This window comes from Lethenteron reissneri, chromosome 20, assembly GCF_015708825.2.
Source record: "Lethenteron reissneri isolate LAM-NWPU_2019-01 chromosome 20, ASM1570882v1, whole genome shotgun sequence".
Taxonomy (NCBI): domain Eukaryota; kingdom Metazoa; phylum Chordata; class Hyperoartia; order Petromyzontiformes; family Petromyzontidae; genus Lethenteron; species Lethenteron reissneri.
In genome coordinates, this window is record NC_083798.1 from 6,638,115 (window position 1) to 6,709,919 (window position 71,805).

At 48.2% G+C, this 71,805-nt stretch overlaps 4 protein-coding genes across 5 annotated transcripts; 3 read left to right on the plus strand and 1 right to left on the minus strand.

Annotated features, from left to right (window-relative positions):
- The first annotated feature begins 8,344 nt into the window (after window positions 1-8,344).
- Window positions 8,345-26,680, plus strand: LOC133344494 (mucin-2-like). Its single transcript, XM_061554466.1, has 13 exons — window positions 8,345-8,385; window positions 8,830-8,896; window positions 12,049-15,367; window positions 15,994-16,130; window positions 17,194-17,298; window positions 17,881-17,973; window positions 18,996-19,167; window positions 20,142-20,243; window positions 20,957-21,061; window positions 22,269-22,303; window positions 22,752-22,877; window positions 24,221-24,269; window positions 24,574-26,680. Exons 1-13 carry the CDS (start codon window positions 8,345-8,347, stop codon window positions 24,882-24,884), a joined length of 4,662 nt encoding a protein of 1,553 aa, XP_061410450.1. The 3' UTR covers window positions 24,885-26,680.
- A 17,120-nt stretch (window positions 26,681-43,800) lies between these two features.
- Window positions 43,801-48,725, plus strand: LOC133344657 (ADP-ribosylation factor 1-like). The gene is given in 6 exon segments (XM_061554694.1): window positions 43,801-44,057; window positions 45,996-46,162; window positions 46,531-46,641; window positions 46,824-46,948; window positions 47,538-47,639; window positions 47,641-48,725. Coding segments are annotated over 5 exon segments (543 nt in total). The 5' UTR covers window positions 43,801-44,057; window positions 45,996-46,017; the 3' UTR covers window positions 47,701-48,725.
- Window positions 48,726-48,802: 77 nt separating this feature from the next.
- Window positions 48,803-53,469, minus strand: C20H1orf35 (chromosome 20 C1orf35 homolog). 2 transcript variants are annotated; one of them, XM_061554692.1, is made up of 9 exons: window positions 53,330-53,469; window positions 52,484-52,654; window positions 50,541-50,694; window positions 50,257-50,302; window positions 50,055-50,137; window positions 49,906-49,969; window positions 49,757-49,812; window positions 49,530-49,655; window positions 48,803-49,339 (listed from the first exon to the last, which is right to left on the minus strand). In XM_061554692.1, exons 2-9 carry the CDS (start codon window positions 52,575-52,577, stop codon window positions 48,916-48,918), a joined length of 1,047 nt encoding a protein of 348 aa, XP_061410676.1. In that variant the 5' UTR covers window positions 52,578-52,654; window positions 53,330-53,469; the 3' UTR covers window positions 48,803-48,915. The 2 variants fall into 2 exon arrangements, with proteins under 2 accessions (XP_061410676.1, XP_061410677.1); XM_061554693.1 differs by having other exon boundaries at window positions 52,484-52,651; window positions 53,330-53,350.
- A 3,124-nt stretch (window positions 53,470-56,593) lies between these two features.
- On the plus strand, window positions 56,594-68,213 carry PSMD11 (proteasome 26S subunit, non-ATPase 11). Its single transcript, XM_061554695.1, is given in 15 exon segments — window positions 56,594-56,739; window positions 58,757-58,858; window positions 59,618-59,742; window positions 60,329-60,400; window positions 60,773-60,830; window positions 61,249-61,443; window positions 62,217-62,254; window positions 62,256-62,362; window positions 62,787-62,847; window positions 62,967-63,029; window positions 63,954-64,079; window positions 64,727-64,762; window positions 65,110-65,161; window positions 65,438-65,580; window positions 66,776-68,213. Coding segments are annotated over 14 exon segments (1,266 nt in total). The 5' UTR covers window positions 56,594-56,651; the 3' UTR covers window positions 66,776-68,213.
- The last annotated feature ends 3,592 nt before the right edge of the window (window positions 68,214-71,805 follow it).

The following is a 71,805-nucleotide window of genomic DNA, read 5'->3' on the forward strand; positions in this document are numbered from 1 at the left end:
CGACTCCAATTCCTAAAGTAATTTCCACTGCAGGAATTTCGTCTCCATGTGGCTCTGCAATTTCATGCAGTCCCACATCATCAGTTGTACCAACCACCAAGTTAGACTTAACAACAAGTATTCCAATTTGCAGCACTCCAGTTTCTCCTCCAGTATCAGACACACCTTACTCCACAAATCCACCTCCCCCAAAATCAACTCTGACTCCACCACCAGACAGTAAATTAACCACCGGTATTACGAGCTCTTTACCAACAACAACTCCACCAAGTGGGTCGACGGAGCCTTGCAGTCCAATATCCACACCTGTACCTGGTTCGACTCCAGGCAGTACAGAAACACCTTTCACGGAAACCACACTTACCCCACCCCCAACGACAAAAGTCATCCCTTCGACTGAAATAACATGTTCGCCAGGATCAACAGCCCCTTCATCTGGATCTACAGCACCATGTAGTCCAACAACATCTGGACCTGGTACAACACCACCACCAACAACCAAAGCTGTAACAAGCATACAAGAGACAACGCCTCCTCCATGTGGATCTACAGGCCCTTGCAGTTCCATATCAACACCTGGACAAGAAACAACCCCATGCGGTGGTGACACATCATTTACCAAGACAACGCTAACGCCACCACCTTCCACTAAGTCCATAATATCAGAAACACCAGCTCCATGCGGATCAACCGTTCCTTGCAGTTCTGCATCTGGACCTACGCCATCACCAACCACAAAACAAATTACAGTGACTGAAATTGTGACGTGTAGCATTCCAGAGACAACACCTGGGTCAGTCACAACACCTTTCACCAAAACAACTCTAACGCCACCACCAACAACGAAAAACGTTCCCATCACAGAAACGTGTGCACCTCAATCAACACCACCATCATCTGGATCTACAGTTCCATGTAGGCCAACAACAAACGTTGTTCCAGACACAACTCCTTGCGTTGTTACAACTGTGACACCACCACCAAGCAGTAAGAACCCTCCACCTCCAGAAACACCTACTCCATATGGTAGTTCTACGACTTGTCAACCAGGAGTTCCCTGCAGCAGTTCTACAGCTCCAATACCCCCACCTACAACCAAAATCGTTCCCATAGATACAACAGTTCCACCATGTGGTTCCAGCAGTCCATGCAGTCCTCCAGTTTCTGAACAGACGCCTGCACCAACAACGAAAGTAATTACAGTTCCCGATGTTGTGACCTGCAGCCCAGCAACTTCACCTGGATCAGGACCAATACCTTGCTCAACGCCACCACCTTCCACCGTGACAACTCTTTCTCCTCCACCAAGCACAAAGGTCGTCCCATCTGCAGAAACATGTGCACCTGGAGTTACACCATGCGGCTCCGTTACACCTGCACCAGAGGTTCCCTGCAGTTCCACAACGCCCGTTACCAAGACAACCCTGACAACTGCTCCAGTGTCTAAAATTAGCACGGTCAGTGAATCACCAGCACCATGTGGCTCTTCCAGCCCATGCAGTCCACTTACTCCACCACCCACTACAAAGATATCTCTCCCTTCAACAGTTGTGCCTTGCAGCAATCCAGATGTTACGCCTGAGACATCTGCCTGTTCTCCTCCTTCAATCTCAACAATTGCAACCCCAATTCCAACAACAAAGATCGTTACTGAAACAGCACCACCAAGTGTGTCTGAATCCACAGTCCCTACATGTGGATCTACAGGTCCATGTGATTCAACACCTCCACCATCCTGCCCCACAACACCATTCACAAAAACAACGCTAACTCCACCTCCAGTCACTAAAGAAATCCCTCCTGTTGTGACAACTTGTGCACCTGGATCAACAACACCTGGAAGTGGCCCCACAGCTCCATGTAGCCCAACAACCCAACCCGGATCAGGCTCAACACCTTCTTCTGGCACAACACCTGCCACGACACCAACCACTAAAGTCATCCCAACCACCATTGAACCACCTCCATGCAGTTCTTCTCCTTCATGCAGTTCCACGTCTCCAGTCACTCCAACAACGAAGTTGATCTCCACCACTGGTATTCCAATTTGCAGCAGTCCGGTGACACCACCAGTATCAGATGCAACAACTGCATGCACAACACCACCACCGCCTCCCACAACATCAAATCTGACTCCACCACCACCAACGAAATTCATAACTACCGCCGGTATAACAAGCTCACAACCATCAACATCTCCACCATGTGGACCCTCAGGACCTTGCAGTCCAACATCTGCTCCTGTATCTGACACAACTCCCTCAACCAAATCCACACCTAAACCGTCACCAAGTTGTAATATCATTAACTCAAATAACGTAGTAAGTGAATCAAGCTCTTCCATTGTTTCTAGTCAGTCTATAAGTTCATCCAGTCAGCAAGTAATATGTGGACCAGACTCAAGTGTCTGTGGCACCACTGTTCCTGTTGCTCAGACAACTCTTGCTCCACCACCAACTACTAAATCAGTCTTAACTGGAGAACCACCGATTGGAATACAAACAACACTTCCTCCCTGTGAAGCCACCAGTCCATGTAGTCAAGCAACTCCACCAGGTTCAGATGTGACTCTGTCACCTTCACCGACCACCAAATCAGTGACAAGTCCGTCAGGATCAGTTGCACCTTTTGGATCTACAGTTCCGTGCAGCTCATCAACAGGACCAGTGCCTGGCACAACTTTGACTGCACCACCAACAAAGGGAGTCATTGTTTCAGAAATAAAAGGTTTACCACTATCAACAGCTCCTCCATGTGGATCATCAGAGCCATATACAGGTCCTTCCACTGCATCTAACACACCACCGTGCAACCCAGAAACACCTTTCACAAAGACCACATTGACGCCACCCCCAACCACAAAAGTCATCCCTGTTACTGAATTAACAAACGCGCCAGGATCAACAGTCCTTCCGTGTAGATCTGCAACACCACTTGGGCCAACGATATCCGAATCTGCAACTATCCCTTGTTCCACGATAGCACCATCACCAACAAGCAAAGCTGTGACAGGCATCCAAGAGACAACACCTCCACCATGTGGATCTACAGGCCCTTGCAGTTCCATATCCACAGCTGTGCAAGAAACAACTCCATGTGGTGGTGACACATCATTCACCAAGACCACACTAACGCCACCACCTACCACTAAATCCATAATTGTAGAAACACCAGCTCCATGCGGATCAACTGTTCCTTGCAGTTCGGCATCTGGACCAACGCCATCACCCACCACAAAACAAATTCCCATCACTGAAATTGTGACGTGTAGCATTCCAGAGACAACACCTGGGTCAGCCACAACACCTTTTACCAAGACAACTCTAACACCACCTCCAACAACGAAAAATGTTCCTATCACAGAAACATGTGCACCTCAACCAACACCACCATCTTCTGGATCTACAGTTCCATGTAGTCCAACAACAAACGTTGTCCCAGATACAACTCCTTCCGTTGTTACAACCGTGACACCACCACCAAGCAGTAAGAACCCTCCACCTCCGGAAACACCTCCTCCTTGTGGTGGTTCTACTACTTGTCAACCAGGAGCTCCCTGCAGCAGTTCTACAGCTCCAACACCTCCACCTACAACCAAAATCATTCCCATAGAGACAACAGTTCCACCATGTGGTTCGAGCAGTCCATGCAGTCCTCCAGTCTCTGAACAGACCCCTGCACCAACAACGAAAGTAATCCCAGTTCCTGATGTTGTGACCTGCAGCCCAGGGACATCACCTGGATCAGGACCAATACCTTGCTCAACGCCACTACCTTCAACTTCTGTAACTCCTCCACCAAGCACAAAGGTCGTATCACCTCCAGAACCATGCGCACCTGGAGTAACGCCATGTGGCTCTGTTACATCTGCACCAGAGGCTCCCTGCAGTTCCACAACGCCCGTTACCAAGACGACCCTGACAACTGCTCCAGTGTCTAAAATAAGCACGGCCATTGATTCATCAGCTCCATGTGACTCTACAAGCCCATGCAGTCCACTTACTGCACCACCTACTACAAAGATATCTCCACTTTCAACAGTTGTGCCTTGCAATAATCCAGATGTTACTCCACTAATCAAAGACTTTACACCTGCATTTTCCACACCTTCAATCTCAACAACTGGATGCCCAGTTCCAACTACAAAGATCATCACCGAAACACCACCACCACCAAGTGTGTCTGAATCCCCAGTTCCTCCATGTGGATCTACAGGTCCCTGTGGTCCAACACCACCACCATCCAGCCCCACAACACCATTCACAAAGACAACACTGACTCCACCTCCAATAACTAAAGAAATCCCTCCTGTTGTGACAACATGTGCACCTGGATCAACAACACCTGGAAGTGGCACCACAGCTCCATGCAGCCCAACAACCCAACCCGGATCAGGCTCAACACCTTCTTCTGGCACAACACCTGCCACATCACCAACCACTAAAGTCATCCCAACCACCGTTGAACCTCCTCCATGCGATTCTTTTCCTTCATGCAGTTCCACATCTTCAGTTACACCAACAACCAAGTTGGTCTCAACCACTGGTATTCCAATTTGCAGCACTCCAGCTTCGCCTCCTGTATCAGATACAACTGTAAGCACAGCACCACCACCTCCAGCGAAGTCAACTCTGACGCCACCACCAGACAGTAAAGCTACCACTGGTGTTACAAGCTCCTTACCAACAACACCTCCACCATGTGGGCCTTCAGGACCTTGCAGTCCAACACCAACGCCTGTGCCAGGCTCAACTCCATGCAATATGGAATCCCCTTTCACAACGACCAAAGTCACCCCACCTCCATCCACAAAAGTCATCCCTCCTACTGAAATAACATGTGCACCTGGATCACCAGTTCCTTCACCTGGATCTACGATACCCTGTAGTCCAACAACATCTGGACCTGGTACAACGCCACCACCAACAACCAAAGCTGTAACAAGCATACAAGAGACAACGCCTCCTCCATGTGGATCTACAGGCCCTTGCAGCTCCATATCAACAGCTGCACAAGAAACAACCCCATGCGGTGGTGACACATCATTCACCAAGACCACACTAACGCCACCACCTACCACTAAGTCCATAATATCAGAAACACCAGCACCATCTGGATCAACTGTTCCTTGCAGTCCTGTATCTGGACCTACGCCATCACCCACCACAAAACAAACTCCAGTGACCGAAATTGTGACGTGTAGCATTCCAGAGACAACACCTGGGTCAGTCACAACACCATTCACCAAGACAACTCTGACACCACCACCAACAACGAAAAACGTTCCTATCACGGAAACGTGTGCACCTCAATCAACACCACCATCATCTGCATCTACAGTTCCATGTAGTCCAACAACAAACTTTTTCCCAGACACAACTCCTTGCGTTGTTACAACTGTGACACCACCACCAAGCAGTAAGAACCCTCCACCTCCGGAAACACCTCCTCCATGTGGTGGTTCTACTACTTGTCAACCAGGAGCTCCCTGCAGCAGTTCTACAGCTCCAACACCTCCACCTACAACCAAAATCATTCCCATAGAGACAACAGTTCCACCATGTGCTTCGAGCAGTCCATGCAGTCCTCCAGTTTCTGAACAGACGCCTGCACCAACAACGAAAGTAACCCCAGTTCCCGATGTTGTGACCTGTAGCCCGGGGACTTCACCTGGACCAATACCTTGCTCAACGCCACCACCTTCCACCGTGACAACTCTTACTCCTCCACCAAGCACAAAGGTCGTCACAAGCGCAGAAACATGTGCACCTGGTGTTACACCATGCGGCTCCGTTACACCTGCACCAGAGGTTCCCTGCAGTTCCACAACGCCCGTTACCAAGACGACCCTGACAACTGCTCCAGTGTCTAAAATTAGCACGGTCAGTGAATCACCAGCACCATGTGGCTCTACAAGCCCATGCAGTCCACTTACTCCACCTCCTACTACAAAGATATCTCCACCGTCAACCGTTGTTCCCTGCAGTAATCCAGATGTTACTCCACTAATCAAAGACTTGACACCTGCCTGTTCCACACCTTCAATCTCAACAACTGCAAATCCAGTTCCAACCACAAAGCTCATCACTGAAACAACACCGCCAAGTGTGTCTGAATCCACAGTTGCCCCATGTGGATCTACAGGTCCATGTGGTCCAACACCTCCACCATCCAGCCCCACAACACCATTCACAAAGACAACACTGACTCCACCTCCAGTCACTAAAGAAATCCCTCCTGTTGTGACAACTTGTGCTCCTGGATTAACAACACCTGGAAGTGGCCCCACAGCCCCATGCAGCCCAACAACACAACCCGGATCAGACTCCACACCTTGTTCTAGCACAACACCTGCCACGACACCAACTACTAAAGTAATCTCTACCACCGTTGAATCACCTCCATGCGATTCTTCTCCTTCATGCAGTTCCACATCTTCAGTAACACCAACAACCAAGTTGGTCTCATCCACTGGTATTCCAATTTGCAGCAGTCCAGTGACACCACCAGTATCAGATGCAACAACTGCATCCTCAACACCACCACCTTCCCCAACGTCAAATCTGACTCCACCACCAACAACAAAAGTCATAACTACCACCGGTATAACAAGCGCACCACCACCAACACCTCCACCATCTGGAACCTCAGGACCTTGCAGTCCAACATCTGCTCCTGTATCTGACACAACTCCTTCAACAAAATCCACACCTAAACCGTCACCAAGTTGTAATATCATTAACTCAAATAATGTTGTAAGTGAATCAAGCTCTTCCATTGTTTCTAGTCAGTCTATAAGTTCATCCAGTCAGCAAGTAATATGTGGACCAGACTCAAGTGTTTGTGGCACCAATGTTCCTGTTGCTCAGACAACTCTTGCTCCACCACCAACTACTAAATCAATTTTGACTGGCCAACCACCGATTGGAATACAAACAACACTTCCTCCCAGTGGAGCCACCAGTCCATGTAGTCAAGTAACTCCACCAGGTTCTGACGCGACTCTGTCACCTTCACCGACCACCAAATCAGTGACAAGTCCATCAGAAACAGTTCCACCTTCTGGATCTACAGTTCCATGCAGTCCATCAACAGGATCAGTGCCTGGCACAACTTTGACTGCACCACCAACCACGAAGGGAGTTATCAGCAAAATTACAGATTCACCACAGACAACAGTGTCACCATTGGTTTCGTGTAATACAGGACCGACATGTGGATCTGACACAACTCCTTGCAGCAGTGACACGTCACTGACTAAGACTACACTAACGCCACCACCTACCACCAAGTCCATAATATCAGAAACACCAGCACCATCTGGATCAACTGTTCCTTGCAGTTCTGCATCTGGATCTACGCCATCACCCACCACAAAACAAATTCCAGTCACCGAAATTGTAACGTGTAGCATTCCAGAGACAACACCTGGGTCTGTCACAACACCTTTCACCAAGACAACTCTGACGCCACCACCAACAACTAAAAATGTTCCTATCACAGAAACGTGTGCACCTCAACCAACACCACCATCATCCGGATCTACTGTCCCATGCAGTCCAACAACAAACGTTGTCCCAAACACAACTCCTTCTGTTGTTACAACTGTGACACCACCACCAAGCAGTAAGAACCCTCCACCTCCAGAAACACCTCCTCCATGTGGTGGTTCTACTACTTGTCAACCAGGAGCTCCCTGCAGCAGTTCTACAGCTCCAATACCTCCACCTACAACCAAAATCGTTCCCATAGAGACAACAGTTCCACCATGTGCTTCGAGCAGTCCATGCAGTCCTCCAGTTTCTGAACAGACCCCTGCACCAACAACGAAAGTAACCCCAGTTCCCGATGTTGTGACCTGCAGCCCAGGGACTTCACCTGGATCAGGACCAATACCTTGCTCAACGCCACCACCTTCCACCGTGACAACTCTTACTCCTCCACCAAGCACAAAGGTCGTCACAAGCGCAGAAACATGTGCACCTGGTGTTACGCCATGCGGCTCCGTTACACCTGCACCAGAGGTTCCATGCAGTTCTACAACGGCCGTTACCAGGACAACCCTACCAACTTCTCCAGTGTCTAAAATTAGCACGGTCAGTGAATCACCAGCACCATCTGGCTCTACAAGCCCATGCAGTCCACTTACTCCACCTCCTACTACAAAGATATCTCCACCTTCAACAGTTGTGCCTTGCAGCAATCCAGATGTTACGCCACTAATCAAAGGCTTGACACCTGCCTGTTCTACTCCTTCAATATCAACAAATGCAACCCCAATTCCAACCACAAAGATCATCACTGAAACGGCACCGCCAAGTGGGAGTGAAACGACACCCCCACCATGTGGATCTACAGGTCCATGCGGTTCAACACCTCCACCTGGTACAAGCATAACTACGATCAGCACCTCAACGCCTGTGTCCAAGTCAACACTGACACCACCTCCAGTCACTAAAGAAATTCCTCCTGTTGTAACAACCTCTCCACCTGCATCTACAACGCCTGGGAGTGGCGCCACACCTCCGTGCAGTCCAACAACACCATCTGGACCCGATACAACACCTTGCGGAACCGCAGGACCTGTCACGACACCAATTACTTCGGTCATATTTACCACGACAATCATACCTCCATGCGGTTCTACCATTTCATGCAGTACTGCATCTCCAGCCGAGCCAACCACCAAATTAGTCTCAACTACTGGCGTTCCAATTTGCAGCACTCCTGCAACACCTCTAGTGTCGGATACAACAACGGCGTGTACAACGCCTATAACGAAGAGCACCCTCACGCCGCCGCCTGTCACAAACGAGATTCCGACCACAGTTGTACCAACTCCATCTGGTTCGACCATTTCGTGCAGTCCAACATCCTCCGTTACCCCAACGACAAAGTTAGATTCTACTACGGCTGCACCAATCTGCAGCACACCCGTACCACCTCCTGTATCAGACACAACAACTGGATTCACCTCACCACCTCCCACGAAGTCAACTCTGACTCCAACACCAGACAGTAAAGCTACCACTGGTGTTACAAGCTCCTTACCAACAACACCTCCACCATGTGGGCCTTCAGGGCCTTGCAGTCCAACACCAACGCCTGTGCCAGGCTCAACTCCATGCAATACGGAAACCCCTTTCACAACGACCAAAGTCACCCCACCTCCATCTACAAAAGTCATCCCTCCAACTGAAACAACATGTGCACCAGGATCACCAGTTCCTTCACCTGGATCTACGATACCCTGTAGTCCAACAACATCTGGACCTGGTACAACACCACCACCAACAACCAAATCTGTAACAAGCATACAAGAGACAACGCCTCCTCCAGGTGGATCCACAGGACCTTGCAGTTCCGTATCAACACCTGGACAAGACACAACGCCTTGCGGTGGTGACACATCATTTACCAAGACCACACTAACGCCACCACCTACCACTAAGTCCATAATATCAGAAACACCAGCACCATCTGGATCAACTGTTCCTTGCAGTCCTGTATCTGAACCTACGCCATCACCCACCACAAAACAAATTACAGTGACTGAAATTGTGACGTGTAGCATTCCAGAGACAACACCTGGTTCAGTCACAACACCATTCACCAAGACAACGCTGACACCACCGCCAACAACGAAAAACGTTCCTATCACAGAAACGTGTGCACCTCAAACAACACCACCATCATCTGGATCTACTGTCCCATGCAGCCCCACAACAAACGTTGTCCCAGATACAACTCCTTGCGTTGTTACAACACCTGCTACCAAGACAACTTTAACACCACCACCTAGCACTAAGAATGTGCCTGAAACAAGTGTAACACCCATTCCGTGCAGTCCTACCCCAACTCAACCAGGTGTTTCTTGTAGTACTTCACAAGCCCCAACACCTTTCCCAACAACCAAAATCACTCCCATTGATACAACGGTTCCTCCTTGTGGTACCAGCAGCCCATGCAGTCCCACAGCTTCTGAACAGACCCCCGCCCCAACCACAAAGGTGACTGAGGGCACCAGTGCGGTTTCCTGCAATGTCCCGGGAACTTCACCAGGAGCAGAAACAACACCTTTCACAAAGACGACTTCGCCAAGTACAAAAGTATCCGTTGTCACGGAGCTGTCTCTTGCACCGATAACAACCCCCTCATGTGGCTTGACCACACCCGGACCAGACGGTTCATGCAGTTCCACAACAGCGGTCACGAAGACAACGCTGACGACGGAGCCAGCCACTAAAATTAGTCTCGTAAGTGAAACCGTTCCACCATCTGGCTCTACGATTCCGTGCAGTTCGCAGGCTCCACCACCAACTACAAAAATACCTTCTAGTCCAAGCGTAGTCACGTGCAGCAATCCAGAGGTTACACCACTCATAAAGGACTTGACGCCCGCCTGTTCGACACAATCAATCTCAACGGCACCGACGCCAGTACCAACCACAAAGGTCATCACTGAAACAGCCCTACCGCCCGTGTGCGAAACAACAATTCCATCATGTGGATCTACAGGTCCATGTGGTTCAACACCTCCACCATCCAGCCCCACAACACCATTCACAAAGACAACACTGACTCCACCTCCAGTCACTAAAGAAATCCCTCCTGTTGTGACAACTTGTTCGCCTGTATCAACAACACCTGGAAGTGGCCCTACAACTCCATGCAGCCCAACAACACAATCCGGACCTGACACGACACCTTGTTCTGGCACAACACCTGCCACATCACCAACCACTAAAGTAATCCCAACCACCGTTGAACCACCTCCATGCAGTTCTTCTCCTTCATGCAGTTCCACATCTGCAGTTACACCAACGACCAAGCTGGTCTCAACCACTGGTATTCCAATTTGCAGCAGTCCGGTGACACCTCCAGTATCAGATACAACAGCTCCATGCACAACACCACCACCTCCAACGAAACCAACTCTGACTCCACCACCACCAACGAAGGTCATAATTACCACAGGTATAACAAGCTCACCACCCACAACGGCTCCACCAAGTGGGTCTTCAGTACCTTGTAGTCCAACATCTGCACCCGTGACTGGCACAACCCAGTGCAATCCAGAAACTCCTTTCACAACGACCAAACTTACACCTCCACCTTCGACCAAAGTTGACACGACTTCAGCACCGCCACCAACCACGACTGCTCCGCCTGGCTCAACAGTGACATGCAGTCCTTCAACGACGCCCGGATCGAGCACCGGACCTTGTAGCACCCTTACACCTCCCCCGACTACAAAGGCAGTCACTTTAACAGAAATAACAAGTATACCACCATCAACACCTCCACCTTGTGGTTCAACAGTTCCTTGCAGTTTAACGACAACTGGGGGCCCTGACTCAACTACACCTTTTACAAAGACCACGTTGACACCACCACCAACTACTAAATCCGTCCCAGTCACAGAAATACCAACTTCGACTGTTCCCTGCAGTCCCTCCTCTGAGATCACCCCTGTTCCCACAACAAAACAAGTCCAAACAACTGTTATTGTCACGTGTAGCATTCCAGAAACAACACCCGGGCCAGTCACAACTCCATTCACCAAGACAACTCTGACGCCACCACCAACGACGAAAAACGTTCCTGTTACAGAAACGTGTGCGCCTCAAACAACACCACCATCATCCGGATCTACTGTCCCATGCAGTCCAACAACAAACGTTGTCCCAGACACAACTCCTGGCGTTGTTACAACCGTGACACCACCACCAACCACGAAAGTAATTCCTCCAGAAACAACCATATCCGAGGTAACACCTGCACCATGTGGCTCTACATCATCACAGCCAGGAACTCCATGTAGTACAGCAGCTTCTACACCTCCACCTACAACCAAAATCACTCCCGTAGAGACAACGGTTCCATCATCTAGTTCAAGCAGCCCATGCAGTCCTACAGCTTCTGAACAGACTCCTGCACCAACCACAAAAGCAATTAGCTCCAGTCTGCCAACTTGCAGTATTTCGGAATCGACTCCAGGAATAGACACACCTTGCTCAGCATCAACCATAGCACCAACCACTAAAGAAATCCCTATCACGGAAATCACAGGTTTACCACAGACCACCCCTCTCCCGTGTGGATCTTCTGGACCAGTATAGCACAGCACCACCGCCTGCATCCGATTCCCCCCAATGCAATACTGAAACGCCTTTCACAAAGACTACACTGACACCACCCCCTGTCACCAAAGCGTCAGAAACGACAGCTCCTTCCTGCGGATCTACTGTCCCAAGCAGTCAACCAACACCACAGTCTAATGCAATTCCCTGCGGAACCCTCACACCACCACCAACCACAAAAGCAATTGTTGTTACAGAAGCAACGGGGATACCACAAACAACTGCTCCTTCATGTCAAACCACTGCAGGTTCGTCATCCACACCTGCACAAGAAACAACTCCATGTGGTGACAACACACCCTTCACGAAGACCACATTAACACCTCCATCTTCCACTAAGTCTGTTGCTGTCATCTCAGAAGTACCAGCTCCATCTGGATCAACCGTTCCTTGCAGTTCTGCATCTGGACCTACACCATCACCCACCACAAAACAAATTACAGTGAGTGAAATTGTGACGTGTAGCATTCCAGAGACAACACCTGGGTCAGTCACAACACCTTTCACCAAGACAACGCTGACGCCACCACCAACAACGAAAAACGTTCCTATCACAGAAACGTGTGCACCTCAAACAACACCTCCATCATCTGGATCTACTGTCCCATGCAGTCTCACAACAAACGTTGTCCCAGACACAACTCCTTCTGTTGTTACAACCGTGACACCACCACCAAGCAGTAAGAACCCTCCACCTCCAGAAACACCTCCTCCATGTGGTGGCTCTTCTACAGGTCAACCAGGAGCTCCCTGCAGCAGTTCCATAGCTCCAACACCTTCACCTACAACCAAAATCATTCCCATAGAGACAACAGTTCCACCATGTGGTTCGAGCAGTCCATGCAGTTCTCCAGTTTCTGAACAGACCCCTGCACCGACAACGAAAGTAATCCCAGTTACCGATAGTGTTACCTGCAGCCCCGGAACTTCACCTGGATCAGGATTAACACCTTGCTCAACGCCACCACCTTCCACCAAGACAACTCTAACTCCTCCACCAAGCACAAAGCAAGTGCCCATTACAGAGGTAACGAGTGTGCCAATAACAACAGCTCCTGCAAGTGGGTCTACAGGCCCATGCAGCCTATCGCCAACGTCTGGATCAGATGTCTCTTTGTGCAGCACTACAGTCCCATCATCTAAGACAACTCTGACACCACAACCGACCACCAAAAACATCATTCCAGAATCAACAGGTTCAATTCAATCAACAACGTATGCATGTGTTTCCACGACTCCGGGACCAGATAGTAGTTCCAGCTCATCAACCCCGATCACCAAAACAACTCTGTCAACAATACCGACCACCAAAGTTGTCCCTGGCCCTGAGCCAACCACCGCTCCGTGTGGGTCTGTGAGTTCATTCAGTCCTATTGCTACATCGGGGATAGACATCACGACTTGCAAGCCTGAAACGCCGTTTACCCAGACGACGCTCACGACAGCACCGAGCGCTAACATTGCATCCAGCACAGCGCCGATAAGTGGGGGTGAAGTAACCTCTGCGTGTGGCCCCACAACACCGGGACAAGACATCCTGACATCACCGTCAATCATTGATGTTGTGTCCACACCTGCGCCAGGTGGCTCTTCGGGCCCTTGCAGTCCGACAACATCTGTGTCCGTCACAACGGTGAGCAGCACCACGGTGCCCATCACGAAAACGGAACCACCGACAACGAAAGTTGACATCGCAACGGGCGTCATTGTAACAATCCCTCCATGTGGCTCTACAACTCCTGGCTCTGGTGTCCCCTGTGAATCGACAACAGCCGTTAGCAAGACAACAGTGGTGCCATCCGCAATCAAAGCTGTCGTCCCTCCAGCTGAAACAAGTGTAAGTCCATGCAGTTCCACAGTGGTTGGGCCGAACTCGACACCTTGTGGCGTTTCAACATCTACCCCACCGCCAACTACCAAAGGCACTGTCATTTCAGGAGAAACGCCATCGTTTAGCTCTGCAATCCCATGCAGTTCTACATCACCACCCTTGCCACCACCAACCATAAACATTGCTCCAGTTGACGGCGTTGTAACTTGCAGTGTTACAGAGTCATCACCGGGCTCAGGATCAAATATAATACCACAAGGCACAAACGTCATCTCTACCACAGTGCCATGTGGAAGCGAGATTCTCCCTCAAAGTGGTTCAACGGGTCCATATGGTCCAACTTCAGCTGGGGCATATTCATCTCTGTGCAGTACCACAACACCTATCACCAAGACCACTCTGACACCACCTCCGGTCACTAAGGAAATCCCTCCCGTTGTAACAACCCCATGTGGTTCCAACATTCCATGCAGTACGACATCACCGGTTACTCCACCACCAACGACAAAAGTGAACCCAATTACTGGCATTGTAACATGCAGTCTTCCAGCGACCTCACCAGATACAGGTGTGACGGCATCTGTCACTACACCTCTCACACCACCGCCAAGTACAAAGGTCAGCTCATCTGTCGAAACAGCACCTCCATGTGGGTCGACAAGTCCCAGTGGTTCAACCCTGCCACCTGGCTCGGTCACGCCAACTTGCAGCGTCGCCGAATCGACGGCACCCACCAAAGTTGCCTTTGCCCCAGGAGCAGTCCTGCCAGGCGATTCGTCCAGCGCTTGCAGCGCAACGACATCTTCACCGACACCGCTGCCGACCACGAAGGAAGTTTCAATCACGACCGTAGCTTGCAGCCCTCTGGAGACAACGTCTCCGCTGACCAAGACAACGCTCCCGCCGGCGAACAAAGACACGGCGGACGCAGCCTGCACAACTCCGTCGAGCGCTGCTGTTGTGAGCGAGACGACACCTTCTTCGAGTGGGTCCTCCGCGCCATGCGGTCCGACCACATCCGGACAAGCCAGCTCTGCCTGCAGCACCACGACGCCTTTCACCAAGACGACCTTAACGCCACCGCCGGTCACCAAAATTTCAACAGACACCGCGGCTCCCTGCTCAGCAGGGTCAGGCCCCGTGGCTACGACGGGTCCGACGTCCGGCTCCGTCAGCGAGAGCAGTCCCTCGTCTTCGCCGGCGCAAACAACGCCCGTTGTGTGCTCATCGTCGAGCAGTTCTGCTCCCTGTAGCCCCGTCGATGTCTCCTCCGTGAAGGCGGTGGTGAATCAATTGACGGATGCTCCCTGCACGACCACGTGCAGCCCCGCCGAACAGAAGTCTCCCAAGCTCGTGGCGGCCATCGTCTCCAAGCTGAATCCCGAGGCAGTGGGTGAGTTTTCACCCACAAATTGACCATCCTCCTTACCGAAGCTATACGACTTGTATTCGTTGGAAATGCATACTTTTTTGGCTAACTACTTAAGCAGCTCACACATTGTCGATTCAACAGTTTGGTGTAACACTTATGCTCACGGTGCATGCGTCATGAGCAATTGTGTTAGGATCAGTTATTATGCATTGTGATTTGTTGACGTAAACCCTCGATCCAGTAATAATCAGGACAACATGCGAATCAAAGTATTTACAGCTTCACCATGGGACCTCCTTTGCCAGTAACAAAACATGAGCATAGGTTTTTCCACTTTTATCTGGCAACAAAACGCCTTTTGGCGTCCTCTGGTCTAACACCGTTTGAGACGAGGCTCAAAAGAAAGCTGTCTCTGGTGTGGACCAATCAGCTTCAAAGACAATGCATATATTATCAGAGTATGTTCTATGTTTGCATTTTGACCACAAGTATTGTGGTTAATGCAGACGCCCGAACTGCAACAGTGTGCTGATTGAGGCCTTTATGTAAAAGTCGATTGAAAAAATGGCCCTACATTTGAATCGAGCTGAGATGTTTCTTAGACTACCACCCCCCAACGCTATGTTTCCCCGTGCATGGCGGCGCAGTGCTGCCCGGAGCGTGCCCGGGACTCTGCGACACGTCCCACTGTCCCGCGCCGTGCCCCGCTGGCACCGTGTGCGATGGCCTCAAGTGCGTGGACCCGGCAGACTGCCCCTGCTTCGTCAGAGGCATCGCTCGCAAGGTGACCAACGGCGCCTTCACTCGGCCTGTCTCACCTTGTTCTGGTTTTTGTTGTTGCTTTATTCCTCTTCTTGACGTAACGGTATCTGTAAACCTTTTCCGGGACTGTAGATGTCCCGCTTTTGGTCAGCGATGTATTAATGCACAATGCGAGCGTGTAGGACTTTTTTTCTCCTTCTTCTGATATTACGAGATATTATTATTTCCGTATGTGCTGGGGTGTTTCGCACCGCAGAGGTGGTGGAATCCATAACGTCCATGCACGGGCGAATGTTTGGTAAATTTACGTCCGAATTCTTGAGAAATGTATTGAGTCCTCCGTGAACATTTGTTGGGTAACCATGGCAATGTGTTTTCGCAGTTTAGTAGAGGTTTTAATTTGGTTCATAGTGGAGTTAACAATGTGATCTTATGCTTTGTAAATATAAGCATGCATTAATTCCTTATTTAGTAAATTCAGAAAGAGGAATAATGAGTATAATGACATTTACACAAGAAAGCCTCAATAAGTCTCAATACTCTTATTTAAGGAGGGTCCTGCATTGGGACGTTTGATCAAATATATTGAGAGGGACTGTGATGATGCTGTTTCACCTTCAACAGCTGTGACTTGATTGATCAAGGCAATGATTCAATCCACAGATCGTATTAAGTTGAAGCCTGACTACATTCCCTTTAAATCTACTGTAATATTACAGTGTAATCTAAAAAGTAGTACAAAAAATACATGGCCAGCAAATTAGGGCTTCAGTAAGAATATAAGTACTGATGGATTATTGAGCTAAGCCTCTAGTAGACATTACGTCACTCGCTATTGACCCTATCGAAACTTGACATCAGTGACAAGTGGAATGTCAGCCTGTCCTGGACCTTCTGTAGGCTGGCTTTGCCTTCAACGAGTATCTTGTTCGCTGTGTTGACATTCGCACTGGAGAGGTAAAAAAAGAAATAGGACGGGTGTGAAATGTCGTTCAATCCCATTTCACGAGGCCTTCGCCCAATCAGGCACTACTCAAACGCAATGACATCGTTGTTCTATTCCGTTTCGTGTTTCCCGAATGCAGAGCGGTTACATCTGGAAGGAGAATTCTGGCTGCACCACGTGCATGTGCGTGGCTGGACAGACGCAGTGCGTGGATGAGCAGTGCAGCATCTGCTCCTGTGCCGAGGTTCGTGCGCGGCAGCTCGCACGGCTCAACTCGCTTCTGCTGTCAGAAACTACGACAGCAATTTAGTGATGGCATTGTCTGTCTCTCTGTCTGCCTGGCTGCCTACCTACCTGTCTGCCTACCTGTTTTGTGTGTGTTAATTTGGTGTTCTTCCCCGCACCTCCTATTAGCACAGTTGGTTACATACGGTGCAAAAGAAGTTCAACATACATGAACTATTTTTTAACTATAAACTTATTTTTTATTTTCGCAGGTCAGAGTCCACTGAGCTGCATAGCTCTTTTTCAGATGCGACCTAGTCACAAATGATTGCCCAATGAAGTGGCTTATCAAGTGGAAATTCATAGCAGCTAAATACTCTAAATGTACATACATTGCTCTGCCTGCCTGTCTGCATTGTCTGTCTGCCTGTCTGAATATCTGTCTTTCTTCTTGCTTATCTGTCTGTCTGTCTACCTGCCTGTCTCTCCAATCGACTGTCTGAATATCTGTCTTTCTTCTTGCTTGTCTGTCTGTCTGTCTACCTGCCTGTCTCTCCAACTGACTGTCTGGTTGTCTGTCCGCGTCTTCTGTTCACATTAGGGTGAGCACCCGGTGGTTCCAGAGGGCGAATGCTGCCCAGTGTGCGTGCCTATGCCGTACGCATGCAGGGACCAGCGTGGAAATGAATACAGGGTAAGCTGCTCGACACGTGTTTTTTTCGTTTGTTCACCATGACGCATTCATCACATTGGTAGAGACCATGCCCCTCTCTTGTCTGAGTGCTCGATATGGATAGAGGAGGCCAATCACAGTGAGCAGAGAGCATCACGCAACGAGTGAAATTCATTGCGATGCCATAAATTGCTAGAATCTAACCAGCAAGCCAGGTGTCATAGTTAAAGCGCCATCTAATTATTTTAAAATTATAATTTTGTGATACAATTATTTCAATTTAATAGTCATAATGGTTAAATCTTTTTTTTGTTAAACATCCAATTACAATGCCGGGTCAACGATATCACCAGTGGGCAGTGCAGCAAAAATAAATTGTTTTACTGTACTACGCTCCGGCGTCTATGCCAACCGCCTTCACCAGCACCCATCGGCCAGCGTGGCGAAATATGGTCGACGAACCGCAACGACCCGCCCGGCCGTGGGTAGGCCCTGATCCAAAGGTGAATAGACTCAAAGGGGCTGTACATGTACGCGCGTTCAAGCGGACCAACGAATTAACGAATGGCTACTCCTGCCCCCCCCCCCCCCGGTTCAAGTTCAAGTTCATTGATTAGGTATAGCCCTGTGAGCCATTCGGCTCTTGAATCGGGTGCAACCGCAACAAACAGAAAACAAAAACATGAACAAAAAAACATCTTAAAGTAACTATGTGCAAACAGAAAATCCAAGAAAAGACAGCAAAATATTGCAGAAAAAGCACCGTACACCAACGCTGTGTGCAAAAATCCCAGTGAGATGCAAGTCAAACAACAACAACAACAACAACCACAAGACAACTTAGATTAAGGCCATCAGTCTAACTCTGTACTACAACAAACAAACATGGCCAAACCAAAAAAAATCACCAAAATAATGCAATAAAAGCAATGAAACAGTAATCATAGGAACTGTGACCGAATTTTCACAATAAATGACGTAAACAACCCGAGTTGCTCGTGACCCCGCTGTGCCGTCTCCCGTTTGAATGCCGTGTCGCGCAGCTGGGCGAGGTGTTCGCGCTCCCGTATGACGCGTGCCAGCAGTGCACCTGCACGGAGGCCGGCCTCTCTTGCTCGATCGTTGTCTGCGCCGACACCAGCAGGCCCTGCTGTGGGACCAACGAGATGCTCGTGCAGGTCAACGTGGGGGCATGCTGCCCCGTCTACGAGTGCGGTACGGCCTCATCTTTTGTTTCGAACTTTATTTCATGGAAATGCAAAATAAAGGGGTTTTTTGTTCGTTACATTTTGTTTCATTACAATCGACTTGATGCAACTCGGGTCATCGTCGCAAAAGAGGTCTCAATGGGCTTTTATTTTCATCTCCTTGTTAAAAAAAAAGTATAGTACTTAAATAATGGATACTAGATCTCACATTGAGAGCAATGGCCCACACTTCAGAGGATGCAGCAGGCAAATATATAATTGGCCCTGAATTAATCTCTCCACTGAGTGGTGGTGCATGGGTTTGCACATTGCGCTATGGATCTATCACTTTGATTTTATTCCCGGCCATGGCTCTTATCAGTGTCGAGTGAAATCTAAACCAGTTTTGGGTCTCTCTTTCAATAACCCGCACTGACCAGCGGTTAAGCGATTCATATATGTGGTATGTAATGAGTTAATGTGAACCATACTGGGATCGCTCCATTCATCACAATGTAGTTATTGAATTGATTTGCAATGCTAAATCACAACAATTGATCATATGCATAGAATATGCATACATCGAGCATTCAGGAGTCGGTCACTTCATTCATCAAGAATTGAGTTCAGAGTGAAGTTGGTAGAGACAAGATAACTCCATGGGTCTCTGAGCGGCAGTGCAGCGGTTAGCGTGCTGCGCTACAAACCCGACGACACGAGTTTGATTCCCGCTCATGGCTAACACCAGTGACCATTATCTGAAATCGTCCGGGGCCTCCCCTAGGTCGACTCAGTCTCAAATGAGTACCTGATGCGGTGTGTAAACATCGCCACTGGAGAAACAAAGGCGGTCGGGAGTGGTGCTGTGGCCACCCACCGGGTCGTGTGCCATGCCGGCCTTCATATGTGTTCGCTAAACGGCACGTGACTCTCCAGTCTGTTTAGGCTATGGCGGGGCATGTTTGCATTCGTCTAACACGGCACTCACTTGCTGACTTGCAGTGTGTAACAAGAGCTCCTGCTCTGAGGTGAAACCCGTGTGCAACGACTACGAAGACCTCGTCGTGACCAACCCTGGCGCCTGCTGCGAGGAATTCGCCTGCCGTGAGTGACAAATGGACACAATCACACACACGCACACGCAACAACAACAACTTCCATTCGCCACTAAGTGGCGGTGACGTTACCACGACGCTTGTGCCAGGCCATGTGCACCTTGAGGCCACGTGAAGTGTCGAACGCCCGCTGGCAGGAGGTCACGGGGCAGACCCAGGTGCCACGGGTCGACTGACTGAGATGACACACACGAACACACAGACGCACACACAGACGCGTAATTAAAGCTACCACTTATCTTGGGGCAGTTCCGCTTTCTGTGAGGCTGCCCTGGTGTGTTCTGAAGAATGAGAGACCAAACAAACGAGTGATTTTGACCCGGTTTGACATTTTCTTGCCGAATGCGCAACAAGGCCATGTCTATCTTAGTAGTGGGATGGGTTGGTAAAGCATTTGGCAGGGTCGATTAGCAGTAGATAGAAACAGCGTCAAAAAGAGCACCGCCTTTCGCTGTATGGACTTTGATTGAGTGGACATGGCTATGGATGGAGCAGCTACCAGCTCGCCGTGTACCTCAATAAAGCCTCCCAAACAGTCCGATAAGCCTTGCACGCAATGAAGCGATGGCAATGCCTGCTCGTACCGTGCGAAGCTCGGCTCAGCGTGAGTTCACTCGTTTCTGCTGTGTTGCCCCTTCAAGTCGTTGACGCTTTGCGGTGGCTATCTGTTGTGTCTTTGTTGTTGCGCGCTCGCATACGCAGGTTGCAATCCCAACAAGTGCCCCCTGCCCACCGTGTGCGCGCTGAACCAGCGTCGCGTGCGCGTCAACAACGACACGGAGTGCTGCGCTGTCTACAAGTGCGAGTGTAAGAGCAGCGTCCTTCACCCGCATTCACCCGGCAGCCGTGGCGGAGCGTGGTTGACGTGGGGGCCCCTGGCGCAATGCATCACCCCCCCCCCCCTATTTATAAACTAAACTATTTAATATTTTGTCAGAAGTGACCTGTCGGCACGTAATGATAGCTCAACGGAGTGGCTTATCGTGTGGACATTTATGTCGGCCAAATACTTTAAACGCATGTTTCTGAATGTGGAGGGAAAAACCGGGCGACCCAGAGAAAAATTCCAGGTGACCACGGGGAGAACATGCAAACTGCAAATATACAGGCGTCAGGGTCGGGATCAAACCCAGGGCCTTCTCTATACCAGGCGAGGTAGTTAACATCTCGCTACCGTGGTGTATTATAGCCTGATGCCTGGGCCCATCCAGCCCACGGGTCCCGATGCAATTGCACCGCTTGTACACTCGGTAGCGATGCCACACGGCCCACGAACTCGCCTTGATAAGTTCAGCCACTGCAATTCTCAACCCGCCTACAACAATACATGGAGCTTGGGGTGCAGCGGCATGCCGATTAACAGCAAGTCTGCAGGATCCTGATATGTGCATCGAATCACTTTTGCAATAACCTGTTTTTCGATAAAATATATAGAATGACGATTTGCCCATGGCACAATTATGCTAATGCGGTGAACAAAATTGTACAAACGAGAAAGAGTAATCTGTGAAATAATGCAAACGCAACGGTAATAAGTATAACCCGTAAAAACAAAGTTTTTCACTATAAATCCTTTATATGCGTGGCGGCTAGAGTCCTCTCGTCCTCTGGCTTGAGATGGCTGCCACCTATGGGTCAGATGATTGCATTGCACCATTAAGCAATTGGTAATTAAATATAATATTTTTGTCCTAAAAAGTGTACAATTATGGGGAACATTTTTTCACGAACATTAATTGTCACGCACAACGAGTCTGTGTGGAAAATGTCAGCTCGATTGGATCACGGGAAGTGGGTTAAAAAACGACCGAAAGATTTGCACGGTCCTAAGCAAGCAAGCGAACTTAATATAAAGGATTTAAAAATGGGACGAAATGGAATCGAGTCTTGAGCAGTGGAAGGGGTTGGTAATGGGGGTTCTTGCGAGTTATTATTATGATAGCCTTAAGAAGACCCACGTTGTGTTTTTAATTGACCCAACCACGCTAACATTTGCTCCCCGTGCTCCTTACAGCCCCAGCTTGCGTGAGCGCTGGACTGACCTATCAGGTGGGTGCACACATTGAATTCTATTTTACTCAATCACAGTAACAACAATTGTACCACGCTGTCTTCCTCTCGAGTTCTCCAGCATGACAGCAATTTCCTGGCTCAGGTTCCCTCCATCCTGTCCGATCTTGCCCTTCATTCATTCAGCGATACGCATTCCCATTCTTCTCATTATCCAGCACTGGACGGCTACCATTCACCACAATGTGACCAAACAACATTTCGATTATTCCACAAATCACGACCCCTAATCGCGACAATTCATTGCATCTCTTATGAGGGTGTCTCGTTCCTTCCAAAATGAACACATCTAGCCGTACACTATATCCACCGCTTAACGAACACCATTATTGGACTCTGTATAACACACACTTGCGTGCGTTTGTGTGTTTGTGTGTGTGTGTGCTTTGTCCTTGCATCGCTCCGTGATCCCTCGGGTGGTTTGCAGGTCGGAGAGAAGTGGTCGCCCAACCAGGACGTGTGCGTCGTGTGTGAGTGTCGCTGTGACGGCGTGAGTGTCTACGAGTTCTGCACGGCCACGCAGTGCCCCGAAGTGGACCCAGGCTGCCCACTGGTGAGTGCTCATCTGTCTGTACGTCTCTTTGTCCATCTGCTTGTCTCTCTCTGTGTGTGTGTGTCAAACATTGGGGAGCGGAAGTGTAGAGGTTAGCGTGCTGTGCTATGAACTCGAGTTCGATTCCCGCTCACGGCCAACACCAGTGACGGTTATCTGAACCGGTCCTGGACCTCCCCTAGGTCGACTCAACCTCAAATGAGTACCTGGTGCGGTGTGTACTTAACATCGCCACTGGGGAGACAAAGATGGTCGGGCGAGGTGCTGGCCACCCACCCCCTCGTATGCTGTGCAGGCCTTCATAGGTGCTCACTAACAGCACTTGTCCCAACAGTCTGTTAAGGCTATACGGGGGATTTTTGTCAATGTCTTTTTGTGTCAAACTGTCCGTTTGTTTGCCTTTCTGTCTCTGAATCGGTCTCCCCTTTTGTCCATTTGTCTGTTTGTTCAGTCATCCGTCTTTCAGCTTGTCTTTGTGTCTTTCCATGTTTGAATCTCAGTCCCTCCATCTATCCATTGGACCATCTGTCCATGTTCATATATTTTCCTCGATGTCTGTTTGTCTGGCTGTATATCTGTTTGTCCTTGTGTCTTTAAAGGAAAATACTCTACACACCTTTGAACAATCTCCGAGCAAACTCTGCATGCGTGATCCCGGGGATAATGTAACCGTACACGATGTGAAATGATCGTTGTGTTCTTGTAAAACTCTACATGTCAAGGGGAAAGATATTTAAGTGGCGCGACCCCATGGGAATCACCCGAAATACCTCTCAAGCTCTGTTCAAATGTGCATACATTAAATATACAAATAGAACATAGCGAATACTGGCAGCATCTTGTTCCAGTCACCAGTTTAAACATGCTGATATTATGCCTGAACACATTGTTCACGTGGCAGGAACGATTATAGTATGGCTATTCACATCAGCTTGATACAAGTTACTATTTCCTTTTTTTAAATCAGGAAAATCCCACTGAGCTATTTGTTCTTTTTCAGAGGTGACTTGGCACCATGTGGTAGCTCACCGAAGTGACTTATATAATCAACACACGTGGGAATGTATCATTAACAGCAGCCAAATACAGTCATCTAATCGCATGATGCTAAATGCGGAAGGTAAAACTGGAGAAACCGGAGTAAAATCCACGCGATCACGGGGAGAGAGAGAACCCGCGAACTCCAAATATGCGGGCATTGTCAGGGTCGGGATCGAACTCACGACCTCCTTCGTACCAGGCGAGGAAGGTAACATCGGAATATGATGTTGGATGTGAATCGTTACTCGTTACTTGAAACCCGTCCTCTCACCCGTCTCGTGTCGTGCTCTTGTCGTGTGCAGAATGCAGTGAAGACGACCGCTGACGGCTGCTGCAAGTACTGCGACTACAGTAAGTGATGGCAGCCGTCAGTCCTTGAACCTGAAGCGCACATTAGCAAGTGTGGAGCGGTGGTTGATGCAGTGTACCATGAGCCCAGCAAAACCTGACTTTGATTCTGAGCCATGGCTAACATCATTGACGAGCAACACATGAAACGGTCATGGCCAGGCACCATCTTCACAAAGCCCCGCACACATGCACTTAAGCGGTTACGCGCAAACCACGCAATGGCTTGCCTTTGCAAAAGCCCGTTTCACCCCCGACCCAACCCTGACCTCACCCCGACCCCGTCACCCCTTTGTGCACCCTGCAGAAGCGGTCGGCTGCAGCGTCAGCTCGGCACCGCAGTTCCTGGAAGCGAACGGCTGCGTGTCGGAGACGCCCGTGAACATGACCCAGTGTGACGGGCAGTGCTCGTCGCAGTCCGTGTACAGCGCGGCGTCCAACGCCTACCAGAAGGAGTGCAGCTGCTGCTCGGCCCTCGAGACGGTGACGCTGACGGCCACGCTTCTCTGCCCCGATGGCTCGCGGGTTCTGCACGCGTACGAGGCGGTGACGCGCTGTGCCTGCATGTCCTCGCAGTGCGGGCCCGAAAGCCCGGTGCACTCGATCGCGTTGATGTAAAACCCCCCCCAACACCCCACACACACCTCCCTCCCGAAAAGCATGGAGAACACGCAGATGCGCATTTGTTACAAACCTTCCGGATCTCAGCGCGTGGTGGACAAGCTGCGCCTGCGTGGAATTATTTGATTGCAGAAATGAATGTAAGGAATTAAATGTCAGGGAATGTTTAGGAAGGCAGCGGCGCAGATTTGATTTTGAGCGAGTGAACCGTTCTATCGGTATCATGGCGTGAGATGAAGGGGGTCCATTTGGAACGCTCGTAAAACAGTCCATCGCCCCGTATCAGAGAATGGTCCTTTGGAAAGGGATATCGAGAAGCTACTTTGTCAGTCCACTGCTGGGATTTTGGCAGTTACTGGTGACCGGGCTGCGATCGTTATCTCATCAAATTTAGCGAGCTGAAATCCGGATTCAAACCCAGGATCTCAGAGTAGGCAGCCCGGTTGCCCTGAACTCTGTGCCACCTGGCCACCTCCCAGCATGTCATGGAATGTTACAGGCATCACAATGCTGTAGGTATCACAATGCTGTAGGTATCACAATGCCATAGGTAGCACAATGCAGGACTCCAAAGAAGATTCGGGTGACTCGGTTAGGCTTTCTTGGGTAAATAATTTGCACCATTACGAGGTGTATGGCACGGTGTGTACACGATGGAATTCATTCCTCCAGGTGCTGCGAGCGTTTTGAGGTCCGGCAGTGATCTGCGTCAGTGTTTTTCGGGAACGTGTGAATTAAAAACAACAAGCATATCGACTCGACAAAGAGGCGACATGATTGGTCGCATAGTGCTTATTAGTTCTCTTATTTTCGTTTGTTTATGATTCTTGCGAATTGTTACAAAGATGGCTTCAGTATGGAGATTCTACTGACACTGCGCCAAGGTAACTTTTGTTGTGTAACTGCTGCCAGTAAACAATTTGAACCTTACATCGAGTGGAGATTCTAGGACACGGTAAATAGGGCGCAATAAGGGTAGGCACCAACTAATATGGGAGTGGGGGGGGCATTTATAGCCATGTCCTCAATGTAAAACTCTATGAGTGGGATGAGATTGTAAGAGCACACCTTAGATCGTGATATGTCGACTGTGCAACCGCTTATGGCATCTGGCCGAAAAAAGCAATGGCAAGTGTGTCACGTTTATGGAATATTTGGCTGCTAATACATTTCCACGTGACGATAAGCCACTTCGTTGGGCTATCGTTTGCGATGACCAGGTCGCTTCTTAAAAAAAAGCTGTACAGCTCAGTGGGCCTTACCTGATAAAATAAAATAGTGTGCAGTTGTATATTGAACTTGAGCGCCTTTCCAGCCACCACAAGAAGCTGCCTCTGAATAGTTGGCAGCATCTGGCACGTGGCAGAGCGGGGGGCACTGTTGTTTATTTGAGTGAATTGTCCCCCTAAGACACCCCCCCCCACCTCACCCAACCATATATTCACCACTGCCGAGACCTAACACGACTTCCATCTTACTGGCATCGAGTTATACGATAGAGTATTGAGGCTGCAGCTGGTGTCAATGTAACTTTTACTGGATCCGAGTTAACATGTGTGCGCAATGACTGAGGGCGTCTGTTATACATACCTCACTGAAATTGAATTAGGATGTATTGCAGCAAATGAAGTCACGCCTGTACAAATCACGTCCGACTGTCCACAACATAATAATATACACGTGTACTTATAGTTCATGGCTGGGAAATGATTGTTTTCATGACAATGTGGTGAACATTTGAAATGTCTCCTTTGTAGACAAGGTTGATTAATAATAAATTGTATCTTATGCAAGCTTTGACGTTTGGTTGTACTTTTTTTCCTTGGTGTCGAAAACCCAATTTGTATTTCCAAGCGGTCATTGCAAACACAAACACTTCGTGCGAATGTACAGCCCTCGTAAATTTACTGCTGGATGAGAACCACCGCATGCCGAGTGGGTTATCAAAGTTCTTTGACAACAGTGGAGAGTAAAACACAAACGAAACGATTTTTTATTTTATTTTACCAGGTAAGGCCCACTGAGCTATATAGCTCTTTTTCAGAAGCGACCTGGCCACAAATAATAGCTCAACAAAGTGGCTTATCACGTGGAAATGTATTGCAGCCAAATACTCTAAACCAGGGGTGGGGAACGTCCGGCCCGCGGGCCGTATAAGGCCCGCAAAATCATTTGGTCTCTGGCCCTGCCAAGGCAACCGCAGGCGGGACTCGAAATTCAATAAATCTAGCAGCAAACCTGGAAAAGCAGTTGCGAGTAGCAACATCATCATCAATACCAGCTACACGCCTCACCAAAAAGAAGCAGTTCCAGCCATCACATTAGGAGTGAGTTAATTAAATGTTTGACCAATTATAACAGGCTAATTTAGAAGTTGATAATTTAGTATGGCTCGCGAATTATGTTATACATATTTAAATGGCCCTTGGCAGAAAAAAGGTTCCTCACCCCTGCTCGAAACGCACGTTGATTCTAAATGTGAAGAGGAAAACCGAAAAAGTCGTGCGACCACAGGAAGAAAGAGACACGCAAACTCCAAACACAGCAGCAGGCGTCAGGGTCGGGGTCGAACACAAGACCCCCTGTATACCAGGAGAGGTAGATAACATCTCACCACATCACCGGGCCGGTCACTATGTCATAATGGACTGGGGCCAATTCCAACGCCGATTCGAGGTGGCTAAAGTCAGCGTGGTTGACTGAAAGTGACCGCTTTGCAGGAGCTTCCCATACACTCTGACGACGACGTGCCGAGGACAGGAGAACAGAGTAACAGACCCGCCATGCTACATATGGGTCATCGCTATGGCCCTTCAACAATAGCGGCACTCACACAAGATTTCCAGACGAGGGCACGACAACCTGAAGAGTCCACGAGGGCGTATTCAGAATGCGTCGAATCAATCAATTATAATGTCCCACTTAACACAAGTGACTGCCAAGTTGACCATATTAGTTTCTCACTCCACGTGAGCAGCTGCGCGATCAGCACACTTCATATCAACAACCACCGAATTTTTTTTCCCTCCTCCACTTAAAAAAATTGCGCAAATCAAAACGTTGCATTGTCCACTTGACTCACACAAGTGTCCTTATTGCCACTCGGCCCGCGTGCCCGAGCCCTTCACACTGATTGGTGTAGCGATTGGCTCGACATTCAAAAATCCGGCCAATCGTGACCTGCTCGTGATGACAAATCGATACCGCGGAGCGTTCTGATTGCTCAGCGATGACGATCAACAAGTATTCTTCATGTATCTTCTTCCACGCGTTTGTCCCACTCACGTGGCCACCATGGTCCGATCGCATCACATCACTCCGTCCACCTCTTATGCTGCCTTCCTCTTGATCTCTTTCATTCCACTTGCATCACTTGCACCATCTGATCCACATCATGTTTCTGTTGTCTCTCCGCATGACCGCACCACACCAGCCCTTTCTCTCTCATCTTCTCTGTGATTTCTACCACCTTGAGTCTTCCTCTCACTTCTTCATTTCTCACCCCCTGTCCCCTTCCTTGTTAAACCCAACATCCACCGCAACATCCTCATCTCTGTGACTGCCATAGCTTGGTTCCCTCCTCTTTCTTGTGCCCCAGCACTCGGCCCCATACAACAGCACCGGCTTAACCCACAGCCTTGTACAAGTATTCAATCGTATCCAGTCCTATAAAAAAAATAAAGTTTTGGCTTTTGCTGGCTCATGCGGTGGTGGACGTCACCGCGCATGCACGCCTTGTGACGTCACGAGCATCGTGTGGGCGCGTGCCGACGTCACGTGCCTCTCCCCCACCCCGCCCTCCAACCCGGCAGTGTATCCCGCTTAAATGCGTGGGCAGTGTTCGTTTTAAATAACACGAATTATTCGGTGATACAGAATTTGCGTTGGTAGTGGTGCACACGCACAAATACAACAACAAGTCGGCTCTTAAAATAAATGTTTCTTTTATAGGCGACTTTTAGAGCAATATATCTTCAAAGCACTGCCCGAAACATCACCTATTATATATTGTTTATATGTTCCTTTAAAGCAGTGTTATTAACACACGTGTTGAGTTTTTTGTTAGAATTACGTGTTTATTTTAATTTAATAACAACACCGCTTTGTTACTGTGCACCGATGGTCCCGTTTAGCCAGCTGCTCGACTATTTTGCACGCGGGATCCGTGATGCGACAGCACAGCAACAAGGACACAAAAAACGCCAATATCGCAGAGAGCGATTCCGGGATCCTGAGTGACAGTTGTGTGTGTGTATGTTGAACTTCTTTCGCACCGTACGTAGCCAACCGTGCGAGTCGGAGGTGTGGAAGGACAACAAAGCCATAATACAGAAGCAGCAGCAGCAGCAACCCTCACTTACCAACGGGGAGAAGTATGGTCAAACTATATTTGAGTGTCACGGCGTGAGGATAACCTTCGGCAAGTAGTGGATTGACGGTCCCATATCCACCCACACAGACGACTGCACATCCACCACCCACACAAATGTAAATCATCGTAAACGCCAAGCGTTTTGCTGACTGCATAACATACACTTCAACCAAAACCAATTGTTTTAGATAAAATAGTGAGCAAGGAGGCATGCTTATACTGCATATATTTCTAGCAACTGAACTGCTATATCTTTGTGGTTCTTTCGGTAAAGTCACGTAAAAGGGAAATAATAAAATAATAATAAAATATAATAAAATAATTCTCACGACGTTTCGGCCACAACACCGAAAGAACCAAGAAGATGAATCCCTACAGTCACGAAAGCTTTAAATCGAAATTGAACTGCTATAGCAGCGGTCGGGAACCTATGGCTCGCGAGCCATATATGGCTCTTCCGGTGACGGCATATGGCTCCCAGACAATTTTGAGTTGAAAAAAAAATCAGTTTGGAACTGATTTTAAAAAACTTGTAATATTGCTTAATAATACTGTGTCATTTTAAAGTAAACAGAAATTAGTTTTGAAGATAAATTTCACGGGTCACGGGTCCCGTGACCAGAAGTCGCATTAAAAGTAAGACATATTTAATTTATTATACGTTAAAAATACTATATGGCTCTCAATGAAATATATTTAGAAATATTTGGCTTTTATGGCTCTCCCAGTAAAAAAGATTCCCGACCCCTGTGCTATAGTGATGATGCTGTGGGTGTATGTAATGATGAGTATACAGAGCTTGCGGTCAAGATGTCACCGGTTCGTCCTCGTTGCTCGGCAGTTGAAACAATGGGCACCTGCCCACCCAGAGGTCTCAATGGGATGGAGCAGTGTTCTTCACTCATTTGCAGGGGGAGGTCACTTTCGCTACAATTGAGTGCCACGGTGAGAGACGTTAACAGTTTTGCAATAGGAGAGTGGAATTTTGCAAGGCTGCTTCCACCAACGCAATGTGCGGCAGATCCGTCGAATTCTACGATCGTATCTCGTCGTCTCCGTCTCCGCGTTTGTCTCCCTCTGTGTCTTCGTCTGTCTCCATGTCTCTCGGTACGTCTCTCTCCGTACGTGTCACAATATCTGTGCGCGTGTGTGTCTCTGCGTAACGGTGTCTCTGTGGATGTCCCCGTGTCTCCTTAGCGTCTGTGTGTGTCGCCTTAATCCCCGTGTGTCCTCGGCTTTAATGCACAATATCGCGTATAACAGCACTTGCCCCAAGTATGTTCAAGGCTATATGGGAGATCTTTATCTTCGTGTCTTCTCGTCTCATGTATCTTCGTGTCCACGTTCCCCTGCGTGTCTCTGTTTTATGTCCATTTGTGTCTCTCGCATTGTCTCCTGGTCTCAATGTCTCCGCGTCTGCCTCCGTCTCTGTGATGGTCTCCGTTGTGTGTCTCTCTCTCCGCGCCTGCGTTGGTCACCTTGTCTCTCTCTCTCTCTACCTCGACAGGGGCCCACGCATGTGCCCCGTCTATCGTGTGCCCCAGGCCGCGATGTGCGCTCGCCAACTCGCTGGGAGCTCGCTGCGTCGCCGTGGGAGGGAACCGTGAAGGAGGCGAAGTGACTTCGTGCAAGCGACAGGCGTGTTTGGGCATCATCACTCATTAAAATTGCCCCTGAATCCTATTGAACCGGCAGTGTTCATGACGCGCTCAACCTCCTCACCCTCCCCAACCACCTCGTCACGTCTAATGAATATCCCCTGCAACAATAACAACGCTGCGTTTAATAAGCAGCGTCCGTGCGTGCGCGTGGCGCGTGGCAGGTGACCGTCTACCAACGCTGTCTGCAGGTAATAATCTCATCATATATAGAGCGTCCCGATGTTCCATCATCATCATCATTATCATATTCTCATGCGTAAAGATATAATCATCAGATCCGAAATTGTAGCGCAGTGCGCCAGTCACTTAAACAGAATCACGGACATACACACACATAACGTGAGGCAAATGTCCACTGGTTTGTTTCGTCGGCTATCTAATGGAATAACGTCTCTGGAAGTGACCCCTTATTCGAAGTTGCTCGAAAGTGTTCATGAAAAACGTCGCAGCGGTGCCTTCCTTCACGGTGCGAGTGCTCGCTGCTGCTACAGCTGCTGCTGTGGGTGTCGTTCGTTTTTTGTAAAAAAAATCATTAATAATAATAGAAGAGCGACACCCAGAGCTAGAAGTGCGTGCATCGGCGCTTCGGTTCGGATAAAACTGCCCGTGGGTTGCCCTCAGCAGTCGGAGGGCGACCGAGTGAGTCGAGGGGACGCGCGCGTGAGTTGGGTGAGTCGGTGAGCGAGTCCGTGGGGGGTGGATGCACCGATGCCTTCGCGATTACTTTGTTACGTATATTCTCCACAACGACGCGAATGATTATTTTGAGTGGCGTATAACTCTCTAATTTTGGTCGAGAACGATATCGCCCGTATCCTAGAGATAGGGTCATTGCCTTTAGCATCTGGATGGTATCCCGCATTGATTCAAGTCAGCCTGATGTCAGAACCGATCCAGAATTTTCTTCTCCAGAATTGAATCAATGCTGTTGAAAGTATTCGCTCCAGAAAGGCTGTCGGGCCGATAGGTTGTGTAAGTAATAGTAAATTATTTTGTTTGTGTGGAGAGACAGATACATGATGTAGACATTGCCCGTGTAGCTAATACATTCAAAACACCGTTACGTTGCATACGCGCGCGCTGTTATTAAGGGTGGCACACACACACAACCACGCCAGGTAAGTGGTGATCGCTAACAATACTCGTCTCATCAACCGCCTCTGCAAGGCCTTACGGGGGGATCTTTTAATCGATTATTTATGATGGCGCACGCTATAGTATTTTGTAAAGGTCGTAATCAGTCCGTGATTTATTTATAAACACCCTTTAAGTTAATGTATGCTATTGCCAAAATACAGTTTTCGCATAACTCGGCAACTGCTTACGAGAGGGGTAATATTTTAGCGCGGTCATCAAATGGGTTGCGGTGAAAAGGGGACTCAGAACTAATAAAATAGATTCTAGATTTGAAGCTTTCGTGACTGCAAGGATTCATACTCTTAGTTCTATCGGTAAAGTCACGTAGGTAAAAAATGAAATCAAAATTTATCAAAAATAAAATAATGAAAATCACGACGTTTCGGAGTGATGCAGCAAATCTGGCTGTGACGGTCCCACCTGATGACGGAGACTTGTGTTGCCTCCGAAACGTCGTGATTTTTTTTTCATTTTTTACCTACGTGACTTTACCGAAAGTAATAAAATAGAGTTAATCTCTAAACAGTGCTTGCCGTGTTATACAGCGTGGATGCGTTTTCTAGATATCACATTGCACATGACTGTGTTTGTTCATCATTCATACCGTGTGTTTATTTTATTCAATCCACAGACCATGAATTGAGAAAGAAAAAACAAAGTTAAACGTGTATATTTTCACAATCCAGCGTATGATATAGCTACGAAGTCTTGAGGAGCGTTATTGAAAACACCAAGCGAGGAACGGGAAGAGAATGACGTGGGAGTTCATTTAATTAACTTGCGTGCCACCCCCCCCCCCACGTGTTTTTGGAATGTTATGATTCAGAGAAAGTGGCAACAATAATATTAATAATGCGAAGCCTCATTGAGTCTCGACGTTGATTTTCAGGAGGATCCTGCTACAATTGGGCTTTTTCGGGGGGGTCAATTTAATAATGATGGCTTAATGTGGGATGAAACCGCAGTAACCGGAGAAAATCCACCACGCACACGAGGGGGGATAACACTCAACGTTCCGCACAGATAGATTCAATCGACAGGCCATGAATCAAACTTTCGATCCTATCCAAAATTCTTAGGTATATGAACACTTCTTAATGACATATAATGTGAAGAAGCGTGGACTTGGGGGTGTCACAGATATATACGTGATCCACCGACCTCTGCCTGCAAAGCAATTTTACAAATCCATGCACGATTTGGAAACGTTTGCCTCTAACGCACAAGGATGGAAGTTTTCCAAATCTGCCCTTGATCCACAAACCCTTTGCTCAAAAGCTCCGAATCATATGCGTGCATAACCACCGCCGCGCGCGACAACAGAATGCGACCTGGTCGCTCGCTCGCTCGCTCAGACGAGATCCACGCTTGTTCACGGTCAAACGCCACTCGCAACGGCGCGCCCAGGCTGATCTCCCGTGGCGGCGAGGCCACTGAATAGGATCGCGGGTGTGAATTAGCGAGTGGTGACGCGGCGTGGGCCACGGTGAGTGGGGTTATAGCGAGTGAGGGGTCCCATTGTGGCTCACTCAGAGGCGCGATGAAACCAAACTGACAGGCGGGTTCAGACGCGAGCCGCGTTGGGGGATTTACGCAAGATTAAAGGAAAATGCCTGCGCCCGTAAACTTTGGTGGCGCACATTATGATGATCACATCGCCGTCACATTATCATCACACATCATGGCTGGCAGAGTCAGTCGTGTGTTCAGGTCAGCACGGGTTCATCCCGCACGCCCGTTTGGCTTGGCGGTGGTGCGCGCACGTTTCCATATATTCAGTTGACAGCTGTTGGGTTTTTTAAATGCATTTTTTTGCTCGGTGTCTTTCCAATCCAGTTCATTCTGCGGATGCTGTCGGAGGTCATGCCATGAGATAAAGAATCCATAATAAAAACAATTCTTACAGAGCAGCGCGTCACATGTATTAAAATAAAGGCTGCGGAAGAGATTTTTTTTATGACTTCTCCAGAAAATAAATCAAGCGGCCTTTCATTTTTACAAAATCGACGATGAAGTTTCCCACACACTCTGCGACGAGATTGTTTCTCCCATCCAAGTAGAGCTGATGTGTTCATTTATTAGAGCTGGGATGTAGCCAACATTGACAGGAGAGATGATCGTTTGAAATGAAGTGTTCTCTTTGCCACGAGAGCCCACACAAAGATAAAGATTCCCCGTATAGCCTGAACAGATGTTTGGGGCAAGTGCTGTAAGCGAGCACCTATGAAAATACATGGGCCAGTGGGTGGCCAGCATCACGTCGGGCCGCCTTTGTCTCCCTAGTGGCGATGTTTTATACACTGCACCAGGTACTCATTTGAGGCTGAGTCGACCTAGGGGAGCCCCAGGACCGGTCCAGATGTTTGTCACTGGTATTGACCGTGAGCGGGAATCGAACTAGGGTCGCCGGGTTCGTAGCGCAGCGCGCAAATCACTACACGACGGCGCCTGAGTTTAATACCCGACCATGGCCAACATCAGTGTTAAGTGGCATTCGAGCTTGTGCAGAGCTCGCCCTTGCTTGAACTCGTCCTGAAATGAGTGCATGGTAGGGTGAGTAAACCTCAGCACTGGGGACACAAGGACGGTCAGGCGTTCTGCTGGCAAAACCGCCCTCTCGTACGCCGTGCCAGCTTTGATGTGTGCTATCATCGCTTGTCCCAATAGTCCACCGGACTAAATGTGGTTGGTCTTATGAGGTGTATTATTTGTCGCGTGTGCGTGTTGACGCCTGTGTAGAATTCGGTGGTGTATATATTTGTGGTGTGTGTGTGGGATAACAGACCACGAATAAGATGTTTAAATGAATTTACGGCAAGCCTGATACGCATTTTGCGCACGTGTCTATGCCCATGTTGAACACATTTTCGCTGACAAACACTCACCGCCTTCAAACGCAGGCAAACACGAAGTCACCGCGGGGGAAACAATAAAATGACCAACAGGCGACGCCACCCGCGGGACGACCTACCGATCCCGGACGAGGAGAAAGGTCGCTTCACGATGGCCAGCAAGCACGGACACGACGGCTCGTACTACCAGACGCTGCCGGCGGCCGCCACCCACAGGAGATCTGAGCAGCAGGGCTTCGCCACTCGACCGCGGGCAACGGAGAAGCGGAGAGAAACTCACGCCTCCGTCTCCTCTCGGGGAGACGTTCACCAGCCGAGGTCGGTCACAGGTCACGGTGGCCACAGGAACTTGGGCTTTGATCCGGGGTGGAACGAGGGTCGCGTGATGGAGCAACTCGTGCTGGACACGAGGTCGGCCAAACCGCACAGGAGATCAAAGGAGCCCGGCGGCAGGCAGACACGAGGCGCTGACGTGCGCGAGATCTCCAAGAGCGTCGCGGCCGATCAGCGAGAAGGCAGGAGACACGACAGTGAGAAAGTCCGTAGGAGAGAAAAGGAAACGTGTAAAGCGCGTGGCGACGGTGGCAGAAGTAGGTCTGAAGGTAGGAGGTATGTGGAGGATCGCGGCACTGAAAGGTGGAAGGTGGAGGTGAAACATCGGGTGGAGCCGATTCAGGAATACCCGCACAAGTATACAACAGTCGAAGCCATGTCACCCAGACAGATGGATGTTGTTTACCCGGGCGAGGATCTATATTACAGCTCCTACACCCGGGGCCTCGCGCCTGAAGATCTGTACAACGCAACTGGTGATCAGATGGCTCGGGTGAGTGCACGAGGAGCGAACAACAGGGAGAAGAGCAGCAGACACGCAGCGACAGAACCGACCAACTACCATCAGCCACGCTGGACAGAGGCCTACGGTCCTGCCTACGATTCAACCCAAGTGTACGGTGATGGGAGACGTGCAGAAGAGAAAGGACAATTGCATCCGCCGCACGACCTGGAGGCGATCAGGGACGCGAAACCCCCATCGTACGAAACGTTCCAGCAGCTGAAGAACAGGGGTCAGATCCGTTCGGACTATGAACCAGCAAGCTCCACGTCGCACGAACTCCGCGAGGGACGCGAGCTACAAGAAAGAACTCTCGAGTCCCACTCCGCCAGAGCTGAATCCAACCGCCTCCCTCATTACAAGATTCCTCCCATTTATCCCAACTCGCAGCAGACCCCCGAGCAACACCATGGGCAAGTGGAGGAGTATCAGCCATGCGGTGCACCCCCCGGCGTCTGCCCTGCCCGGGCCATTGTCCACCGCAGCAGCCGCAGCGGCGAGGCGATTTTCTGTTTGATTTCTCGGGCAAACGTCGCGACATCTCTGCACGATGGCAAGCGGAGCGAGGACGCGCCCCTCATCAAGGCCCTCCTCGACGACAACGCCGCGGAGTTCGACTCGCGTTCGGGGAGCACCTCGTATCCTCTGGTGTGTGAGCTGCAGAGGACGCTGCGAGCCAGAGGAGGAGGACAGAAGACGATGAGTGACACGGGCAGAGCAGTCCACGAAATAGCGCCGATAGAGGAGTCCCAACAGGAGAAGTGGTCTGCACGGTCTTGGTCCGAGAGCGATGGGAGGAAGATTCATTGCAGCAGAGAAGACAGGTCGGGACATGATTACCGCCCGCGAGAAGCGTTATCCTCTCATGATTTCACGCGCATTAATGTGCACTCGGCCCGCGAACATGGTGGTGGTTTGTACTCTGACAGCAGCAGTGCAATTACAGATGAACGCTACGGAGGCAATCACTCGCGACAAGAAGGTTTCCGCGACAACGACCATTCATCTGCTGAAGTTTACGAGCATCATCAGGGAGGTAACTCGTGGCATACAGGAGAGATACGTAATCCGGCGAGAGAAGGACTTTCGAGGACAATGCACGATCGGGACCACTACTTACCCGGCCTTGGCGAGGAGAATGCAAATGCAGCAATGGTCGGCGAGTACAGGTCAAATGTCGCCATGCAGAAATCCCAAGCAGAGTTCGGGCCCAGCTCCAGACGACAAGAGGAGGCGTTCGGAAGGCACTTGCTAAGACCAACAGAATGGCACCACCTAGAAGCAATACGTGAGCTCGACGACACTGGCATGAGACAGCAGCAGGAGGAATTTTTGCACCAGCCAAGACGTGGGGGCTTCACCCATCCTCTGGCACAGCAGCAGCGGCAGCAGCAACAGTCAGAGTCAGCCAGACGAACACGAATCGAAGCATCTACTCCCTGGGGTGGAAATTCACCCGCACAATGGACGGACACCTTTGAAAGAGTGAACCACAGCAGCCGACGTGAGCTTGCGCAGCCAAGCTCATACCCGGATATTGCAATAATCGATGCCAGCGATAAGGCAATCACAGCCACATATGTTTCTTCGAAGGATTACGTGTACGACTTGCCGGCGGAAAATTCCGGAGGTTGCGTAGAACGTCACCAGCAGCCCGTGCCTTATTCCGATTCCACGGAGTTCCAAATGCCAATCGTGAATCACACAGCTAGAGATCACGTTGAAATACTTCAAGATACAGCACGACGTCCAGGCATGTCCATCAGCTCCGTGTGTCAACCTCCAAATGGCTTGCCGTGGCAAGCAGTGGTTGGGGAGATCCAGGGAAGAGTAAAGGAGGATAAAGAGATGAAGGTGAAAGAGAAGAATGAGCTGGAGAAGTGTCCAAGCCTGAGTGAACTTCGGGTTGAGAGGAGCTCTCTGAAAGAGTCACTTTCAGAGCGGACATCACGCATCCTGGGGATCTCCATCTCAGAGGAGACTCTCAATGTGCTCAGGAGAGAGATGTTGGCTGGAGCCTCAACCAGCTCTCAAAGCAGCCACGCCAAAGCTGGCGAGGGTGAGGGTCAAGTAGTTGCAGAGGTCCGAGTGAATGAGGTGACGCAATCTCGAGAGGACAATGCGCCAGCTGGAGAAACGTCAGCGGGTGCAGCCCCAAGAGTAGATGTTCCAGACTCTGACATCTGCGGAAAACACCTCGAGAAAAGTAATGGCGTGAGTGGAACTCCTCCCACGAGTGAGCATGCAGACTTGATCCAAACTTGTGAGGACACCTCGGCTGCTGCGGAGCAGATCTCCTCCGCGCATGACCATGAGCTGCACGTCGTCTCAGCTGAGACGAATGATAATGGAGGAGGGGAGAGTAGCGAAGCAGGAGGTATAGGAGCAGACGGAGGAGTGTCCTCAGGTTCAAAATTCGAGGAGCAGTCAGAGTCTGCACGGTCCAGCTCGCCGCAAGAAGACTGTGTCGCTTCATGCAGCAGTTCCGACTGCTCGACAGATACAGTCATCGTCGTGGCAAGGTCGGGAGAAGAAGCCAGCAGCCATGAAACTTCTTCAGCAGCTGCTGATGTGTACTCAGAGTCAGCAGAAGCAGCATTAGAAATCGAAGTAGCAGTAGAAGAAGCAGCAGCAACAGCAATGACAAATAATGAGCCTCAATATGCCAATGCTAGACCAGCTAAAACTGAGCCACCTCCTCTTCCTCCTCATCCTCCTCCTAAGCGCAAGGTGATGCCAGGAGATGTCCACCAAGGTCAGCCCGACGAGCCTCTGCAACTCGAGCCATCCTCTGCGGATGTCCCGTGCGCAGCTCATCCTGAGGATTCTTCTACGTGGAGCCAGGAGGACCAGGACAGCTCCTTCTCTTCGGACTGTTCAGGGTCGGTGAGTGGGGACGAGGCAGCGGGCGCGACGACCGATGCCCACGGATGCAGGGCGGAGATTGAGAAGAAGTTTGCCAAAACCAAGCCCCTGCGCAGCGGCAAGCGGAGGAAGCTGGGTCGGCAGTGCAAAGCGCAGTGAAGAAATCTCCAGGATAGCTGTAAGACCAGTGGGGCCTGGTTGCATTTAACAGCTCAATTAATTAAAACTAGCTTTGTTCATTCTCGATTTTAAGCTTTCGTGACTGCAAGGATTCATATTCTTAGGTTTTTTCGGTAAAGTCACGTAGGTAAAAAAATAAAATGAATAAAGGCCCATTCCTAACAGCGTTCCTAACAGCGTGTTCCAGTCGCACCGAACCTCACAAAAATTATATTCAGGGCCTACCTTGGCTCCTTCCACCCTCAACCAGTATATATACAAATACTGTGTTCTTGGAATTTCTCTCACTTGATACAGCTATCGTGCTGTGACGGTTCCACCTAGCTTTGTTCAACCAGGAAAGCCTGAGGGGTTCCAGGAAGGGACTGCACGGGGATGTTTGGCCAATACAATTAAAGAGTGTTTGGCATGACATAATAATAACAATAATGTAGTGTGTTTAATATTCATGAACACAGTTTATAGCGCGTGCATATTTCACGAAATTGGGCGCGTTGTTCGATCGATAACTCAGAGGGGCTGAACCAAAGCTCAAAGACCAACATAAGCCAGACTGAACAGCTGAGAGGCCTGAAATTGCTGCTAGAAGGTGGAAGTTTCTTAGATGCAGCGAATGTGCAGTGGGAGAGAGTTCCCTTTGGCTGGTGCAGCTACGGAGAAGCGTTGCTCAGCTAGTACGGTTGTGGTTCTGGATGCGATGAAAGGATATTTTTGGACGTGATCCAGGTCTTCGTGGATAGCCCGTGGTTCACGGTGGTTAAATGTCACTCATTTGTCAATCAACTGCTAGATGAACGCACGCCACTTCGGTCATTGTGCTTGTTTGGCCATATTTCACCTGCGTTGTTAGCGTGGGTTGGTTAAGGAGGGGGGGGGGGGCTCCAATGGTTCATATAATCACTCAGCACTGTCGTTCGCTGTAGCTTGGAGTCGAATCGAGGTTGCCGAGTTTATAGTGCAGCATGCTAATCACCGCTCCCCGAAAATTGTGAACATAATTGTAAATGCAGTGTAATTGAGTGGACACGTACATGTGTTGAGAGACGTTCAGGAAGGGTGGTTTGTAGGAATGTCACGATCTATAGATTTCGATTCAAAGCTTTCGTGACTGCAGGGATTCATATTCTTGGTTCTTTCGGTAAAGTCACGTAGAAGGGAAATAATATAATATTTTTTATTTTATTATTTCCCTTCTACGTGACTTTACCGAAAGAATCAAGAATATGATATATAGATTAATACATTTAAATCGATTATTTAAACTCACATGCTTGGAAAAAGGATTATTTACGAATATTGTATCCATCGTTACACCAGGGCAAATGCTTCCAACACAACTGAACGATACAATCCAGTGGGCAAAGAGGAGACAAAAGTCGATTTATGAAAAAAAAATACTAGGAGATTCGGTATTACAAATCATATAAAAAAATCATGGCAACTTATATAGTCGCTTTCATAAAATATCCAGGCGCTATAAAGGGTTTGTTCGAGCCGTTTGTAAAACCACTGTTGGACGAAGGTATCCCCACGCCCTGTCAGTCATGGGGGTTGTTTGACCATACTTCACCACACTGGTCAGTGCGGGATGGTAAAGTTTAAGAGTGCAATGCGCTGGCTACTGCGATTGTGTAAATATGCTGACATTCTAAATACGTTTTTCTGGCGATTTATATAAAGGACTGTATCGGTGCACTGAATGAATTATAAATGTACAACGCATTATATAGCATACTATCCATTGTTCACGTTGACAAAAATTAAAATGTTAAAATGACACTGAAAATCACGTGACTTCTCGTTTGAACATGACTACGGAACTAAATCACTATTGTTACATGTACAACCGATGTACTGTCCACGCCTAGACTGTGTGCTCCGGGCGGTCTCACGTGTACGCTGGTATAAAGTGTTCGCTAAAAGACGACACTTTAAAATAGTAATAAAAAATGGTGACACTGGCCGTGAATGGGAGGAAAAATATACACGATTGTTTCGGCTCATGGCCCTTCTTTATGTGCAACTAGGAAGGCATATTGCCCGAAACGTTGCTTTAAAATCATGGTCAGACTTGTCAATCACTGGATTGGCGTCACTTTAAAAGTGTTTCTTTCTTGGATTTAAAGCTTTCGTGACTGCAGAGATTCATCTTCTTGGTTCTTTCGGTAAAGTCACGTAGACGGGAGATAATAAAAGAATAAAAATAAAACATAATAATTTTATTTTTATTATGACTTGACTTTACCGAAAGAACCAAGAAGATGTTTCTTTCTTGTTTTAAACCAAGCTTCAAATATATGTCAAGCAGCCCGGCATGCACAGCTTAGGCGTGCACCGTGTAGTTTACCAGATGCGTAGGAAACAGCAGCCAATACCCATGCAGCTGGCACAGCCCATTATCCAGATGTACGGAATCCTAGGACGCATGCCACGTATAGAACCAACAAGTTATCACTGACCCAACGGCAGAGGTCCCTGGCCTCGACCTCACTCGAAGGCAGTGAACATCACCCAACCGAATCCGCGATGGCGCGGCCACCTTCTTCACGAGTGCAAGTCGAGGGATGTGACCCCAAAGCGCGACTTGTGGCCATGAGTCCCAGACCATGGAGCGCATCGCATCAACCTGCCCACCGAGATCTGTTGCCTAAGGCGCTTCATTTGTCCACTCAGGATCTCAGGAAACGACTCAGTGGATCGCCAAACTAGGCATACCATTATAAGCTTTTCCCGTCATTCGAAAGAAGACGTGAGCCGTTTTGTTGACGTCTTTATTTAATAGACCTTTAATTAGGGGGACGTTAACGAATTACCCAGTAAAGATTACACTTTGGGCCAACGTTGGCATTTGTTTGAAACCATTGTACCAACATTACCCCAAAGATCCATGTTAACAAGGGTAATGAGCCTGCTATTCGCCCAGTGAATTACAGCAAGAAACCCCATTGAGATATAAATTGCCCTGAAATGTGCAGGTTCTTAATGGACGTTTTAGTGCTTTAATACAGAAGCGTTTAAAACGACGGGCTGTCAATGTATGTTCATTTAAAATATTCCATGGAGCAGTGGACGCAGTAGTTAGCAATTTAGCATCTTGTGCCGGAAACCGTCCATCGGTTTGATTCCCGTCCACGGATATGAAAGGGCGAAGAAATATCTGAACCACTTCACCAACCTGCACTGCTCACGGTGAAGTCTGGTCAAACCACTATCACCGACTCTCTATGGGTAAGCAAGCCTTCATCCAGCAGAGGATTGTCATCTTGACGAGCGTCAGCGTAATCGATGAAATAGATCACCGTCTCCCTCGTAGTCGTCTCTCCGAATGAAGAATAAAAGTATTTATTTCACCATCCCAGCGGCCTCCCACGGCCTTGTTGGGTCGATCGCACCGCGTGCCTCGGGGCGACAGTGCGGACCACGCTGGCGGTCACCACGTGGCGATTGTACAGCGATTGTGCAATCCCGACCCCGCCGCCTTCAAGTTCATGTATTAGGTGTAGCCCTGTGAGCCATTCGGCTCTTGAATCGGGTGCAACCGCAACAAACAAAAAACATGAACGAAAAACATCTTAAAGTGAATATGTAACTGAGTGCAAACAGAAAATCCAAGAAAATACAGCAAACATTGCAGAAAAAACACCGCACACCAACGCTGTGTGCAAAAATCCCAGTGGGATGCAAGCCAAACAACCAACAACAACCACAAGACAACCCAGACCAAGGCCATCAGTCCAACTCTGCACCACAACAAACAAACACGGCCAAACCAATACACCTCTCGAAATCACCAAAATAAAGCCATGAAACCAATGAAACAGTGATCATAGGAACTGTGACGGAACCTTCACAATAAACGGCATAAACAACATGCACCACCAAAACCCTGCAGCCAGAGCTGGCTGCACGAGCCACTCGGAGTGTTGGGGCTGAAATCGATTTGCGGATGCCAAAGGCACCGCGAGGGGGGTTGGGGGGTGGCCAACTCCACTCCCGACCGCCTTTGTCTCCCACCGCTGCGATGTTTTACTACAGCACCGCAGCAGGTACTCATTTTAGGCTGAGTAGACCTGCGGGAGGCCCAGGTGCCGGTTGGGATAATCGTCAAGGGACCATCCAATTGAGTAGGTACGCAAAAATCTGTCAAAGTTTGACCCCTCCTCCTCCTCCCCTCCCTGTACGCACGCTTGACCCCCCCCCCCCCGAATCCTATAGAACGGCCGATATTTAATCCACGCAGAAACGATCAAAGATTAATCAATATAGTAAGGTGTTTAAGCAAACAGGTAGTCCACCGCCGGACTATCAAACTCATTTGAAGGCCAATATAGACAAATTATTATCGAGGCTTGACCCCCCCCCCCACCGTTTCCTATGCGTACACACATTGTCAGTAGAGCCCCCCCCCCATACGCATGCTACGCATTTGTGTTAACCCCCCTACCCCCCCATACGCATGCTACGCATTTGTGTTAACCCCCCTACCCCCTCCATGCGTGCGCACGAGGTGGATGGCCCCCACGGGTGTCGGCCGTGTGCGGGGGGGGGGGGGTCGAACCCCGCCCGCCGGCTCCCTCACAACCCGACTGCGCATGCGCGCGCGAGGCGAAAGCGGGAGGCGGTGGCTGGTGACGTCACCACCTCCACGCGTTTCTCGCCGACGTGCAACCAGCGCGCGCGAGCGCGGCCCTCGTGGCGTGTGACGTCACAACGACCAATCAGAGCGCGCGCGCGCGTGCGACGAGAGCTGGAGGCGGCGACGCGGAGAGTGAACCAATCAGAGCGCGCGCTTGCGAGTAGGGGCGGGAACTAGGCCCCCGGGGCGCGTGACGTCACTCCCGCCACGCGTTCGTCTCCAGCAGCGCGCGGGGCGGGTTGTTGTAGGGGGCGGTGGCGTGGACGGGGGCTCGTGATGACGTCCGACCGATCCCACCAATGGGACGCTCGCGACGGGCGGGATGGGGCGGGGCTTGGCGTGGCGGCGGTGACGCGAGCGCATTGCGCAATCGCCCGCGCCGCCCCCCGCCAATGCGCATGCGCGGCGCGGCTACGTGGAGAAGCCGGCCTTTAAACGCGACGTATTTGACGGCGAGCGGCGAAGTTTTTTTTCCTCTCGACTTCTTCTCATCCCTCCTCCTCCCTGCGCTGTCGGCGAGCGAATTACGGGCGCTTCGAGAATAACCCGCCGCGCTACAGTCAGCGCGACACTCGGTCTGGTGCGACTCGAGGAGGGGACCAAAGGGAGCGATTCGTTGTCATTGGAAGTCGGTAAGGAAGGAGGGAGGAGGGGGGCGAAGCCTCCGGCCTAGTGCGGCAGTCTCGTTGCGAGACGACTGCAATGGGAATTATAATTATAATCACATTTATAATGTGCGGCTGCTTGTCAGTCAAACTTGCTGGGGGAAGTCGCCCACCCCAGGCCATGTCGGTAATGGGGGTTGTTGACCATACTTCACCAGTGCGGATGTGTGAAGAGGGCGGCGAGAGGAGGCGGGGAGGGGGGGTGCAAGGGCCGGTTCAGATGTCACTCGCTACTCGTGTTGGTCGTGGGAGTCGAACGCATCTCGACGTGTTCATAGTTCAGTGGGCTAGGGATCGACCCCCCCCCTCTCCCTAGTAGTTATACCCTGATTAAACATAGTAATTACGTGGTTAGTATAAGGGAGGTTAGTGTTAGAGGCGGCGCTCATTTCAGCTGGTGTCGCGGAGACCGTGGTGGAAATTAAACATTCCCATGACAGGCAACAATCTCCATAGTGGCACCTAATTGTGTTCAGCGACCTCGGGAGGATGAGTGGTAGTGTTCTGAGTCATCCTGAGTAATCTGTATGTATGTTGAACTTCTTTAGCACCGTACGTAGCCAACCGTGCTAATTCTGAGCTGCCGTGGAAGGACAACAATAACTTGTAATCTGATTGATTTGGGCTGCTCTGATTAAAAACGATATCCGTGGTTAGTTGATGACATTGGCTATTTAATCCGTAGTTCAGAGTTGGGTGCAACAGTGTGGTTAGCGCACTGCGTTTATGAATTGGCATGGCTAACATCAGTGCCGGGTGATATTTGAACTGCAGTCCTGAGCCCCCAGGCCCTCTTCACCATCCGACACTTACCAGTGTGGTGACTTTTGGCCAAACAATCTCTATGAAAGACGCGGTTTGAGAAGCTCTTAATTCAGCAGTGTATTGGCAAAGGGCTACATTATTAATACTATACAGTGGATATACCCTGTCTCATTTGCCGGAACCACTTAATGTGGCAACTGTTTTTTCCCCATATTTTTTATAGCCACTGATTCTTACATGTTTTACTTATATTGGCATCATAAAGCTGTGTAATCTGTTTTGCCCTTTTTTCTTAAATCAAGTTCCGTTTATATTTTGCCTCGTCGACTAACTTGAGTTTGACTGCGACGTGGAATCTCCCAATCCAGGAAGTAAATGTCGCCAAACGCTTACTGTGCTGTACAGTACTGGATGGTTTAATTAAAGTAAATAAAGCAAAAATCGTCCGATTCATCATTATTACCGCCTGCCAACAGAGCAATATCAAATAGGCCGACGTTTCGGAGAGTGACGCTGCAGACCAGATTCTTGAAATATGTATATTGTATAATTTGTAAATCAACATTTACAATGGTTCCCTGAATAAAACCGAAAATGCTAAGTTTATATTAACCGTTTTTGACCGTTTTTAACTTCATTTGTCTACTTCAAGTTTAACTTTTTATTAAGGCACACAGTGTAAAGAACTTTATAACTCAGCTGTAGCACATCTCGGTTCCCTGTGTGAAGGGACGTTGCCTAAAGCGTCAGTTCTGGCATAAGACAGCTTTTAATGAATATGACGAGTTTTATTCGTACCTGTGTACCACTGCCAATGCAGTTATTTTGTCATCAGTAGTTATATAAAAACAGATAAGTATTCAGAAATCTTCCAACTGTATACAAGGACAGGATCTACATGCACATTGTAAAGTGGGCACATGTGTGACTGGTCGTATAAAAGTTTACGTTTTTTCGTTGTCTTTAAATTGCAAACTCAGTGGAATTAAGTTTTATGAAATGATATATATATCTCAAGTGAACATTTACCCTGTACATTGCTATTATTTAATGTCAGTTATAAAACATCAATTGTAATTGTATTTTCTGTGACGCAACAGGCCATGGAGATAACACTGTTTTTTGTTTGGAATTTTACAGTTGTGCCTTCATCTCTGCAGCCATGGGGAGCCTTTTTAGTGTGTTTAAAGACTTGCTGGGCAAGAAGGAAATGCGCATCTTGATGGTGGGACTCGATGCAGCTGGAAAGACTACAATCCTGTACAAGCTTAAGTTGGGAGAAATCGTCACGACCATCCCCACTATAGGTACCACACGACGAAGTTAATTTATCATTGTTTTTATTGTCTTGGCATGGTTCCTGCTAGGCAGTGTTCAGGGCTAGAGGCAGATGAGTGAAATATTATTTTGTAGAGAGAATATGGTGGTTTGAGGGTCATTGCAGCAATACTTCATCAAAGTTTTAATTCTGGCTATGTACCTTTGTAGGAGTGGCTAACAATGGGCAATCCACAGGTTGCCCTCGCCACAGATGAATAACCGGCTCATTGTTGACACCCGCCATAAACGTTCAACTATAGTGCTGATCCCATTGTGGTTGGTGCCAGGTGACTGACAGGTGCCGAGCTATACAGTACATGCTCCACCCATCTAATGAGCAGTTTTCTGTGTTTAGGGTTTAACGTGGAGACTGTGGAGTACAAAAACATCAGCTTCACGGTGTGGGACGTGGGTGGTCAAGACAAAATTCGTCCACTTTGGCGCCACTACTTCCAGAACACGCAAGGTATGTGTTTATTGCATTGAAGGATACATAAACATTAAAGTTGTCAGTAATGTTGCCACTGAAAGAATAATTGGCTGAGTTTGAGATGCCTTTCGTAAGTCGAGTGTCCATTTACTTGAGATAAAGCAAAGTGATTTCATGTCGCAGTGCTGAGAGGTTGACGTAAACAACTGTTTCTGCAGGGCTGATATTTGTGGTGGACAGTAATGATCGGGAACGTGTGAACGAGGCAAGGGAGGAGCTGATGAGAATGCTTGCTGAAGATGAACTCCGAGATGCTGTTTTACTGGTGTTTGCGAACAAACAGGTAACTTGAATATTGATTTTGTGTCATAGTTTTGCTGCCAGTCGCTAACATGTGCTCCCTCACTGAAACGCTTATTTTTGTGGAAAGTTGGAATCTTGCCCATTCACTGGTAAATGAGGGCCTTCCCTATGCAGTGCAGGCCATCTGGGTTATTTGACTACTGCACATGCTGCTCAGTGAGGGTTTGGGAAGACGGGGAACATAGATATTGTAGCATCGTTAATTATTCCTTACTGCACTCCCCTCTGCTAACAATGCATCCTCTCAACAGTGTACAACAGCTGTTTTAATGCATGACCACCTATCCAAGCACTATCCAGGCTCAAATCTACTTAGTTTTCAACATATAATGGGGATAAGATGTATGCTGGGTGATGTGGTAATTGGCAGCTGTTAATTTCAGCTGAAACTGTCTGCGTCGGGGACCCAGAAATAATGATACGGCCCAGTACACATCCCGTGTATATGTTCCACTATGGCTGTGGCTCCCGAGTCACAACATTCCTATCAGTAACCCAGAAAATATTCCATGGAAAATCAAGCCCTGGTCATAAGCATCCACATAAACGCTCATTTCCTCCCTCGACAGGATCTGCCCAACGCGATGAATGCAGCCGAGATCACAGACAAGCTGGGCCTGCACTCGCTGCGCCACAGGAACTGGTACATCCAGGCGACATGCGCCACCAGCTGGTGATGGCCTCTACGAGGGCCTTGACTGGCTGTCCAACCAGCTGAAGAACCGGAAGTGATGTACGCAGCTGTTGCCTGGCAACCAGCATCAGTCCTGAGAGCCACCCCCATCCCTCCTTCACTGTCCTCTCACCCCATCCACCTTAAACTCCCCAATTCCCAATCCCAGCGAGGCATGGAACTTTTGCTTGTGTGTGTAATGGTGGTGGTGCGGAGCAGAGGTGTTCCTTACAATTAGGTGCATAAAAAACAGAAGTTACTGCAAATGTTGCTTTTAACCTTCCAATCTATGCTTACTCAATTTGGCTGCATTGTGAATCCAGATGCTCATGGAGGATCATAGAAACACTGGGGGGGGGGTTTGTGATTGCAGGTAAAGCTGTAAGGTGTGTTTTTGATTTCCATATTTATTTATGCCTTTTTCAATACAAAAAACATAGGGCTGAAGTGCAAACTACTGTTGAGCAGGTTATCAGGTCGGTGTGCTGGGGTGGGCTCAAGTTTGGCTTGAATTAACAATGAGATGAGAGCAAGTGCAGTGGATACAACCACAGCCATTTGTCGTGCATAAACCTGGCTTTAAAACAATTATATTCCAAACATTCAAGATCACACATTTATTTGCCTGACTGCAAAACCTGTGAAGGACAAGTTTGCATTTAAAACTATGTTCATCTAGAATGGCATTGATTTCCAAATGCACTGCTTTTGTCAAGTGTTTCAATCCACTGGTAAATTAGGGCCTCCCCCAACGCGGTGCAGGCCATCTGGGTTATATGTTGTTTGGAAGCAAATGCAAGTTGTTGTTTCACATCCATTGCATTATGTGCAAATGTATGGGATGAATTTTTTTGTCTTTGGGTTTTGTTACCATTACCATTCCTTGAGTTATTGCAGTAAATTGCAAGTTGTTGAATTTATATATCCTGTAAAGATGGTCAGGCCCTTTTAAATAGACTAGGTTATATTAGTAGTTGGAAACATTCAGACGTTGATTGCTTTGCTATGTGTTTGTGGTAGTTGGGTCTTTGTTTTATATGATGGAGAAATCAAAACTATTGTAATAAAGTAAAGGACAAAAATACATGTTGGTGTTTGACAGTGCTGTAAACAGTTAAATGATGAGCATGTAAATATGTTTAAAAACTCAAATCAACACCATTATAAAGTAACTGGTTTATTGACAGACATCACACGTTTTCATTCATTACATAAAAATACAAAGCAGTGAACAAAAATCTGCAGTATTCAGTGGACAGCAGATTTTTGAATATTCAGTCCGAGTCGTGTCTGCGTCGACGTTGCTGTGATGGGCGTGTGGATGGGGGTGAGCGTCTGCCATGCAAGCTCGGGCCTCTGGGGCCCCCAGGGCTGTGGGAGGGGCGTCCATGCCTGGACTTGTGTGGTGATGAGTCTCGGGTGCGCCTGGAATCCCTCCTCTCCCTGCCCTCCTGCGAGCTGTCAGAGTCGTGTCTGTGCCTTGATGTGTGTTGGTCTCTGATGGAAACGCCTTTCTGCTGCCTCGGCGGTGGTGGTGTGCGGCGTGGGCGCTTGTGGCTGCCACCAGGCCCATCTCTCTCCATGGAGCAATCCGAGTTGCTCCTGTGCCGAGGCCCAGGGAATCTCTCGTGCTCCTTTCTGCCATCGTATCTTGACTTTGTCTCCAGTTCCGATGGACGTGGAGATTGCCTCTGTTTACTGCGGACAAATAGAAAGTTACTGAAATGGTTTCAGAAATGCTATTGACACCAATGTCACGACCACCAATGCTATCTTCTAATCCATAGTGTTCAGTCACAATACTGCAGGTGACCAACCTGACGCTTTGGGCCTGTGCTTACCAAACAATGTGTGAAAATATCGATGTGAAAATCTGGGCAAGACTTACGTGCTGGAGAACCGTTTTCCATCGTCTGAGTCAGAGGACGAGCAGCCACTGATATTTGTATTTTTGGAGTGCTTTTTTTTCTTTTCTTTCTTACGTTTTTCTTTCTTAGATTTTTTTTTCTTATTCCTGCAATTGAAAACAATTTGCATTTAAATATAACTTGTTAATTTTACAATCTGCAATTTCATAATTAACGTAAACATCTTCAGATGGTGTTTTTATGGTACCTCTTTTGTTCTTTGTCTGTGTTCTCAGTAGTCACTTTCTTGTCAGCCTGATGATGCTGCAAAATTATAAAAAGATTAATGGAGTGTGTTGGTCAATTATCCTTGAAAGCTCAAACTGACAAACCCAAAATACAAGCAATAAGTCCCACCGTGAAGACAGCCAATCCTTGCTTTTGAGCCTCTTTGTCTTCCTTTGACAGCATATGGGAAGGGCTGCAAAAACATAAGGACAAAGCCACATTAAAAATAATCTTAAAATGCAATTATTCTTACATTCTGTTATCAAGATAATCCTCACCGTGAAGAGCCAAAACCAGAAACTCGCTCGATGTCCTTTTCATCCCTTTCCAATGTCCCTCGCTTGCAGATGTCCGCAAATTCCTGACAAGATAATACATTGAACACTGAAATTATGAGCATGTATAAATGTACTCTTTTGCCTAGTCGTATGCCTATTTTAGGACGCATGTACATGTTAAAAACCTAATCGTCACACTCACCTCGCGTGTCAGTCCAGTGGGCTGTTTCTTCACATTCTTGTATCCTCTGGAACGTTTTCAAAACATGAGAATGTCAAGTCGTAGCTTTTATTATCAGGAACCATATCTGGACAGTAAATGATGGCGTGTGCTCACCATTTGCTTAAAAAAATATTGGCAAACCCAGCTCATGTTTTCAATAAGACTATACAGTTCTGAACTTGTTATGGTTCCCAACTTAAACTGCACTCTAAGTTAAACAATTTGCGTGACTTAATATAATGCCACTGGGCGGTTTGTCTCACAGTGCAGTCATAAGTGCCTCCTCTTCAGCTTGCTTCACAGCCGCCAGCTCTTCTTGCCGAGACAGTGCCCGATTGGTCCCATCTTTATCCTTTGCGAACCATGATAGGTCCTTGCCCTTCTGCCAACGGCCCACGGGTGCCATCAGTGAATTTCCTGCACCAACGCGACATCACACAGTAACCAAAGATGATTATTTGTATTGGTGTAGTCACGTGCTACAAAGGTCCCAATCAAAGGTACAGTAAAAGTAACCTAAGGCTAAAAACTCACTGATTTGGAGTTGAAAGTCCACTTTATTAAACATCAATGTTGCTATTTAACTAATGGTGCATGAAGGGCCACTTTTTAAAGTATTACAATGCTACTTGGATGACTTCCTCAAGACTGCAAAATGTGTGAAACATGCACATCCTAGAGTTTGACGAAGGGTGAGGAGTGTTGAGGATTTTTTTTAAACGGAGGGGCGAAAAGTTACAGGCCAGAGGCAGTTAAGACTCCAAATTATGACACTTAACAGACAAAAAAAAAGTATTGAGCCTGAACTTGAACAGGGGAAAGGTCTGCAGAGAAGACGGCCAGGTAATGGGAATATCACACAATGGGGCTCACAACAGAGGAGCATCCACTACTTCAGCGAATTTTGATTGAGGGTTTTGAGTTTGGACAGACGGCCTTGGTTGCTGGAGCGGAGGACAATTGAAGGGTCGTGGAATATAGTTGACCGGAGGACAAACGGGAAACTCCTTGGAGGGTCCTGAAGACGGTGACGGCAATTTTGAACACATTTAAATGCAAACAAACTAGTGTTAAAACGTTTCGGGCCGTGCAAAAAAAGCACAATCCGTATGGTATGTGAGCTCCATGGAGAGTTTTCCCGATGCCATAGCTCCACGTGAAAAGTATGTGTCCACGTGAAAAGTATGTTTCCACCTGATATCGTGACGTTTGTCAGTAGCATTGGTTTAACACAGGAAACGCTGGACCGGATTCGACCTTCAGTATCTCATCAGCAATCAGCTTTGCTAAACCAATGCTTAACTGCTAGGCTTTTATATTTTTACGTGACGCGGCAAATATGGGAACGATGCATAGTCTATTTTAGTTAACACAATTTTATTATGGAGCGCTTTTTTACGAGAACTGTATCAACAGCATAGAATTACCATTAGTGTCGTTGTGAAGAATTCCTGTACGGTATAAGTAAAATAAGCAAATTTCGACTTCAAGTTTTCGTGACTACAGGAATTCATCTTATTGGTTCTTTCGGTAAAGTCACGTAGAAGGGAAATAATAAAAATAAAACAAAATTCTCACGACGTTTCGGCCACAACGCAAGCAGCCGTCTTCAGGTGAAGAACATGGCTGTCGGAAAGACAGCGTGGCCGAAACGTCGTGAGAATTTTATTTTGTTTTATTTTTATTATTTTATTATTTACCTTCTACGTGACTTTACCGAAAGAACCAAGAAGATAAAACAAGCAAACTACACGTTTTTCAAATGTCGTTTCATCAGATTATTTGGTTTCCCCACAACGACGTTGCTTATTTCGTGTTATGTATTATATCGTTTTGCGTGGAACTAAACCCCATATCAATTAGCGGCACGACATTCTGGGAGCGATGTAAAATATTGATGTTTGGTCTTTGTTGCTGTGCTTGTGAAATATCCGGGCAACTGGCTAAACAGGATAATCCGTGTAGCAAATAAACTCGCATCTATCAGCGAGCGCTTGTATACGTAACGATCTGACAGTTCACCGCCACTGGCCAAGCAAACCCCGACTCTTGCTGATGAGACACTGATGCCCGAGCCGGTCTACAATCTATTCCAAAGCCGCCGGAATGATTCACACCGAGTGGGCCGCGTGGCTCTGACGAAAAGTGCATAAAGAGCGCGGCCTGCTTCAGGCTGTGGCCAGGCCAGGCCGCCACCGCGTCTCACCCAGGTAGTTCTCCCTGTACTTGTCCGTCTTCACGTCGTCCCAGTTGAACTGGTCCTGGCCGCCCCGCACGCCTGCCCGTGTCGGGTGGTGCATCTCGCTGCTGGCGACGAATCGTCGACAGCAGCAACGGAGCGGCGCTGAGACACCGGCGGCCTCGGCCCTTGGCACTACTACCACCACCACCAACAAACAACAACAGCAGCAAAGGCGGCGGCTTCAATGCCACTGCAAACACTGTTATGTCCTTACACCAGCAGTGATGTACACGATTGTATATATATATAAATATCAACACAACCACTGCATTGGACGTACAATGATACGGTAAATAGAAGAGCCGACGTTTCGGGTGACGACCCCGTCCTTCTGTACAGAGGGCAAAGGTCGCGCTACAAGATGCCCTCTCGCGTCCCCATTGGTCCGCTGCGCTAACCACGTGATTTACGAAGAACCAATGGGTAGGCAGAGCGTTTAATGCCGGGTCAGTCGTCAGATCGTGGACAAGACTATCAATTCTAGATTTGAAGCTTTCGTGACTGCAAGGATTCATACTCTTAGGTTTTTTCGGTAAAGTCACGTAGGTAAAAATAAATAATAAAAATAATAGAAATTATAATTTTAAAAATATTTTAATTTAAAAAAATCTATTATTTCTATTATTTTTATTTAAAATAACAGAAACATAATAGAAATAAAAGGATATTAATAATTTAACTTCTATTATTATTTCTAGTATTTATTTTTACCTACGTGACTTTACCGAAAAAAAACAAAGAGTATAAAAAACTATAAATTGTAAATAACAATTAACCACGTAAATATATTATTTTACAGTTTAAACATACCGATGACGTGTCGGTGGCCAGTTTAACAAACGATTAAAACATCCGTTAGTAGCTGCCTCAGAACAGATACGGTCCATAAGCATTGTGCGTCGCGTCTCGAGATTTGCTGTTTTACTGGTAGGAACCACCTGGTTCCACCAGCCCACAGGGGATTATTGTGTCCGTCCGTCCGTCGTGCATCCAAAAATGGGAGGGGTCGGGCTGGGTGGAGAGGGAGGGTGGGGAGGGGCTGGGTGGGGAGGGGGGTGGGAAGGGTTTGGGAGGGTGGGGGGTGGAAGAGGTGGGGCTGGGTGGGGACGGTGGGGGGTGGGGAGGGGCTGGGTGGGGAGGGTGGGGCTGGGTGGGGAGTGGGAGGGGTGGGGCTGGGTGGGGAGGGGCTGGTCACCCCGTGGTGCCCTTATAAAACTCAACGTTTAACCTACTCACGCCGGCTTGTGTCCGCCCTCACAGTCAGGCATATTTGCGGAATACACCACGCCGCCGTTGACCCTGGCCATTGACCCAGCAACCTAACGTTCCTACCAGCTCCCTCCGCAGGAATGTGTTACTTACGCGATCTAACCCAAAAACCTTAATTGTGAATAAAATGCAAGCTTGAGCAATGCAGCACAACAAAAACAATCGCAGACCACACGAAAACAACACAGCCCTTCACAAATATAGCAACTATAATAACCAATCTTGATTTGAAGCTTCGTGAACATCCCCCATAGAGAATTTAATTATAAAAAAAAAACCTTGGCTCGGTTATCAGTTCTCCGCTTGTCTCTCTCAGAGAGGCTCTTAACGAAGACGACACTTGTGTCGCTGACCCTGACATCAAACCTGAACTATCGGCAGGGCTTGAGTGCAACCGCAACAAACAAAAAACAAGAAAACATCTTAAAGTGACTATGCGCAAACAGAAAAATCAAGGCAAACACATTCCTGCGGAGGGAGCTGGTAGGAACGTTGGGTTGCTCGGTCAATGGCCAGGGTCAACGGCGGCGTGGTGTATTCCGCAAATATGCCTGACTGTGAGGGCGGGCACAAGCCGGCGTGAGTAGGTTAAACGTTGAGTTTTATAAGGGCACCACGGGGTGACCAGCCCCTCCCCACCCAGCCCCACCCCTCCCACCCCCTCCCCACCCAGCCCCACCCCTCCCACTCCCTCCCCACCCAGCCCCACCCCTCCCACCCCCCACCCAGCCCCACCCTCCCCACTCAGCACCACACTCCCCATCCTCCCCTTTCCACCCTCCCCTCCACACCCAGCCCCTCCCCTCTCCACCCAGCCCCACCCCTCCCATTTTTGGATTCACGACGGACGGACGGACACAATAATCCCCTGTGGGCTGGTGTAACCAGGAGGTTCCTACCAGTATAACTGTGTCACGTAGACAACGCGCCAATTAGTTTCCTACCTCAGCCCACCGGTGTGTTGGAGAGTAAATCCACAACATTGAGAGAAATACAAATAATTTGAGCTACTCTGACCAGCTACAGGCTTAGTGTGGCCCGGAAGCGTGTTATTAAGTAATACATCTTACAAGTACAATTCCTCATAGAGGAAACGCATGCCAATTAACTGATTACTAATCTATCATATAATTACAATACCCCCTCCTTCCATCCAGCATCATCGGGTGATTTGCCAGAATAGTGAAGCAATCAATCCACCTGCTTCCAGTCTTAAATAGAGCAGCAGGACGATGTCATCACTGAACCCATCAGGTGCAGACATCACAGGCGTAGGAGGGGGTATTGTAATTATATGATCGATTAGTAATCAGTTAATTAGCATGTGTTTCCTCTATGAGGAATTGTAAGATGTACGTATTACTTAAACACATTCCAGCCCCACCCAGTCCCACCCTCCCCACTCAGCCCATCCCCACCCTCAGTTGGAGAGGGGCGGGGCTGGGGTCACGGGGAGGGGGCGGGGTCAGTTGGAGAGGGGCGGGGCTGTGGTCGCGGGGAGGGGGCGGGGTCAGTTGGAGAGGGGCGGGGCTGGGGTCGCGGGGGGGGGGCGGGGTCAGTTGGAGAGGGGCGGGGCTGGGGTCGCGGGGAGGGGGCGGGGTCAGTTGGAGAGGGGCGGGGCTGGGGTCACGGGGAGGGGCGGGGTCAGTTGGAGAGGGGCGGGGCTGGGGTCGCGGGGGAGGGGCGGGGTCAGTTGGAGAGGGGCGGGGCTGGGGTCGCGGGGAGGGGGCGGGGTCAGTTGGAGAGGGGCGGGGCTGGGGTCGCGGGGAGGGGGCGGGGTCAGTTGGAGAGGGGCGGGGCTGGGGTCACAGGGAGGGGGCGGGGTCAGTTTGAGAGGGGCGGGGCTGGGGTCGCGGGGAGGGGGCGGGGTCAGTTGGAGAGGGGCGGGGCTGGGGTCGCGGGGAGGGGGCGGAGTCAGTTGGAGAGGGGCGGGGCTGGGGTCGCGGGGAGGGGGCGGGGTCAGTTGGAGAGGGGCGGGGCTGGGGTCGCGGGGAGGGGGCGGGGCCGGTTGGAGAGGGGCGGGGCTGGGGTCGCGGGGAGGGGGCGGGGTCAGTTGGAGAGGGGCGGGGCTGGGGTCGCGGGGAGGGGGCGGGGTCAGTTGGAGAGGGGCGGGGCTGGGGTCACAGGGAGGGGGCGGGGTCAGTTGGAGAGGGGCGGGGCTGGGGTCGCGGGGAGGGGGGCGGGGTCAGTTGGAGAGGGGCGGGGCTGGGGTCGCGGGGAGGGGGCGGGAGTCAGTTGGAGAGGGGCGGGGCTGGGGTCGCGGGGAGGGGGCGGGGTCAGTTGGAGAGGGGCGGGGCTGGGGTCGCGGGGAGGGGGCGGGGTCAGTTGGAGAGGGGCGGGGCTGGGGTCGCGGGGAGGGGGCGGGGTCAGTTGGAGAGGGGCGGGGGCCGGGGGGCGGGTCAGTGGAGAGGGGCGGGGTCAGGGTCGGAGGGAGGGGCGGGGTCGTGGGGTCGGCGGGGCTGGGGTCGCGGGAGGGGCGGGGTCAGTTGGAGAGGGGCGGGGCTAGGGTCACGGGGTGGGGGGCGGGGTCAGTTGGAGAGGGGCGGGGCTGGGGTCGCGGGGAGGGGCGGGGTCAGTTGGAGAGGGGCGGGGCTAGGGTCACGGGTGGGGGCGGGGTCAGTTGGAGAGGGGCGGGGCTGGGGTCGCGGGGAGGGGGCGGAGTCAGTTGGAGAGGGGCGGGGCTGGGGTCGCGGGGAGGGGGCGGGGTCAGTTGGAGAGGGGCGGGGCTGGGGTCGCGGGGAGGGGGCGGGGTCAGTTGGAGAGGGGCGGGGCTGGGGTCGCGGGGAGGGGGCGGGGTCAGTTGGAGAGGGGCGGGGCTGGGGGTCGCGGGGAGGGGGCGGGGCTTACTGACGCGAGTTTGAAGATGGCGGCCGCCGCGGTGGAGTTGAATCGCGCGCAGTCGCTCCTGCACTGCGATCAGAAAACCTCCATAGACATCCTCCACCAGCTCGGTGAGCGCGGGGGTGACGGCGCGGTGACGGGGACACGAAGAGACCATAAAAAGGAGAGACGGGCACACGAAACGGGGACGAGGGAGACAAAGGCGCGCGGCGCGGGGCCGGTGTTCAATTCGGCTGAGTCACGCCTCGCCTAGAAGCCAGGCCGCGCGGCACATGCGCCTCAAGAAGAGTGTTGTGGTCCACTTCACGGGGTTTCTCGCAGTCATTTGTAGCGATTGTTAGCATTTATACACGCTAGTAGTAGTGGTTGTTGTGTCAGCAGTAGTAGCGCAGCTGTGTCTGGAGGTGTTCGTGCCCTAGGTGTAAATGGCTTCTGTTGGTGGAATTGTTTCAGTGGGTAAGTGTTAGTAGAGAAGTGTCCGCGTGAATAGTGTTATAATTAGTAGTGTGGTTGGTAGGGTTATTGTTTTAAACATGATTAATAATTAGTGTTGTAAAACCTATATTTGGAAATGTTCTTTTCATTGATAAGTATTGTTGCTTTGTAGTTGGTAGTTCTATTGTCAATATACTGTAGTATAATGGCTGTTATTAGTAATGTTTAATTTATTGGTTGTCAGTTATTTGGAAGTTTGTTATATTAATGTTAATATTACTGTATCAGTAATACTGGCATGAGTGGTGTATCCGTGTTGTTAGTGTTTAATGCGATAGCCTTGTTTAAGTGTTAATATTCTCCCTGTTACGCTTCTTTGTGGCGGCAACTCCTATAAATAAATCTCGTCTTCTCATTCGGACACGTTTTACTATAATCGTCATAAACTCCGGTTTCACCCGCCCCCCCGTTCCTGTTCCACAGCAGCCGTGCCAACAACCCATTAGAATTGTAGGTGATGACTATGCTCTTAAGTAAAATTAAACTGGTTCAGAGAGAAACCATATTATTACTTTGACTGCACACGTTTGCCTTTCTGAACCGACTTGTAATTTACACAAGCTCACAGGTGTACAATGCCAATTGGAAAGGAAACGGATGCCAAAAAATGTACCCACAATGCCGGCCTTTTAACTTCAATGAGTCATGCTTGTGTCCTCTCACCAGCCTCGTGGCACAAATTCCATTGCAGTGTTTACCTTGTATACCAGACGGGTGGTATAGCATTACGAAGACATTACACATAAGCATGTGGATTATCGCATCTATTTTTCATCCATACAGATTCGGAATGGGCTGAGATTCACAAAACAATGTTTGATGCTGTGGTGAAAAAAGTTGTTCGTAGGCTTGTTCACGCATGTGACTGTTATTTTAGGTGAGTGTAATGATGATTAGAAAAACTTTAGCAATAACACAGTTTTCAAAGCGTAGTCCTTTTCAGCTACAATTCTGATGGTTGGTGCACAACTGTTTTGGAACGGCGAATGGGAACATTGAGAGACGCAGTTAATGATTGAGAACCCAAGATAAAAGAGCTGGCAGTTAATTAGGGATGAACTTTAAAAACGTCTCTCCATGGTTAATTTATGATGAGCGTTATTAGTGTTATATTTTATAAAGTGTTCATTTATTACTAAAGTCGGTGATATTGCTGTTATGGCCATTGAAAATAATGTGTTTTATATTTTTTATGGAAAGTGTTCGTTTGTTTAATTATGTGCAATGTAATTGTAGAGGGTATATTTGTATTTTAATATTGTCTACTGGAGATGTATGCGTTATTTTATTTTAACATTTTTATGTTTTTTTAAGTGTTCAACTGAATGTTGTTCTGACTTTGAAATCTAGAGGACGCTGTTTTGCTGTAGCCAAATTTTACCAGTCATCCTCAACGCAGCTCCATATCCCCATGTTTATATGAAAATAATATTGTATTTTTGGAGAAGGTCTATTTTATTGTTATTGAAAATATGTTGATGGTCATCTTGATGTTCTTCTGGATGTGAACTCTGGTGCACATTCTTTTGCAAATTCGAAATTTTACCAATTTCTGTGCAAAAATATAGGATATTTTTTTTCTAAAATAAAGTGCGACTTGAAGTAACGGTTTGATTAACGTCACCTCTGCAGTCAAACGAGATGTGGAAGACGAGGATGAAGAAGCCATTCGGGTGAAGGAGCAGAGCATCCTGGAGCTGGGGGGGCTTTTGGCCAAGACTGGCCAGGCCGCCGGTATAAAATAACCCTCTCCAACCACACTATCCCACTCCTAACAACTTACATCTAATCATGCATAACTCGTTTTTCTTGCCTTTTATTGCTATGCACACTCTTACTAATATGCATGTGCAGGACATTTGCTGTTACATTGACATTGACCAAGTCTTATCTCTGCAAAAGTCTTTGAGTGCTGATGACATGGCCCATATGCCAATTCGTACTTTTATAAGTTGCATTTATTGGAAAGTCTTGCCACACAATATTGTTACGTCACAGCTCATGTCGCAACATCAGGGAGATGTGATTACACCTTCATGTCTATTGATTAAAATGTATATCCTAAACGTGTACTTTAGTGCGCATTTGAGCAGTTACCACATATACACAGTTCATAAACACATGGTCAAAGGCACTTTTAGGATTCTTATGGTTCATTGTTATTACATGGGGCCCACAGATTAAGTTATCTTTAGGAGTTCAACATTGATGGCAAAATGCTGAATTCTGGTGCCAAGTGTGGCATAGCCACATGAAATCTAGTTACACAAATAGTGACAATGTTTGTGTTCTAAGATTATAATTGGAAGCCAAATAACATCCCATTGATACAAGAAGCCACTTCTACAATGGAGATGTACAAGAATACATTTTGCATTTATTAAAGTAGACGTAGCAGTGTGGTTGTGATTAGAACATTTACTGAACTGGAATGTATGGAACTCCTCCGCTGATTTCACGCTCCGCTCTGTCCTTGCACGTCCTGTGCCTCAGAGCTGGGAGGGCTGCTCAAGTTTGTGCGGCCGTTCCTGAACTCTGTGAGCAAGGCGAAGGCGGCGCGCCTGGTGCGCTCGCTGCTCGACATGTTCCTGGACATGGAGGCGGCCACGGGGCAGGAGGTGCGTCTCTCTCTCTCTTCCCATGTAACCACACGCTTGCCGTCTCCTGTTCACCCCCAAGAGTGACAAAGCTTGGAATGCATCTTAAATAATGCTAAGCCCAAAGTCAGGTTATTTAATGGGGTCCACTGCTCATAATTTTATTTTTTTTATTTACTCCGGTCACAACTACTATCCATTTACTTTCGTTGTACCATGTCCTTCATAATTAAAGAGACAATAATTGTGTAACTTATATCAGAGCTATTTTGGTATATATCGAGTAGTAGATGGAGAATGACCCTTGTTCTCATGTGTTGAAAAATCTCCTCCGATGTTCTGCAAGATGGCAGATGTATCACATAATTAAAAAAATATAAACGTCTAATATGGTTAAAACTATTGTGGGTTATACCCCATTCACAACAATTGTTTTACTTAAATCATACTGACTTAAGTTATAGTATTATTTAAGTTACCTTAGTGATTTATTGAATTCCCTTGTCCAATAATACGTTTCATATGATTTACCATGCGATGACCTTGGATTGTGTATTTGCTGCACATTTGCGATGTATCGGTAATGCCGAGTTTGTCTGCTTCCTAGGTTGACTTGTGCTTGGAGTGCATTGAATGGGCCAAAGCAGAGAAGAGGACATTTCTGAGGCAGGCACTTGAGGTACAGAAAAAAAAATGTCATGGCCTTTTGCGACCAGTGCTTAAAGTAATATTCTGGCAAGGTATTTGCAAACATAAAATATTGTCATGACAAAGGTGTATTCATACTGCATGGGAGCGATGTTGGCATTAAGCAGACTTTTGCTCAAACGCTTACTAATAATTGGAACGTAAGGTGAACAAAGACTAATTGTTTTCTTATTAAAGCTAAGAAAAGATAATACAATTTGTAATCGGGCAAAGGCCCTTTCCAAGGGCACATGAGTGCTCCAGCAGAGGGGAAGGAACAACGTGTTGTCACGCTGAAGTTGATGTAATTGTAGGCTTCACTGAAGCACTCATGTTTCACTCCGATTGTGGCGTCTCACCACAGGCTCGGCTCGTGGCGCTTTATTTTGACACCAAGCGGTACCCAGAAGCCCTGCAGCTCGGTGAGTTGTCAAGCCTGCCTCTTGCTTTCACCCCATCCTCATCGTACTTTGCTTCAACTTATCAACCTCATTCTCCCCAATAGTTTTCCTGTGTTCATTCTTATTTTCATTGGTGGTCCTCACTGTTTTCCCCCATTACGCTTGAAGTGTCTTTTCCATATGCTATTGCTGTTGTTTAACACCATCCCTTTGCCAATTCCTGTTGCTCCAGCTGCTGTTTTGCTAATTGGCAATACTGTACTTCTAATATTTTTTCTCTTGGTGCTTTTTCTGATGTTGCTCCCGCTATTATTTCTGATGTTAATCCTGTTTCTCATTCTGTTCCATCTGCTGATTTTTGCTTCTGCTGCTTCTGCTGTTTATTCCACTACATGTACTGCTGTTGATTGTGCTGCTCCTCCCCCTGCTGCTACTGCAGGCTCCCAGCTGCTGCGGGAGCTGAAGAAGTTGGACGACAAGGCGCTGCTGGTGGAGGTGCAACTCATGGAGAGCAAGACCTACCACGCACTCAGCAACCTCCCGCGGGCGCGCGCAGCCCTCACGTCCGCACGCACCACGGCCAACGGCATCTACTGCCCCCCCAAGATGCAGGCGGCTCTTGACATGCAGTCAGGTGTGTGTGTTCATGCCGTGCTGTGTGTGTGAGAATTGTGCAAGTTAATTTGTATATTTTGGCAGCAGGGTGGCGCAGTGGTAATGCCCTGTGCCTCACAGCAAGAAGAATCTGTAACTGGTGTCGGCAAAATTCCCCAATGCTGAAATGTTACCTGCAAATTACTCAGTTGGGATTACACAAAGTAACATCACCCCTTCTGAAAAAACTTGACAGGACTGTCCTGAAAAAGAGTCTTTAAGGCTCAGTAAGGCTTTCCTGGATAAATTAGTGTATTATCAATACCTAAACTGCAATGCTAATGGCTAAGAGATACAGCATGTGGAGTAGAGATTAGTAGCCCACAAATCGATGAATTCTGATTCAGGTTTGGTGCATTGCATTACCTCTGGTGGCAGGAGGGGACATGTAAACTACTTGCATAGAGTACATATATAAATAATGAACACAATTCAATGCAAGTATTATGAGCATAATAATCGATATTAATGAATTGATGCATCATTACACCTCTGGATATTATGCATTATAATGCTATTTTTGTTTTAATAATGCAAGCTTGTGTTTGTCCTTCGTAACTCTGCCATAGCCGTATGATCTGTTCCTGGATCAGAATGGATGGTGCGTATTCACAATTCTGCATTGAGTGTATGTATGTTTAACTTCTTTTGCACGTGGCCAACCGCGCTAGTCGGAGGTGAGAGTAATTGACACGTGGGCACCGATCACTTTACACGAGCAGATTGTCAACATTGTCATTTTTGTACCCTAAGGAATAATCCATGCGGCTGAGGAGAAGGATTGGAAGACAGGCCTACTCCTACTTCTACGAAGCCTTCGAGGGATACGACTCCATCGACAGCCCAAGGGCCATCACTGCCCTCAAATACATGCTGCTGTGCAAGATCATGCTCAACACGTAAGTATTTCCACCCATCCGCTGGATATTTTTTTGACGTGCACCCTTGCAGATTTAGGGGGTTTCCATGCTGATTGCAGTGATCAGGTCTAGGAACGTGACTGTGCAGCTTGGCCATTTAGAGAAGGCATTTGCAGTAGAAATGCAAACATTAAAAACAATTTTTAACCAGGATAACTTTCAGGAGGGTACTGTATTGAAATGTTTTGGCAGTTTCATTAATGGGATTCTGTTTTGTGGGATGAAAGCCCAAAATGCTTGAGGGGTTTATAAAGCCTTCAGCACTTAGTATTCCTAAAGCGATTCACCATCCTACTGTATTATTAACCATGTTCAATCCTACTCGGCTTCTGATATTTGAGTTTTTGCACATTCGGGGTGATTTGATATTGGATAATTGCTGCCTTTCTTGAATGTGTCACAGGCCTGAAGATGTTCAGAACATAGTGAGTGGAAAGCTTGCCCTCCGCTACGCCGGCAGGAAGGTGAGACTTATTTTGTGCCGTTTAACAGCCCCAAATACTGACCGTTGGCAAAAAAAACACAATTTTAATGTAGCTATAGCTCTTGCTGACACGTGTCTTCTCTGTTTGCTGTTTTGCAGACAGACGCCATGAAAAGTATAGCGCAAGCAAGCAAAGACCGCTCCCTGTCAGATTTCAACAAGGTGAGATCCCCACTTGGTGTCATTCATTTCCTTGCACGTGTTATTTCCTGATATTTGCTTCTAAAAATATACAATCTGCAAAACAACAGCTCCTATCTATTTCAAAACCTACACAGGCTGTATGTCCCAGGTGTTCCAGCACAGTTTTGAAGCTTCAATGTGACCTTCAACCTGCAGTGGATAGATCATCGCTGATGGTGATGATGAAGAGTAAAATCAGTGACATGACTCAAGTTTTACAATTGGTCACATGACCGTAGCTTTAAAGTCTAATTTCTCTTGAATAAAAAAATCTAACTTATTTTGGAACGCCCCAAAATGCAAACTGGGTATTATTGTAAAGAGTTCTGTCGTATTTTAAATACCTGTATGCAAGTCTCTTGCGAATTAATGTATCCGTTACCTAAAGGCAGTCGAGGCCGATCCACGATGTTGAGTCTATTGATGCCACCATACCTTACTACTGAGAGCACCAAATCCTAATGACTAGACGAGCAGGCAGGGTAAAAGCTGTGTGTCCAGCATGGGGCTGGAACCTACGACCCTGAGATGAAGAGCCTCATGCTTGCCGGGCAGCCGTTGACCGACATGGCTTGCGGAGGCCTTCATCCAGCAGTTGATTAACAATGGCCTATGCATTTATTATTGTACCTTGCCATGCTTCCTTCTGCTTGATCCCACCGTTGTTGCAAAGCCAGTGTTGCTAAATGAGATGTCACATTGCTTGACTTAAGCTCATCATCATCATCGACCAGTTCGCTTATGGATGAAGGCTTCGCCATGCCTTCACTCTCCCTCATGCTCCTGCAGTGCGAAAAACCACTCAGCACCTGCACATCAGTCGATAAACTCGCTTATACCTCCTTGGTGGAGATACGGTCAGGCGGGCAGTGATGCGGGTTTTTTTTGCCACATTCTGTCCAGGCACTGTGCGAGTACAAGGAGGAGTTGCAGAACGACCCCATCATCGCGACGCATCTGGAGAAGCTCTATCAGAACCTCCTTGAGAAGAACCTCATCCGCGTCATTGAACCCTTCTCGAGGGTACAGGTACGAGCTCTCAGCTTTTCTCCCGCTGTATTAATATCATATACCTGTGATCGTGTTTCGGGAGCTGAGCTTGGTGGCTCCTGTAGAGATGTGCAAAACTCCCAGACCTGCTGGGCTGCAAAGTAGCCGATAGATGGCAGTAAAACAAATGTATAGCCATCCCGCGCCGTCCTCCCGCTACCATCTCTCTCTGCTCATGTTCTCATTGTGACAATTAACCTAAATGTGCCCAATGTCGTTGAATCTTTGATATTACAATTTTGATTCTGGTTATCTGAGAATACAAGGTGTTGTAGGCTTGGGTGGCGAGGTGGCCAGAAAGTTTGTTGTCCGTCCCCCGCACCTCCGATTAGCATGGTTGGCTACGTACGATGTACGAAAAGTTCTACATACATACAGTTGGCAGTACAACATTGGATTCTTGTGAGGAGCTTTTGAGTCGTATTCCGTGCAATGCATGGACTTTTTCCAGGAAATATGAGAAACACTGCTTTAAGGGGACTTAGTCAAACATTCCAATGTAGGAGCCTCCTGAAAAAGTCTTTAAACTTCATGCAGCACTTTTATTAAAATAAAAAAAATCCATATAAGTCTCAATTGTCATCCATTTCTTCAGCTTTAACACGTTGCTATATGTTTACTTTTAGATTGACCATGTGGCAACACTCATCAAGCTAAAGAAAGTAAGTACCTACTTGTGTTTTTGTTAAATCGCAGGATGAAGTAAATTATGCATATATTCATCCGTTATTATCATGCATTATACATGCATCATAATGGGCTTGGGAGACAAATAATTTATTATTCCTCTTTGTGATTGGTTTGTATAACCCCTGCAGTCACTATATAGGTCCTGCATTCACAACGTTAACATTTTCATTCATTCTTGAATCTGTCCTGATGCAAAATCATAACAATTGACTGGATTGTGAAGGGAGAGGTGAATTGTGCTTGTTTAACTCATTAACATTTTAGGGAATGTTTTTATTTCATCTCGTATGTTTCTTAACAGTTATTGCATTATTTTTAGAACTTGGTGGAAAAGAAGCTTTCACAAATGATTTTGGACAAGAAGTTCTACGGTAGGTTCTTTCAGCACAATGCAAATTCGGTAATGAGCAAAGGCAATCAATGCCTCAATGTGCATCTGTACACAACGCTTCTTAACTCTCACTACCATTGCAGTTCCGTTCTTCCCACCGATGCATATGCTTGAATTTTCCTGCACCTCCGATTTCCCGCACTTCCGATTACCATGGTTGGCTACGTACGGTGTGAAAGAAGTTCAGCACACATACGGAGCGGATGTGTGGCTTGGAGCTTCTCATTAACATCCACGCATGCGTGCGCATGTCCAGGCATCCTTGACCAGGGCGAGGGCGTCCTGATCGTGTGGGAGGAGCCGCCCGTGGACAAGACGTACGAGTCGGCGCTGGAGACAATACAGAGCATGAGCAAGGTGGTGGATGCGCTATACAACAAGGCAAAGAAGCTCACATAGGTGCGTATGCTGCAGACTCCACAGGGCGATGGCTCTGGTAAAGGTTTTACTTTGAAGGGGCCTCTATGCACTCGGGCGTGTTTGTGGCAGACTTTGCTAGGAACGGTTGCTGCGTATTTCTTTTGTAAAAATTGAGAGGTGTCCTGGTAAAAATTCATTACCCACACATACTCATTGCCTACAAAATATGAATTTTGTTCACATTAGGTAATTAATTATTACGTTTATCGTGCAGCCAAAAGTGGGTTGTTAAGTGTTCCAATGGAGTTGGTGTGGGTTATTGAAACATAATCGCTTTGTTGGCTTTCAGGTGTTTTTCCAAGGCCACCTCAGTTTTCTTGGTTCTTTCGGTAAAGTCACGTAGAAGGGAAGTAATAAAATAATAAAAATAAAACTAAAACATAATAAAACAATTGTTTTATTATGTTTTATTTTTATTATTTTATTACTTCCCTTCTACGTGACTTTACCGAAAGAACCAAGAAGATGAATCCCTGCAGTCACGAAAGCTTTAAATCGAAAGCCACCTCAGTTGTCAATGCCCAATTTGGACAATTTTTACGGATGCTCCCCCTAAGTGAGCAACTGGGATAGAAACTTTCAATCAGAGGTCAACATGACTAACCAAGGTTTTGTTCTCTGCAGACCAATATTCACGTAATTATTTTCGACAACTCTGCTTTCATAGGCTATACTGAACACCTGTCACTGTAGGCCAATGCTGTACCAAGTTGTCGTACCTGCCCACAGTAAATGTGTTCCTCGTGACAAGTTCGAGCCAATATTGCCCCATTGCATAATGGCCTTTACTCTCAGGTGGCTGATTATTCCTTGGGATTTAGAAATTACGATGATCCACCTCAACGCCCACACAAAACACTTCATATTATAACACTTACAACAATCTATTCACATTAATTAAATGTTTGTGCTGGCATTGTTTATTGTGGGTAAAACATACAGAATAATTATCTTTTTCATCGTGTAAAAAGAAAATCAGATTTTCCTCCATCAGCCAGTGAGACTTCCAGACCATTTGTTTTCTTGCAGCATGCTGTTTACAGAAGTTTGGCTTAATGGACCAAAATGTGAGATTACTCGTATGTATTAAATAAGACCCATGTTAATCATTCTGTACGAGTTTGTTTTGTTTACTTGTCTAATTGTTTCCTATTTTACCTGTGTTCCCCCACAGAATCAACTGTTATTCGACCCCTTTCCCCACCTGCCCCCCCAAACATCCCCAAATTCTCTTCCACCTTCTTCCCCTCCACTCCCCCATCTCACCCCCCCCCCCATCTCCCCACCACCCACACCAAGGCCAACCCCTCAGTCCCTGCCCAGTGGGAGTGAGTTGAAGAGAGGACGCTGCACGTGTGGTCGCTGAGTGTACCTGTGTGCGACCACTAGTGCTCTAGTCCCCTCTGTTAAAGAGCGTTCAACCCGGTTTTGTGTTTTATGCACGCAACAGTTTTATAAAGGATTCGCCACAGGCGTCGGCCACAAACCTTGGTCGCAGGTGAAACACGCGAGTGGCCCCCACACGAAAGGTGTTCCGTGGAGTTCGTGGGTTTGTGCTGCGGGAGGCACTCAGGAGGCACTCTGGGCTTCACTATCCAAGAGTGGGGGCTCACGTTTGTACGGGGTCCACTTCAAATACCACGTAATACTTCAGTACAATAAGTAAGCTCTGTCTGATTTTTGTACAACCGACGATAGTGCGATTGACGGCTAAAATATCTACGGACAAAGCTGCAAGGAAACACGACGAGGATGTGTTTTCAGGAGCAGTGTCACAAGTGCTGCAGTGGGATTTGTCGCACATGAGTACGAGTGTTAACGAATGTCATGCAAGGCACATTTGGGTACCTATGTTACTTGTGGCACTACTTCTGGTTGGCAACTGTGTGCACTATTTTTTTTGTTAAGTCCCAATTTTTTTTATTACGGTCATCTTTTCAGTAGTTGGCTCTGTCTATTCAAGTTCGTTCAGAACTTGCATTGCTTTTATAACACCTTGGTTGGCACGTGTCTGGTAGCTTTTGTTGTGCTGCACCGAGTAATGCAGCATTGGTAGCGCAGCAAAAGTAAAGCAGCAGTGCATTTTCAGCTGATATTTCTGCAGGGAAATGAAAAAAAAATCACCAACTGTGCAGAAAGTGAATGTGGATATCACAGGATCTGTTTTTGCAAATCCAAGTCGTGGTGTGCCAGACTTAGAATCCAAATTTCAAATTAAAAAGATTATTGATAGGAAAAAAAAAATTGCCAAGGTTTATCTGATATTTTTGAAGCGAGAAAACAAATCTCCAACGGGATTTCACCTGATGAAATAAAGGACACTTGATTGCATGGGAAGACCTGCCCTGCTGTTATTTTTAATGCCAATGATGCGCGTCTGCAGTCATGTCGATTTCTTCTGGTTTACGTTATTGTTTGAAGCGCGGTGGACCTGTGGTTATAACGAGGAAAGCCTCCAAGCCGTATCGTCCACAACCCGCCCTCCCCCACCACCGCACCCCTAACCCTACCATGACCTCGTCTGCACAGAGCGACTCGTCGCGCCGGCTGGGGAGGGCGTGCCGAGAGGATAACCTCTGGTCTATTCCTCAATAAAATCCGACGTTTTCCAAGAGTGTCGACATGTGTTTGACGTCTGGGTGAGACGCAGTCTTAAATGCTCACGGTGTCAAGATGAGCTATGTTAGCTTTCGAGAGTACAATCAGTGCAGCTGTACCAGGGCCAATGGGCCGGATGGGTCCTGTTGCTGTGTTTCCAGAGGGCGGAAGTTGGGCAGGAGGCCCCATTTAATTCCCTTCATCAGGCAGGGCCCATTCTAAACCACACCAAGGCACTGGCCAAGATGCACACACGTTATGAAACTTAATTCGGTAGACACAACACCTTTGGGAATTCAATTGGCATAATTTAGGGTGCGATTTGAAAAAGGCTTTAGCTTTTGTCTCATCGGAGTGTTTCGTTTTTGGCTCATTTGTACATCGTGTTCAATTTGTGAAAGTAACATGAAACCGTTAGCATGTATATTGAACTTGTTTCGCACCAACCGTGCTAATCGGCGGTACGGGGAAGTATAGTATGTATACATTGCAGGGCTTGCACGAATCGATGCATGTGATCTCTATTACCATAAAGAGGTTTCGGGTAGCACACGACCCTGGTCTGAGTTTTGAGACGAGTGGCAGCGAGCTGGTCCTGGGCCCCCCTCTTCAACCCGCATAGACCATCGTGGTTGTAGTATGGTCAAACAACCGCCATGACTGACAGCATGGGGAGGCCTTCATCCAGCAGTGGATTGACAGGGTTGTACATACACCCTGACATCGCACCCATCCCTCAAATTAAGCCTACTGCAGCAGTTGTGAAATTTCTAACTAACGTTGCCGATGATAACCTTGCGGTAGTCCAGAGGTCACCAGCCATATTCTTCCGGTCGACACTCGCGTTTGATGGCGGGTAACTTTACGTAATATGCCACCGCGACTTGTACTTCTCTTCCCGACGGGCCAAGCCAAATGGTCTTCGCAGGTCAAATCCGGCCCGCGTTCAGCCAGTTGACAATATTGAGACGTTATCGTGGCCAAAGCTGTTGATGCCAGCCTCCACGCCTCTTTGCCAACGCATTCTACCCTTGCTCAGATCCCGCAGCTGCCGCGCACTATCGGCATGCGCCCTCCAATATCTACCGTGAGTGTCCCACAATCTCGTGTTGGCTTTTTGCTTCGATAGCTGGAATCCATTTGAAGATACCCCCCCCCCCCATAAATAAAAAATCCTCAAGCGGCCGTGCCTCAACTTTCATCCGGTGTACATCTATACCTCCCCACCTCTTTCAAACGTTTGATCATTTGTGATTCACAGCCGCATTTTCTTTCATCGTGTCGTCTATTGTTTTTTTTAATTTAAATCCTTTATAGTAAGTCCACTTGCTTGCTTGCGCGCTTACGACCGTGCAAATCTTTCGGTCGTTTTTTAACCCACTTCCCGTGATCCAATCGAGCTGACATTTTGCACACAGACTCGTGCGTGACAATTTATTTTCGTGAAAATTTTTTCCCAAAATTTTCCACTTTTTAGGAAATTTTTTTTCATATTTAATTTAAAATACCAATGTGATAAAAATGAAACTCTTACTCAAGAAAAACAGAAATGAATAATACAATAAAACCGATGCCACGCATATAAAGGATTTATAGTGAAAAACGTTGTTTATCGGTCTCGTTTGGTGTTTGCGGCACCACGTTAGAGTAACACTCGAATATCGTTTGCATGGCCTATTGTCACGAATATTGACGCCGGAGTGACGGCCAAGGGATCTTTGACGCGTCCGAGTTCGTGTGAACGTGCTCGGAGTATTACAGCACAGGACTATGCGAGAGGGAACAGCTTCGAGGGGAATCCTTCATCTAGCAGTGCATTGGCCATGGCTGATGCCGATAAATCACCCGCACGAATCTGTGCATCACCTCTGGTAATCGATTTTCCCATCCGTCCCGTGGGTGCGCTGCAACGGACACTCCAGTGTGTTTCCCAAACCTCTGCGTGCATGCTTTGAAGTGATATTTAAACGAAAAAACAATCACCCTTTTGAATCATCCACGTGCCCAGCCCCCGCAGGAACACTGGCCGCTTGTGCTAATTGAGAAGTGTCTCTGTTCACGAGGCCCGCACGCGCTTTGAAGTTGCCGCCCCTCCTCCTCCCTGCCCGCGTGCAACTGCGCGCGAGGGCGATTCGGCGGAGGCAGCAGGGGGCGTAAGTTCGACAAGTCAGCGTCTGTCTCGTGGAGAACCCCGCCGCGATCTGTCATTGCGGTCAGGAAGTCGAAACAAGACAAAAGATCCCCCCCCCCCACCACCTCCTCCACGTAGCCTTTAACAGGCCGTTGCGGCAATTGCTGTTAGTGAGCACCTATTAAGGCCAGCACAGCACACGCGGGAGTTGCGTGGCCGGCACAACGCCCGTTCGCGTTTTGTCTCGCCAGTACTGATTTTTAGACGTCGCACTCATTTAAGGCTGAGTTGACATAGGGGAGGCCCACTATCGGCTCAGATATTCGTCACCGATGTTGGCCGTGAGCGTGAATCGAACTCGGGTCGCCGGGTTCATAGTACGGTTGGCTACGTACGGCGCGAAAGAAGTTCAACATACATCGCTCAGCGGCTAACCACTCCACATCTCCTCCCCACTAGGAGGATGTCCTTTATATTCTTCACAAACGTTCACTGTGCTGGCTGTCAACCCAAAGGATATGAGTTTGCCGCTCTAGTAGACTTCCAGTGTGTGACCTTTAAAATATTTGCATGATTTTTCCTGTGTGTGTGTTTACATGTAGGAGTGCACATGTCGTACTACATTTGAAAAAAAAAGTTTTGTTCGCTGCCTGGCTGGCGAGAGAGAGGGAAGGACGGATTGTGACGTCCCAAGGACACGCGGGCTACTTGTTACGTCGAAAATAAACCTAACTTGCCACCGATGTCATTAAAATTTCCCTGCGATTTTGTCTGCAAGCCAATTATAATAATAGGTCGATGACTAAAACGAAGATGATTATTGTATACGCTCAGACGCAGAACGGAGGTCTGTTTATGCATGATTTACCAACAGTGCTCCACAACGGGTCATTGATTTGTTCTGAAATAGACGTGTCTGGCAATGGTCCTTATTCAGAGTGGAGAGAGAGAGAGGGCAGAGAGATTGACCGGCTTGTAGTTGGAGATCGCGCTGTAGGTGGGAGCTTGAAAACAAATTAAAACTGGAGAAAGTTGATTTGAGCAACGTGGAATTGATATACGAACAGTACTACGTAGGAAGATATTGAATAGCCAGCTCAAACCAATATCAAATATAATAATTGGCCTTTTATCACTCCACCGCTGGATGAAGGCATCCATGTGCCATTTCGGTCAACAAGGGAGCTGTTTCTTCATACTTCACGTTGGTCTGTCATTGTGGCTTGGTGAAGATGTCGAATATCACATCAGACATCACTCCGCAATGATGTAAGCTGTGGTCAAGAGTCGAACTCAGGGTCACCAGGCTCAGCGAAAAAAACTGATTTAGATGTGTTTATGCATTATTGTGTGGCTGCACAACTGCATGACGGGACGGCAGGTCAGTGACTAACACAACTTGCATCACAGGAACTCAAACTGTAAGGTTAACACAAATACAACGATTCCTCTCCCCCCCCCCCCCCACTCCATGT

Coding starts and splice junctions, on each gene's coding strand:
- C20H1orf35 (XM_061554692.1), bottom strand. CDS start 52,577: ATGCACCACCCGACACGGGCAGGCGTGCGGGGCGGCCAGGACCAGTTC. Junction 50,695..52,483: donor GTACAGGGAGAACTACCTGG/GTGAGACGCGGT, acceptor GCGTTGGTGCAG/GAAATTCACTGATGGCACCC. Junction 50,138..50,256: donor CCACTGGACTGACACGCGAG/GTGAGTGTGACG, acceptor TTATCTTGTCAG/GAATTTGCGGACATCTGCAA.
- LOC133344494 (XM_061554466.1), top strand. CDS start 8,345: ATGTGGATCTACAGGTCCATGCGGTTCAACACCTCCACCTG. Junction 8,897..12,048: donor TCCGTTACCCCAACGACAAA/GTTAGATTCTAC, acceptor CAACCACTAAAG/AAATCCCTATCACGGAAATC. Junction 22,878..24,220: donor TGGACCCAGGCTGCCCACTG/GTGAGTGCTCAT, acceptor TGTCGTGTGCAG/AATGCAGTGAAGACGACCGC.